This window comes from Phocoena phocoena, chromosome 8 (genome assembly GCF_963924675.1).
Source record: "Phocoena phocoena chromosome 8, mPhoPho1.1, whole genome shotgun sequence".
Lineage (NCBI taxonomy): Eukaryota > Metazoa > Chordata > Mammalia > Artiodactyla > Phocoenidae > Phocoena > Phocoena phocoena.
The window spans coordinates 73,022,982-73,095,070 of NC_089226.1; the positions used below are offsets into that span (position 1 = coordinate 73,022,982).

Here is a 72,089-nt window from a genome sequence, read left to right on the forward strand (position 1 = left end):
ACTGCTGTGGCCTCTCCCGTTGCGGAGCACAGGCTCCGGACGCGCAGGCCCAGCGGCCATGGCTCACAGGCCTATCCTCTCCGCGGCATGTGGGATCTTCCCGGACCAGGGCATGAACCCGTGTCCCCCGCATCAGCAGGCGGACTCTCAACCACTGCTCCACCAGGGAAGCCCAAGTGTTTTAAATTTGCATTTCCTCAGTGAATAATGATGTTGAGAATCTTTTCATGTGCCATCAATATATCTTCTTTAGTAAACTGTTCAAATCTTTTGCCTATTAAAAATTGGATTGTTTTCTTATTGTTGAGTTTTGAGAGTTCTTTATATATTCTGGATAGAAGTTCTTTATCAGTTATGTGATTTTTCAAATATTTTTGCCCAGTCTGTGATGTTCTTTTCATTTTTTAAACATTTTTCAAGCCTTTTATGACGCCACGATTTTCATTTTGATGGAGTCCAGGTTAATAATTATGTCTTCCATGGATTATGCAAGCTTTGGGGGTTGTATTTAAGAACTTTTCCTAACCCAAAGTAACAAAGATTTTCTCCTATGGTTCCTTTAAAATAAATGTTTGATAGGCTTACATTTTATATTTAGGCATATTATCCATATTGAGTTTATTTTTGTATAAGGCATAAGGTGTATGTTGAGGTTCACTGTTTTGTGTATACGGTTGTCTAACTGTTCTGTCACTACTTGCTGAAATGACTATTCTTTCTCCATTAAAGTTCTTTTGCACGTTTGTCAAAAAATTGTATCAGATCAATTGACCATATTTGCATGGGTCTATTTCTGGTCTCTCTATTGATTCTGGGCACTACTAAAATCTCTGGGGAATGTTAATTTTTGTTTGTGCTATTAAGTCAGTCCAGTGAATTTTCTTTATTTCAGAAACTGTATTATTTAGGTCTGAAATTTCCACTTTGTTCTTCTTTATAGTTTCTATTTTTCTGGTGAGAACATCTATATTTCCATTCATTTCAAAAGTGTCCACCTTTACTTCATGGATCATGGTTATAATAGTCACTTTTTTTTTAACATCTTTATTGGAGTATAATCGCTTTACAATGCTGTGTTAGTTTCTGCTTCATAACAAAGTGAATCAGCTATACGTATACATGTATCCCCATATCTCCTCCCTCTTGCATCTCCCTCCCACCCTCCCTATCCCACCCCTCTAGGTGGTCACAGAGCACCGAGCTGATCTCCCTGTGCTATGTGGCTGCTTCCCACTAGCTATCTATTTTACATTTGGTAGGTATATATGTCCATGCCACTCTCTAATTCCAACATGTGGATCGTCTTGGGTTTGGCATCTGTTGGTGCTCTTTTCCTTTGAGAATTGGGCCAATTTTCTCTATTCTGTGTTTTTTGCTTTTTTGTAAGTCAAGTAATTTTGAATTGTATTCTGGAATTTTGAATATTACGCTCTGAGGCTCTGGGCCTTATTAAAATCTTCTGGAGAGCATTAAGTTTTATTTGCTTGCTTATTTTAGCAGGCATGTGCCTGGTTATGTTCATATTCCAAGTTGTATCTTACCTTCTGAGAGTGCTGGGTGCAATGTCAGTTCAAAGCTTTTGCCGTGCTCTGTCTGTCTGCCCAACACATACACCATTCAGTTGCTTATCTGTTACTTGGGCAGTGATTTATATCATAGTTTAGTTCTCAAAACTTTTTCTCTTCTTTTTGGGTCTGTGTTGTACATGCATAACTCAGGAGTGAGTGAGATTGGTGCTTGTTCATAGTCAGAATGAAGGGATTTCCAAAAAAAAGGAAAATAAAAGGAATTAAGGGATTTGCTTCTCCAGCTTTCTCATCCTTAAACTTGCCCTGACTCTTTGTGGCTCCCAGGGGCCCTTTTTTGCAGTCTCCTGGCTAGTAAGCCATTGTTTCTCCCAGAATTCTAACCCATGCACTTTCTGAGAACCTGGGGTGCCTTCTAGGCAGCATGAAGAGAAAGAAGAGAGAAAAATAATAGGAATCCCTCCCATTCTCTTCAGGCCATTGGGACTCTTTTTCCCGATTTGTGCAAACCGAGAGATGGTTGTTTGGGTTTTAGGGACGCACACCACTGCTGCTGCCATCGTGACAGTGAAGCTTTAGGACTGGGACTGGCATTGAGGCCTGGGAGGAAAAAAGAAAGAAAAATTAAAGGGATTCTCCCCATACTCTTCAGCTTTAAGGGCCCCTTTTCCCGATCCTCTGGCTGGAAAAGGGGGTTTCTTTCAGATTTTTTTGCTGTCTCTACCTGTAGCACAGTTCCAGGACTCAGCCCACCCTCGGATCAAAGCCAAGAGATAAAGGTAAGAAAAACCGAGTAATCTCACTGCCATACCAGTTGTGCTTCAGGTTTTGACTTCCCTTCTCAGTCTATTTGCTACCGTTTACTTTTCAGAGTCCTCAGCTAGTAGCTTTTGTATTCTCTCTGGAGGTTTTAGTTATAATCGATGGGAGAGATAGGCTATCATGGGTTCACTCTGTCTTGATTAGCACCAGAAGTTTTGTAATGACAATTTAAATACTGGATGACCACTCTTACAGATCATTATTCCCAAACCTAGCAACAAATTTGAATGAACTGGGAAACTTAAAAAAACATAAATTCCAGGACGCTACCCTAGACTCATTTCTGAGGATGGGAACCCAAGAATCTGTAGAAGATGTTTCTGAGTTTCTGATATAGCCAACCTGGCACCGGTTTTGGGGGGGCCCGGAGATAGGGTCCAAGCTGGAAGTATGAGAAGCCCTGGATGAGATGATCTCCAAGGTCCTTTCCAACCCTGAGATCCTCAGGCTCTATATTATTCAGAATATCCCATTCAGAAAGCTGCTTGTTAAGTGAGGTGCCTAGCCACTTCCCTCAAATGTTTAACTGAAGCTCTTGATCACATAGGTCATCTGTGTGATGCCACATAGCTGACCAAAAAATATATAGAACTGATAGGCAAAGTCAAGATATTAAAGCCAACAGAAGAACGAATGGACTACTAACCTATAAGATTAGTTTCGTGGAAATGACAACTTTTTGCACTAAAAGCAGCAATAAATTCTAAATCTGCTTTATGTGGTGTTAACCGGAAGGGAGACCATGTACGCTCAGGTCTGAGGATTAGTGGTTTCACTAAGCATCTCCTTTTCTCCCTAGGATTATCCCTTTCCCGTATATTTGACAAACTTCTTTTGGTTGAGTGCAGTTTCTGCTTATGTGCTAGGAATTGCTAGTGACTTTAAATTTGCTTTTCATAAAAATTTATTTCGAAGGGACTTCAGAAATCATTTCCTTGAGCTCACTTCTGTAATGATAGAAAAGGAAACCAGGCCTGAGAGGTTATGCGCTTTATTTAGGGGGTCAGAGCTGGGGCCAGAAGCCAGATGTTGGCTCCTAAGAAACACATTTTCTATCTGACTGAGCTGAGGCAGGTGAGATCTTGGATGCGGAGTCTCCTGGAGCCCCCGGGAGTCTCCAGTAACTGAGTAACTCAGTAACTGAGCTGGGTCAGATGCCTCAGTGAGTGGGCCGTGTGGCTGAGTTCCATGCAGTGCATTTGTAAAGGGCATTTTGACCTAAACATGCTTTAGCTCCTGGATTTGCAGTTACTAAAATATTGGCAACCAAAATGACCCACAGCTTATAAAGTGACCCAGTTTACTGGCACATCCTATTCTCTGCGCACTGGGAACTAGACAGCCCCTGGCCACCTCTGGAGCTCCCCAAGCCCCATTTACTTTCAAACGTGCTGCATGGTATTGTATAGTCAGTGTTAAATCAGGGAAGCAGAACTGCAGTGAGTTATGAAGTCAGGGATTTTTTTTTTTTTACAGGAATTAGACCTTGCACCATTGTAGGAGGAGCTGGGATAGTGAAGGTTTGAAAGGGTGAGGTGGAGAACCAGAGCTGGCACCAACAAGTCAATTCAAGGAGCCAAGCATTCCTCGTTTGGAAAACTCAAAAGCACAACCATAACACGAAGGGGTTTTTGTGAAATGGTGTTCTGGCTTAGGCAACTTGATACAGTGTTAATCACTGTAGGTAGAGAGCCTTAAATAGAAACAGCTGTCATACCTTGAGAGTAATGTTCCTGAAGCTCTGTTCTCATTTGTCATGAACAATCTGGAATCAACCTGTTTCACCACAGTCTGAAAACGTGTGATAGCTTTAGTGTGATGGAGCAGTGGGGCGTGGTGCCCTGGAATCAGAAAAGCTTTGTCACCAGGCTAATCTGCACGGGCGTGCTGCCTTTGCACACATACTGTGGGATTGGGACATGCTCCTTACACTTTCTGAAAAGCTACATATTTGCTTCCTCATGTGTAAATGGCACCAATTGTAACCACCTCATAATACTGTTTTGGAGTAGGTGTAGTAGTAGATGCTCAATAAAAACGACTCCTTTTATCTCTCCAGTCCCACCCTTCCCCCTAATACATCTAGGACATATAGTATTTCTCAAAATGTCTCCATGTAGAAATGCCCTTATTGGCTAAGGTGGATTTTGATCATGAATATAGAGCTATAATTTAAATTCAGCATTCCTGGCACTCCGTCATGCCCCAGATTCCCAGTATCAACAATTTTGGATTTGTGTGGACAGTGAGAAAGACCACTGTTTGGCAAGGGAAACACCTGAGGTGAAGCTCATGGCCTTTATCCCCCAAGAGAGAAACAGAGCACTCTTTAGTTAGAAATCTGTTGAGTGGTTTATAAAAGTGAGTGTGGTGACATCAGCTCCCCTGGAATCCTTCAGTTTTCCTGGGTTAGAAGAGAGATTCATCATGAGGTTAGAGGGAAGAAGCAAGTTGAAGCTGATATCAAAGTTGGAGACAGAAAACCATTAAAAACAGAACTTGGAAAGCATAATATTCTGGAGCCAGTAATTTTAGGAGGATACAGACCTACATACTTAATAGCCCTTGAGGGCATTACTGTATCACAGATGGTCTAAATTGTTTGTTTGTTGAGTTTGAATTTAATAAAATAGTGCTCATGAATTTCTGAAATGTGAAGAAAAGTTTAAATTATATGCAGAGTACTCTGTTTAGGAACTGGAAGGGTATATTATCACTTTAGAAAGATTTTAATTAGTAGTAACTAAAAAAATTTTTTTATTCAGGATAAACTTTTAGAAGATTCATACACAGAGGATATTTTATTATCAAAAGTGGCATTGTTTTGCATAACAGTTCTAAGCATATAGTAAAAATTGAATAAATGCTTTTTTTTTTTTTTTTGGTGACAAAACCTGGGATTGAACCAGAATAAATACTTTCTCTTTTTAAACATCTTTATTGGAGTATAATTGCTTTACAATGCTGTGTTAGTTTCTGCTTTATAACAAAGTGAATCAGTTATACATATACATATGTCCCCATATCTCTTCTCTCTTGCATCTCCCTCCCTCCAACCCTCCCTATCCCACCCCTCTAGGTGGTCACAGAGCACCGAGCTGATCTCCCTGTGCTATGTGGCTGCTTCCCACTAGCTATCTATTTTACATTTGGTAGTGTATATATGTCCGTGCCACTCTATCACTTTGTCCCAGCTTACCCTTCCCCCTCCCCATGTCCTCAAGTCCATTCTCTAGTAAGTCTGCATCTTTATTCCCATCTTGCCCCTAGGTTCTTCATGACCTTTTTTTTTTTTTTTTAGATTCCATATATATGTGTTAGCATATGGTATTTGTTTTTCTCTTTCTGACTTACTTCACTCTGTATGACAGTCCCTAGGTCCATCCACCTCACTACAAATAGCTCAGTTTCATTCCTTTTTATGGCTGAGTAATATTCCATTGTATATATGTGCCACATCTTCTTTATCCATTCATCTGATAATGGACACTTAGGTTGTTACCATCTCCTGGCTATTTTAAATAGAGCTGCAATGAACATTTTGGTACATGACTCTTTTTGAATTATGGTTTTCTCTGGGTATATGCCCAGTAGTGGGATTGCTGGGTCATATGGTAATTTTATTTGTAGTTTTTAAAGGAACCTCCATACTGTTCTCCATAGTGGCTGTATCAATTTACATTCCCACCAACAGTGCATGAGGGTTCCCTTTTCTCCACACCTTCTCCAGCATTTATTGTGTGTACATTTTTTGATCATGGCCATTCTGACTGGTGTGAGATGATGGTATCTCATTGTAGTTTTGATTTGCATTTCTCTAATGATTAATGATGTTGAGAATTCTTTCATGTGTCTGTTGGCAATCTGTATATCTTCTTTGGAGAAATGTCTATTTAGGTCTTCTGCCCATTTTTGGATTGGGTTGTTTGTTTTTTTGATATTGAGCTGCATGAGCTGCTTGTAAATTTTGGAGATTAATACTTTGTCAGTTGCTTCATTTGCAAATATTTTCTCCCATTCTAAGGGTTGTCTTTTCATCTTGTTTATGGTTTCCTTTGCTGTGCAAAAGCTTTTAAGTTTCATTAGGTCCCATGTGTTTATTTTTGTTTTTATTTCCATTACTCTAGGAGGTGGGTCAAAAAGGATTTTGCTGTGATTTATGTCATAGAGTGTTCTGCCTATGTTTTCCTCTAAGAGTTTGATGGTGTCTGGCCTTACATTTAGGTCTTTAATCCATTTTGAGTTTATTTTTGTGTACGGAGTTAGGGAGTGTTCTAATTTCATTCTTTTACATGTACCTGTCCAGTTTTCCCAGCACCACTTATTGAAGATGCTGTCTTTTCTCCATTGTATATTCTTGCCTCCTTTATCAAAAATAAGGTGACCATATGTACGTGGGTTTATCTCTGGGCTTTGTATCCTGTTCCATTGATCTATCTTTCTGTTTTTGTGCCAGTACCATACTGTCTTGATTACTGTAGCTTTGTAGTATAGTCTGAAGTCAGGGAGCCTGATTCCTCCAGCTCCTTTTTTTTCCTCAAGATTGCTTTGGCTATTCGGGGTCTTTTGTGTTTCCATACAAATTGTGAAATTTTTGTTCTAGTTCTGTGAAAAATGCCATTGGTAGTTTGATAGGGATTGCATTGAATCTGTTGATTGCTTTGGGTAGTATAGTCATTTTCACAATGTTGATTCTTCCAGTCCAAGAACATGGTATATCTCTCCATCTATTTGTATCATCTTTAATTTCTTTCATCAGTGTCTTATAATTTTCTGCATACAAGTCTTTTGTCTCCTTAGGTAGGTTTATTCCTAGATATTTTACAGAATAAATACTTTTTAAAAAGAATTCAATATATAAAGGGCAAATCAGACTCGGAGCTTAACTCATGGAATATGGAAGATTCTCTTGCAAACTTTCAGAAATGTAGTTAGTTACTTGATTGTTGAAGGACATTGATAATATATTCCCTACCTATTTTTCTACAAATTGTTGACAATCACAAGTCCAAATAGTTACTGATCCAACTGAGCAAGTGCCCTGACCTGAATGCCCTCAATAGGACGTTGAGATATAAAATCACTTCTGTAAAGTTGATACTTTTTTTTTCAACCTAAAATAATGACACTTTTGTTTCCAGCTTACCTCTTGTTTCAGCCTCTCAAGATTTGAAAACTACCAGTCGGTAGTAAATATAGTAAAGAGTCTGCAGTCAACCCACACTCTTCTATATAATTAATAGGATTGCTCAGACAGCTTATCTGCTTAAATTCTGAAAATCTCTTTATCCTTTATCTGCAGAAACACTAATCGCTTGAAAAGGAAAAGGCTGAAGAAACTTGTTTTAAAGCTGGGTTTAAACAATTTTTTTTTTTTCCTGCGGCAAATTCTATTGCTCTAGTTCCCTGGGTTCCTTGCATCTCTTCTCCATGCTATTACCCTTTTAGGTATTTTAAATGGCATGTTGCATTCACTTGAACAGATGTGAGTCGCTTGCATTTTCTGGTGAGATAAGCATTTCTTTTTTTTTTTTTTTTAATGAGGTACATGGGCCTCTCACTGTTGTGGCCTCTCCCGTTGCGGAGCACAGGCTCCAGACGCGCAGGCTCAGCGGCCATGGCTCACGGGCCCAGACGCTCCGCGGCATGTGGGATCTTCCCGGACCGGGGCACGAACCCGTGTCCCCTGCATCGGCAGGCGGACTCCCAACCACTGCGCCACCAGGGAAGCCCGAGATAAGCATTTCTTAAGGCCTCTTCTATTCAGTCATTGGCTGGATTTCATCAGGTCCCGGGAACAGGGATTTAACTGGTCTGGGAACTGGGAAGCCTTGGCTCTGAGTTTCACTCTGTGATTTGTTAAGAGTCCTTTGGTTACCAGCCACAGGTATGATTGGCAACTTGAAGCAAAGGAAGTTTCTTGGAAGGATAGCAGAGGTGCACAGAATCAGGTGACTGAAAATCAGGCTTGAACTTGGGCAGGTGCCATAGCTTTTCCAGAGGCTGGGAAGCAGGAACGCCAGCAACAGTCTTGCAGTGGGGACAGAATGGTAAGAACGCCACTGCGAGGATGAAATGAACATCAAATTCCAGGGAGGTTGGCTTAGACTAGATGTCAACCCCACTCTTGATAGATATGTGTTGGGACCCCCAGTTATAGTCCACTGGGCTCCACCCAGTAATTCCTTAAGAGGAAATTTAGGAGGCAGTTTGAGGAAAGAAATTTCGTGCTGGGCAGATAACTTTGTCCACTACTGTGCTACCACCTGGCATCTTTAAAGTTGTTTCCAGCTTTAAAAATGGACACCCTCCCATGAAAGCCTTTGGGGTTACCATGTGTCAGTGATGCTTGTTTCTATGAATGCCTATAAAACCAGTGAACATTAATAAGACAAACTGGAAGAAGATGTTTATGAACACTAGTGGGTTATGTAGCTGTATTAGTTACCTACTGCTGCATGGCCATATCACTACAAACTTAGCATCTTCAAACAACTCAAATTTATTATGTCACAGTTTCTGTGGGTCAGGAGTCTGGGAGTGGCTTAGTTGGGTTTTCTGCTTAGAATCTCATAAGGCTGCAGTCAAGGTGTCATGGCTGCGGTCTCATCTGAGGTCCAAGTGGGGAAAGATCTGCTTGCAAGCTCACTCAGACCGTTGGCACCATATTCAGTGTTTCAGTTTCTTGCTGGCTGTTGGTGGCAGGCCACCCTCAGCTGCAACAGCTGCTCACAGGTCCTTTGTTGGGCTCCCCAAACATGGCCACTCTGACTCCTCCGAGCGGGAAAGGCAGGCTCTTAATCATGTACACACACACTCACACACACCCCATCACCTTCACTGTGTCCTGTTGGTTAGAAGGGAAGTCACAGGTCCCACCCACACTCAAGGGAAGGGAATCCACAAGGGCGTGAACACCAGGAGGTGGGGGTTATGGGGCACCTTTACGAATCTGCCAGTGGCAGAGCTGGGTGGGACAACCCCAGAGCTGTCTCAAAACCTGACACATCTCCTTTCTTTCTGTGCATCTGATTCTCCCAAACCTCCATCCTAGGGAGGTACTTCTCCATGTGTAGACCTGAGAAGGGGGGCAGAACAAAACCTGCCCTGCAGTCTCTCTAGCTCGGCTATCGGGGAGCAGATGTCAGGAGATTCACCTCCTTGGAGCTACAGTGACTGCCTGTCTGGGTTGGTGTTTCTCTCAGTTCTCTGTGCAATTATGTAGTAGCCTCCGCTGAACTGTATCTTTAGTCTATATCTACTACTGGCAACTTACCTTCTCTGTATTGAATGGACTTGCTTCCTTTATTTGTGTGTACATACTGTCTTCCTCAATGATACTGTAAGCAAAGGCAGGAGCCATTTCTTAAATCAGGAACCATCCACATGCCCTCCAAGTAGGTTTATAAAAGACAAGGCAGAGGAACTTTGGGGGAAATAGTTCATATTGGCTCTCTAGTGGTGTGGAGGAAGAGGGATCTCTAGGTCAGCGTGCAAATCTGCCTCTTAGCAGTATTTGGTTGTGCAAACAAAACATGTATAATTGAAAGCTTTGAGCTTGTAAATGCTCAGACTACCCTGAAACAATGTGCTTGGTTCCTGCTAGAGCTGCTGGGCATGCATCTGGAGGCAGATGGGTAATGAACAGATAAAGAGATAAAGACATGGGTTAAGTCCTTGCATACACTGGCAGTGTGACCCTGGACTTGCTGCTTGAATTTCTGGGAGCCTCAGTGACCTCATCGCCCTAGCTTGTAGAGATAATGCCTTTAAAATGTGTAACACAGTGCCTGGCACATAGGAAACAAGCAGGAAGTAGATATTACAATGATCCTTTAAGACCCTGACAAGGGAAGGCGTGTATTAATTCTTAAGGTACAATTTGTTGCATAACCAGGGGATCAGGGAGATGCACACTTAACACATTATAGCTCCTTCCTTCTCTTGGAGCTCATGGAGGGTTTGATGTGGTAGTTCCTTGAGTGTGGACGAAATTAGAATCCTTACTGCTACTTGCCCACCCCTGGAGCTGGGCCATTTGGAAAGTGTGGAAAGAGGACTGTAGCTGCAGCCCCTCTTCTGTCGACAGCGGGACGGAAGAGGGTGGATGCTGGCCATGCCATGCCATGCCAGGGCAGGAGCATCCCAACTCACACCTCTCATTTCCAACCTCCCAGGGCGTGCTGGAAAGCCCAGGGGACTAAGCTGGCCGTCCTTGGCCAAGCAACAGCTTCTCTGAAGCCATTTTCACTCTGTAAAAGTGGAGCCATGTGGAAGATCAAAAGAGGGGAAGAACGTAGGCAATAAACTTGGCATATCTAAGGAAACCCAGGATGTATTCTCCGTACTAAGAATTTGCCTCAGAGGTTCGAGAAATTTTCCTTTTCTTCCAAAAGGCCAAATGAAAAGTTAAATACACTTTAGAAAAGTTTTAATTTGAACAACTTATGATTAAAAATACATTTTATAAATAATTTTTCCATAGACTTGATTAAGGATTGTTGCGAACTTTACAAAAAGACATACTGCAACAACAGCTGAAAGAAATTACAAAAAATATAGCTACAGCCCTATTTAAAAATACAACATTGTACATCACAGCGTTTTCTTTGTGCAAAGTTGTAGAGCGCTGCGTTAGGCCTGTCACAGGTTCACTCAAAGGGAAGTAAACTTTAACACAGTTCCTAGGCATAATAGTATAGGCACAGCTGGAACAACGAACTCTTTCCCCCAGAAGTTAATATACCTCAGTTCTTTTATTTTGTAGGACTGATGGCTGAACTTAGCTTAATACAAATATATATTTTATGTGTGTATGGATATATATAAGTATGAAAACAAGTGTCTGTTTTGAAATTAAGTAAATTCCCAACGTATTTACAGCATTTTCAGAGAACGTGTTCTCCATATCAGTCTGAGGATATCATCTCTGTTAAACAACTCTAGAAGATTAAACGAGGCCGAATCTGTCAATTAATGGACATCCTCCGTTGAGACTTCCAGTTTTCGCTGTGGGACAAAGAGAGTTCCTATGGAGGTGTTATTAGCACCGTCGAAATCCACGCAGGAGGAGCCTTTTGGCTTCGTTGGTCCACCTGGGGTACGGAAGAAGCTTTCAGCCACTAACTGGGACCCTTTGGGTGTCACAGGAACAGGCTGATTGGAAAGAGAAGAATGGAGAAAAGTCAAACCCATGCAGACAGGTACACCTGGCAACCTTAGAAAACTGGACTGGAGGGACACGTCACATGATGGGAGCCTCGCATGCCCTGAAATCTGCCGGCTGAGCCTGCATGAGTTTCATGTTCTCAATTATTTTTGCTAAGGTGAGACAAAAATCTCATGATAACCCCATAAAATGGACTCCTTGGGCACTCTTCCTGGGTTTGGAAGGAAGGCAGGCCTTTAATCTCATCACTCTCCCAAAGGAGAAAAGCAAATGTGAGTCTCCCGTGATGTTGATATTGGGGACTTAATAACCTAAGGAAAAAAATAAATGGAAATACTCTTACCTGTTGTGCCCCTGTCACTGCAACTGATTGTCCATTTGTTTGGTTCTGGCCCAGGACTGATACGTCGTACTTCGTGGCCCTTCCTTGCTGAGTGCCTGCATTTTCTGGTGTGATACTAACAGCCTCTATTCTTGGAGACACAGGAACGGTTCCGGGCCCGGGGCTGGCGGACACCTGCATACCAGGGGAGATGAGGCCCAAGTGCTGCAGAGTGAAGTTTACAACGGCTGAGCTCGGGTTCTGGACGGGAATGGGGTGGCTCGAAGTGAGAGCCGAGCTGTTCCCGACAGGGACGGCTGCCACGGAAGTTGGTGAGACCATTAGCTTCAAAGGTGTTACATGAAAAGAGGGAAAATTAACAGCAGTGAGTTCAGATGATGTCACTGGAATAACACCTGGAAAGAAAAGGGGGGAGAATATCTTAAAAGCACAGGCATTTGTCCGAGAAGCATACAAGGCTTGAGTGAACTTGAGAATGACCCACATTTGAACAGTGTTTTACGTACACTCACCTGCAATCGGGGAGCTGTAGATCCTGTGGTTTGGGGAAAGTGTACCTGAGCTTTCTTTACTAGACAAAATGGACTCTGCCCCCAGGGTTGAGCACTGGGTGAGAGGGATTAGGTATCCTGATGGGAACAAGGTCTAGAAAACAAGGAGGAAGCGTTTATTTTACACACAAATATGGAAGAAAAATGGCCAAGCGCCTCTTCTGGGACTAGTATCCCTTGGTGGTTCTCTCATCAGACTAAAGCCTCCAGTGGTATGGGCCACGGGCAGGCCAGCTATAATGGCTCTTTGAAGACAATAGCCCTCCTTCCCATTCCAGTGCTTGTCCTGAATAATACAAACCATGTGTTTCTTAAATGCCATCTGTGGTCTTAGGAAGTGTCCTAAAGCTAGCACTGAACCTGCTTAAGGGCAGGATTTACCCAGCACATCCCCCCTGACCCCCACCACTGACACCCTAAGTCCTGCTACCAGACTTCTTGGTATGATGTGGTACTGTCAGAACAAGTTTAATGCAGCTGGACACCGTAAAGGCACTGCTGTGTTATTATCTGATTGTCCTTGAATTGTGTGGGATGGTATTTCCCAAGAATATTCTGAGGGGCTCTAGTCCTATGGGATGCAAGCAGGCACTCAGCGAATCATAGTCAAATATGTTTGGGAAATTCTGAATTAAACAAAGGAAAACGGTCTTTATGACAGAATTTCTAAGGGACTTTTATGATGGCATGCATTGTTCTCCAAGGGGGCATCATGTAACATTTCCTAGGTTATTCAGCAACTAAATTTTCAGTAGTATTGGTATTTAAGGAAAACTTTAAGAAATGTTGATTTACAGAAAGGGAACGTCAAACCATAGGCCAAAAATACAGCCTCCTGGCTGTTTTTTTTTTTTGCGGTACATGGGCCTCTCACTGTTGTGGCCTCTCCCGTTGCGGAGCACAGGCTCCGGACGTGCAGGGTCAGCGGCCACGGCTCACGGGCCCAGCCGCTCCGCGGCATGTGGGATCTTCCCAGACCAGGACACAAACCCGTGTCCCCTGCATCGGCAGGCGGACTCTCAACCACTGCGCCACCAGGGAAGCCTTTTTTTTTTTTTTTTTTTTTAACAATGGCAGAGTGAATAGGTGCAACAGAGACCATATGGCGCACAAAGCCAAAAACATTTACTATCTGGTCCTTTACAGAAAAAGTTTGCTGACTCCTGATTTAGAGCAAAGGAATTATACAACTATACATTTTTTCCCCTAGTACTTTAGGTTCAAATGATACCAAAGAAACACCCTTATAATATACAAATGAAAGGGCAGGGCACTAGGGTTCAAAAAATTACAGATATAAAATAGAACTGATTAATTCATATTAGATGCCCAATTGTCATGCAGCAAAAGCTTGAGGGAATAAAGTTACATTCCAAACCGAAACGGCCAGAGTGTTGGGTTGTGTATGTCTGCACCATGCCTGCTGATCATTGTACTTTTGCAAACAGAGATAGCCTACATGGGTGGCTGAGCCGCCTGAAAAGTCTGCTCAGTCTTACCAGGAGCAGGAATGGTAAAAGCGAAAAAGCAGGTCTTGTAAACCAGGGGCCCTCCTTTTATCTTCCTCTGGATCTTTCTTCTCGCCATTGTCAAAACAACAGTCTATACTTTGATCTAGCTGTTAATAGGTCTGGTCAGAATCCACAATGCTAAAGGGTACCACAGACTTTCAATTTTGTTTCTTAGATGCTTAGTTCTATTCAATATCTTTACTAGTAGGTTCCTTAAAGACTGCAGCAAAAAAGAATTTTCAAGGGGTAGATTTAGGTGTTTTACAAATAGCTGCTCTTTGCTATCATTAATCGTACTCTCTCATGGTATGAGTTTTTCTGGTTGCCGGTTTAACTCTTTTCAAATTTCCAGCAAGACCTAAAGTACTCTAATAATAATTATCCTTCCATTTGCTACAAACTATATTCATTGCAAACTTTTTCACCTATAATGCCAATTGCTTTTTTTTTAAAAAAAATTAGAACTATTAAAGTAGCAGGATGAAAGAATTTGACATATTTCAACTTGCACATCTTCTCATTGAGCCTACATTACCACTCTTACCCCTCTTCCTATGACACTATCCTGTTTTATTTTCACCATACTTCTTATCATTCACTACCTGAAATGTTTGTTTGTATACTGTCTTCTCTCCACCCCTAGAAGTGTAGATTCTCAGTAAATGTTTGTTGAATGAATTAACACACGAATCTCTCACTTTCTTTGTTCTGCTCAGTCCGTGCTAAAAAGAAATGGTCAAAATGAAGTCAGAGATGAAAAAAGAAGCAGGGGACGTGAAAAATCTATCCAGTGAAAACCCTAATCCTGAATAACTGTGTGAGCAACAGGAGACCATTATTAAATCATACCCATTGGCTCAAAGAGATTATGGACCTCCCAGAAAATCGAATCAAGCCGAAGCCTTGTGATTTTCCCCCTAGCATGGACATTAGATGCAAAATGATACTATGCTAAGATAATGGATGTTTTGAATGGTTACCATGAGGCCATCCTCAGGGAAGATTTGACAAACTCTAAAGCCTCCTTAATAACAACAGTTACAGATAATACCCTTCAGCTTCTACGGTGCCTTAAAAGGACCACAAACCCCTTTATGTAAAACATCATGTAATAAATGCACTTAACCTCACAAAAACTGTAATATGGCCCTGGGGCAAGTGCTCAAAAGCAACCACCCCCAAAGGCAGGTGCTGGGTTTGGTTTGATCCAGAGCACAGGTTTGATCCAAAGCACACATTCTCTTTACACCCAATAGACGATCAGGAAAAACTGGCAGAACAAATTCTTTATAGATGTGGAAAAACAAGATGAAGGGAAGTAAGATAACTTGAATTAACAGCAGGGACAAAATGAGAGATTAACTTCTGCTTCCACGTTTAGTGGTGTTTGTTTATTTGGTGATGCTGTCTTTCATATATAATTGTCCTAAGGGAGGAAAATGAGCTAATGTATGTAAAAGTGCCTAATACTTCTGCTGTATGGTATGTGGGTAGGCATCCAATAGATGTTCATTCCTTCTTGAATAAAACTCCATCTAGGAAAAAAATTGTCTAGAACATCAAAATCTCTAGAAACCAATGCATCAAATATACCTAAAATTAGCCAAGCTAAGTTTGATTTTTCTATTTGCACAAAATGGAAATTTTGGTTTAAATTTTAGGTAGAAAGTAAAAACAGGGGGAACAATTTCTCTTCTAGGCAACAGATGCCAGTTACATGACATCAAACAAACATCAAGTAATGACTCAGAAAGCAGGAGTTAAAGGGACCCTATGTGGCCATCCATTCATTTGGGGTCACGGCTGCTTGTAAATTATTTAAGACTCTCATGGCAGGTGTTTGCATTCCAGGGTGTGACGGGAGAAATGGACTTAAGGACAACCACCCGCAGTGCTTTAAAAAGAGAGCAAATAATCCCTTCCTCCAAAGGTTAAAAATGTCCCTGCCATCATCCCAGTAAGGGGATTAGCTGTCTGAGGCCTTGTTTGGATTATGGGATGCTAAGGAACAGTTCCCTGCTTTCTGAGAGACTGCTCTTTGCTCTGGTAAATTTCACAAGCCACCAGATTCTCTCCTAGTCAACTGGGGAGCTCCTAAAGCTTTGCACAGTTCAAGGCTGTACTTACTGTGGAGACATTTTCAAGTCCTTTTAGGTCTTCTTTAAATTTCTTTTTGGAACCATTGTCCTCGAGCGTGCTTGCCCTCTTTGAGCCTCTTTCTCCAGCAGGCTCCCTGTCTCGGTTCTTTGTACCTTGTCGATCTAGCCCTGGCAGCAAGCTTCCAGGCCTGGTGGAGGCACTGGACTTTGATGCATCATTGGCTGCATTCTCTGTGGTGGTATCCGTGGAACCTTTTGATCTCGTAGCGTTAGAAGAGGGGGTGGGGCAGACCGTGGGGCTCAGGCCTTGGGGCGGCGTCATCGTTTGGGCCTGGGCAGGCTGCAGGTAGATGGCATATGATGGGCCCGAAGGGGCCTGAGGTAGGATCACGGGCACTGCCGATGGCAATGGGCTGGGGATGAGGGGGACCACCCCCAGGGGCTGGATGAGGGATGGTGCTGTCATCTCTAGCTCAGCATTTGCTGGAGTGTCCAGAAGGGCCACTGGTTTGCAGTGCCCAGATCTTGCCAGTTGTACTTTCACTTTCTTTCTGGGTTCACTAAAAGACAAGATTTAAAACATGATACAATGGAAACATGTTCTCTAAAATGTTCTACCACTTCAGATTGCCCCAGATTGAAGCTATGCTTTTATGAAACTAGCAGATAGCTTCTGTAATGATTCCGTATAGAAAAGATTCTCTCACCAGTTGCCAAGGCTAGTGCCTATTCTTAACGTAAAATAAGTAATCCTATCGATGCAAGTAAAGTAATGCATCCTGTTACTAAAGAGCGTTGCCTACCTTGATTGCTCTTCTAACTGCATTTTGCAAATGGCTGCGAGCTGAGCCATTTTACTTGGGAAAGGCACAGAATTCTGAGAACTCTCAGCTGGTAAAATAAAAAGAAGGTGGGGGAGAGGACTGGTCAAAGCAAAAGAATACGTGTTCACACAGATGAAACATCACTGAGGTCAAAGGAACATGCACCGCCCCCCCAAATCACCCAGCAATTAAACAATAAACCCCACAAATCACTTTTTATCCTTTAATTCATATATAGTTAGTCTTCAAGTGGGTTTGGGACTATGGAAGTTGAAACAATTCTCTAGCAAGTCCCGCGGGATCGAGTAAGCTAAAAAGTCGGATAAAAAGGAATTCTTCCGAACAGAGCCCTGACGTGATTGTAAACATACCTTTGTTGGTTTTGATGGGGCTGGTGGGAGCAGAATTTATCTTTCTCCGATCACTTTCTATGCTCTTTACCAGTTTGATGAGAGATGGGTGTCGAGTGAAGTTTGGTTTCCCACGTGCGGAAAAGAGGTTTTTGGCACAGTTCTCTTTAGAAGACCGCCTCCCTTCCAAATCAGAGGGAGCAAAAGGAAGCACTGGGCCAAGACCTGAAACAGGAAAGGGCAGTGTGTTAATACACGGTTGGTTCGGCCTCCTTCTGGGGTATGAGGTCAGAGTGTGATTCTAAAATGATTTTAGGAATTAAACTGGCCACAGTTAATAGAGCACCTACTATGTGCCAGATACCGTTTTAAGGGCTTCACCTACAAAACCTTGTTTATCTTATTAAATAAATTCTGAGATATTTCACACATTAACATCTCTGAAAGCCGTTGTATCTTATAACCAGTGGTGTGCTATAGTGTGACTGTTACTGATTTTTTCTTTCTTATTGATATATAAAACATTGTGCATCTCAGAATCAGTGGAGACTTAATCTGATGAAATATGGTGACCCTCACTACTATGGAGTGAATGTTTGTGTCCCTCTGCACTCCCCCACCCACCAAATTCATATGCTGAAACCTAATGCCCAATATGATGGTATTGGGAGGTGGGGTCTTTGCGAGATGCTCATGAGGGCGGACCCTTCTTGCATAGGATTAGTGCTTTTATAAAAGAGACCCCACAGAGCTCCCTAGTCCCTTCCACCACGTGAGGTTACAATGAAAAGACGGCTGTCTAGAAAGCAGGTCCTCACCAAACACTGAATCTGCTGGTGCCTTGATTTTGGACTTCCTAGCCTCTAGAACTGTGAGAAGTAAATGTGTTGTTTATAAGCCACCCAGTTGATGGTACTCTGCTATGGCAGCCTGAACAGGCTAAGACACTCTACAACTTGGGTAGGTACTTCTCAGGAAATGCATCCCCATTTCAGAGACATTTCATACATTAACTGACTCACGGTCTCTTAGCTTGTAGAATGTGGGCCTGGGATATGAACCTGATCAGTCTAGGCCAGAGCCTACACTCTGAATTCCTGTACCAAAGGACCTCTATCTGTAGTTATATCCAAAATCACAATAACCTCTTCCCACTTGTGGGTGAGGAAACAGTCTTGGAGAAGTAACCTGCCCAAGGCCACAAGGCTGATAAGTATCAGAGCTGGGACTGGAACCTAAGCCTCCCTCTGCTTCCACAGCCCATGTTCTTCCCACTTTCCAGCACTTCGGTGTGGGGATCTTGGTGGAACACAAAATGTCAGAATCCCAGAGTTGAGAAGGAGACTAGAATATCGATACTGGAATGAATTCACTTCATATTCTCCATGTGCACAGACTCTGTTACGGTCACTGAGCAGCATAATAATGACAGCAGTAGTATCTTATGCTTCGTGATGCTTTCAACTTTCTCAAATCCTTTCACATACAGATTCTGCCTCCTGCACAGGATGTGCAGTTGTTATGGACCTTGGCTGCTGACGGAGCCAAGAGCTAAATTTTCCATATCGGTTCATCTTTAATTGTCATTTCAATCACTTATATATGTTCTTTACATGTGGGAGTGTGGGTAGGAATGGAAAGGGAGAATATCTCCAAATGTGCGTTAATTCAAAATAACGGAGCAATGAATGAAAGAAAACAAATACATACCACTGGGATTTGGACTGATTTCTGGGCCTGTCCATTTAAAAGCTGGTTTTCGGCCTCTTTCCTCTGTAACGTGAACTTTCTTGATAAGATCCAGGCTACTCAGAACATTAGCTATATCATACAACCTCCTAATTTTTGCTGGGGGGAAAAAAAAAGTGTATACATCCCTTAATGGAATAATGAAAGATCAAAGGATTTTGCTTCATAAGGACTTCATGTACATTCAAAGAGCTATCCTAACCATCAGTGTCAGAGAAAAATGTGACTCTTAAGTTATGCTAGGGACACTGCTTTAATTAAAACAACAAAAAACAGTTTTAAATATTGAAAAGACACAGTTACTGATGATACTGAATTTTGAAATGACAAAAGTACATGTTGGAAATGGAAAAGTGACTCAACGATATCACCTTATTGGGAATCATGTTACAGATTTTCTAATAAAAATGTACCATTGCTGGGCATCTCCTAGTGAGGATTCAGGATTATGAACAAATAGAAATACAGTATCGATGATAAATGTATTGCTTTCCTGCTTGTGATAGTTTATAAAAAGATTTATTTAATAACATAAGCAAGGAATATTCTATAGCCCATCAAAATTTATAAATTTTCATACTGTCCATATGTAATATGAAAAGCAGAGATTTGTTAATTCTATAAATCTTACATATCTTGAAAAGTTTTGCTACAAAAAGTCTGCCTTTACTTCAGCTTGACAGTACAAAGTTACAAATTGAGCCCCTTCTTCATAGCCATGCCAGAAGGTTCTGAATTCCCTGGGGATTCAGGAAATTACACATCTGTAGTTCCTGGAATAGTTTCCAGGGCTGTGACTAACAATGAAATGGAGAGCTGAAAACTGTCTGGTGGCTCAGAGAAAGCGGGCAGCCCATTGGTAGTATCAGGATGTGTTTTTTGAGATGACAGATCTCCCAAGCCCATTGCCAGCATTATTGCCTTAATCTCTATTCATTTTGTCTTTATAGAGACACTGGAGATGTCTGAATATACTTTCATATACTCTTAATATACTTCACCAGTACAGCTTCCCAGGGATGGGAAGGGATCTGTGTAGTAGCTCGCAGGCATTCTCCCAGCCTCTGCTGTGGCTCGGGGCAGCTCTTCCTCACCAGTCAGCCGGGTCCCCTGAATGACCCATGTCCAGGCCAGCCTCATGCCCTACTTGGAGGTCGCTAATGCCCTCAGGTGTCTGCTGAGCACTCCCACACTCTCTACTCTTTTTGAGGGGGTTCCTGCAAAGTCTGTTCTAGAGGCAAGGGTAGAGCTGTGTTAGGGACCTAATCTACGGTCTCTTTGCAACTTAGAGCAGATATTCTGGCTAAAACCACTTTCAAAATGGCGAACCATCTGTGCTGCAGGTCACTTCTGGGGACAGTGTTAGAAGTTACTTTCACCCTCAAGTATGAGAGTCAGTGGAAAGAGCAGAGACCTGGGTTCCAGTCCCACTTTACAATTTACTGCTCATTTAGATTTCAGACAGTACAGATTCTACATGTGTAAAATGGAGACAGTGTTACAGTAGTAACAAAGGAGGTAACATTTAAGGAACTGTATAAGCCAAAGTGTCAGATAAGAGTAATTATATACGTATATTTGAATCCCACAAGTCAGCTAAAGCAGTATCATCATGGCTTCTGGGGAGAACTGAAGATACAAAAGCCTAACTAGATATGATCTGTTTATACAACAAATGTATTTGGAAATCAGTTAATAACCGAGATTTTATTATTTAAGAGTAGGTCCAAAAGTCCATGGCAGTCGTGCCACTTACTTTTAAACTTGCTTTTATCCAAATCTTCCACATGGTCCTCCCCAATTAAAATCTTGGCAGCAACTTCCAGGCTTACTATCTGAGGCGTTGACACCAAAAATAGCATCACAAATTTCTGGCTCATCACTCTTAAAGACTTGTCTTTGCGGCTGTTTACAGAGGCTTTGGAGAAGGAAGAGGATTAGAGAATTAAAATTCATGAAGGGACAAGTGCTTTCTAAAGTACCCAGGCTAAAAATACCACAACCTGATCCCACGGTTGATGTGCAGCATTTTCACATTAAAAGCAGCAGAAGCTTTGAGCGTCGTTCCCTAAGGCACCTCTTCTTTAGACCTCCCAGAGGTACGCTGCCGCCTGAGCTTTTCAACAGCAGCTCTCACCTGCCCGAAATTCCACTCCAGGAAGTTCGACAAAACACATGTCTGGGTGTCCGTTTTGGCCAGTGTTTGATTTGATGACCGGATCCTCTATACGGTAACTCTTACTAAAGTCAAACTCTTGTTCATATTCTTTCTTTTTGATCATCATAATCTGCTCGGCGTACTTGTTCTCTTCCCCGACGCTCTTCAGAGTCCCAAGGGTTTGGTTGAGGTTGTGTCGGCCGTGCCAAGTGTATCTGTTTTTGGCAAGCCGGCTCACCATGTGCAGACTCTCTAGAACGTTGACGATATCGTAAATGCGTCGGCGCTCAACATCTGCAAAGAACGAGCAATTGTACCTCACTAGGATCAGATTTTGTAATGTGGATAGAATTGAATACCTTTTCCTTCCAGGGATTACTAGACAGTAGGCTCTGGATTATATAACTTTATTTATGCTCAACAAAGAGTGTGAAGATGAGAAAGGCATGTCCCTGCTCTCCAAGGGCACAAATAGTTAATATGAATTAGAAAGGTGACATTTATTGAGGGCTTCCACTGCGCCATACAGGTTTAGGACATTTTTACCCTAAACTTGTGAGGTAGGCATTATTATCCACACTTTAAGGATGAGGAGATAGAGGCTCAGGCTGGCTAAGCTGTTCACCTCAAGGCACAGAGCCAGTAAGTGGCAAAATCAAGTCTTCAGTGCTCTAAATCCCACACTCTACACTCCATTTCTTTTTTTTTTTTGGCGGTACGCGGGCCTCTCACTGCTGTGGCCTCTCCCATTGTGGAGCACAGGCTCCGGACGCGCAGGCTCAGCGGCCATGGCTCACGGGCCCAGCCGCTCCGTGGCATGTGGGATCTTCCCGGACCGGGGCACGAACCCGTGTCCCCTGCATCGGCAGGCGGACTCGCAACCACTGCGCCACCAGGGAAGCCCTACACTCCATTTCTTATATTAGTTCCCAACACACACACACACGCACACACACACACACACACACACACACGCACACACACGCGCGCGCGCGCACGCACACACACACGCACACACACGCGCGCGCGCGCGCGCACACACACACACACACACACGGCTGTCATATGATAGGTACAAGGTGCTGCGATTCCTTGCTGTTCCTGGAACTTGCCAGATATGCCCCTGCCTGAGGCCTTTGTGCTGGGCTGCTCCTTCTGGCTGGAATCCTTCTCCCAGATGTCCTCATAGCTCCCCACCTTGATTCTTTTGAGTCCGTGCTCGGATGTCACCCTCTTAACAAGGCCTGACCTGACCACTTCATTTAAAATTAAATTTCAAATTGCAAAGCACACCCCTAGCACTCCCATTCCCCTCTACCTTGGTCTACATTTTCTTTTTTCCACAGCACATATTACCTTCTAACATATATCATAATTACTTACTTATTATGTCCTTTGCATATTATCTATTGCCCCCACTAGAAAGCAGGTTCCACAGGAGCAGGGATTTGTCTTTCTCTTCGCCAATGTCATCCCAGCTGCTACAACATTGCCTGGCACATAATAGGTGATCAGTAGATACCTGCTGAATTAAAGGGTACATCCTCCATAGCTACAATGAAGTGTATGTGGAGATGAATCTAAATAGCATATTCTTAAAATATGAAATAAAGTTGATATGTATAAACATGTATGAGAAGGACAAAACTTTCTTCCCAGGGTGATAGTTATATATTAAAATATCCTGTATATCTCTTCACAGATCCAGATTATAGTATTTTCATGACTCCAAAGGTATACCAAGTTTGCCACAGACTCCTTTTTAGCTGTAACTAGATTTGAGTCCATGAAGAGAGGAGCGAAAGGCGGCAGGGGAACACAGTAACTTTTGGCAAACACAAAACATTCAGAAGATGCACTGGTTCTCAGAGTAGCGCTGAATGGCAGGGAGGGCTAAAGCCCTGCTCCCATGCCCAGAGGCCGATCCTCATTGTAAACTGTGAAGAAACCATTCCACAGCCTGGCTCCACAGTGAGAAACAAGACCCAAATTCAGAGTTGTAGCTGTTTATGAAACAAGTCATAGAACAATGGTGCCTCCCTTTAAAGCATCAGAGCTTTCGAAATGCAGTCAGAGCAATCTCCATTGTGATTTTCTGCTTCTGTTTTAAGACTTAACTGAGACTGGAAACTGTATGCGGTTATCCTTAAATTAATAGGGCTTTACAGATGGATAACTTCTGCGTGGCCTTGTGTCATTACAAACACTGGCTAGATGAGTGTGGGTCTGAAGAAGTAAGTCTATGAATCCTTTAATGATTAACCATTTCGGTGAGCTCTTTGCATACTTACTAAGTTCCTCGGCTACTTCATCAAGACAGATGTCGTTATTCACAGCAGGGTTGGGATAGTTGGGATATCGAGCTAAGAACTTATGACACAACAGTCCTAAACTTTTCTCTTTTCGACTGGGTTGGGATTTCTCATATTCGTCTCCAGATAAGTGTTCCTACAAAGAAAGATGTAAATAATGTCTTATTCATAAAGATTTATTGGGGGCATCTGTGCTCAATGACTAACACTTATACACATGGTTTGCTTCAATAGCTACAAAATTGGAAAGAAAAGGTGTGGAGCCAGGATAAATTGCTTGACAGATCTGAAAGGGAAGAAGTTCATAAGTAAGTCACAGGTTCAGAATTCCCAGGGCTGTATTTGATGGGGTCCAGACCCCTCCAGGGCTCTGAGGGGGGTGATGCTTTACACTGCTAGTGCTTCTGCAACAGCTTCACACTGCTCCCCCGACCCCCGCTCCCCCAATCCCCCAGTCTCCACCCAGGCCTCTGAAAACCTACATGTAAACAATCTCTGGCCTCAGGTAATCCATTTCCGTTGTCAAACAAACCCCTTTTCTGATCTCTGTAGCGGATCTCTGGGCTCACGGCACTGATTAGCATTTTTAGGTTGGCTGTTGGTGTCCACGGTTCTCCCTGGGAGATCTCCTTGGGCTTGGTGGGTGTGGTTAAAGGGCCAAAGTCAGGTTGGATCTCCGCCAACACTATATTTGCTGCGGTGGATTCTTTCAGAGGTGTTTTCACCAGTCCCCTTTTATGTGGCTCGAAAAAGAGATTTTCCTGGTTCAAAACAAGTAAATTATTAAATCCACTGTAAAAAAGGATTTATCAGATAGCTTTTGACTCTAGAAATTGTATAAATAGAATAGTGCTAAGGGAAAAATGCCTAGTGAGGTTGTCGAGTTGATTAAATTAGTGACTGTATTCCAATGATCACTTTGACACTTGTCCATTCTAATAGCTAAATTTCCCATTTTTAACTTTTCAACAAAGCATGGACTTAAACTTTTCATCTTATGTTCCAAGAATTTAAAAAGAAAACTTTAAGACATAATTTTTTTTTTTTTTTTTTTTTTTTGCGGTACGCGGGCCTCTCTCACTGTTGTGGCCTCTCTCGTTGCGGAGCACAGGCTCCGGACGCGCAGGCTCAGCGGCCATGGCTCACGGGCCCAGCCGCTCCGCGGCATGTGGGATCTTCCCGGACCAGGGCACGAACCCGTGTCCCCTGCATCGGCAGGCGGACTCTCAACCACTGCGCCACCAGGGAAGCCCAAGACTTATAATTTTTAAAAATTTGATTTTGAAATAACTTTAGATTTAGAGAAGAGTTGCAAAGATTGAGCATTCCCATATACCTTTCACTTAGCTTCCCTTAATGGGACTGATAATTTTCAGTGATCCCAAACTCCTCGGAGTGACTTTGACTTATGACACTGTAATAAGTAAACGTCTCCGCGGCAGAGACCATGTGCCATTCATCTGTGTATCTAGCACAATGACTGCATGCAGTGGCTACTCAATAAAATACCACTGATACAGAAAAGTCAGAGAGCCAAGGAAACAAGGGGGAGGGCTAGCATATGGTCAGACTTGTTGGCAAAATCCACTGGGGAGCAAAATCCAGAGCGCCTATGAGCAGCATTTCCGACCAGAGAAGTCTGCTCTTTGAATATTGAACCTTTTCACTTTACAGACGGAGAAAATGGAACCCAGAGAAGTAAAATTAGTTACCTAAGACCACAAAGCTGGTTCCTGGCAGAGGCTGGACTGCCACTGAGAAACAAGGGGGTACATTATTAATAGCTGTTCATACTTAAGACTGATGGAGACTATGTTTCTTCTACTTTTGGCCACTGGTGACTTCACACATTCCTATCACCTGTATCTATTTTATTTTTATTTTTAAAAAATTTGATTAGGATGTTTATTATGTTTTTATTAACAGCAACAAAAGATGTTTGTCTACAATTTACAATGTACAATGACCAGTCAATCCCCCTCTTGCATTGCTGTGCATTAACTGTTCTGTTTTAATGGAAACACTGAGAATACATCTATAAGAAAATGCTTAGGATGGCAATAAGCAAAAGAATAGAGACTCACTAATTCTTTTTTTTTGCGGTACGCGGGCCTCTCACTGTTGTGGCCTCTCCCGTTGCGGAGCACAGGCTCCGGACGTGCAGGCTCAGCGGCCATGGCTCACGGGCCCAGCCACTCCGCGGCATGGGGGATCTTCCTGGACCGGGGCACGAACCTGTGTCCCCTGCATCGGCAGGCGGACTCCCAACCACTGCGCCACCAGGGAAGCCCAACTCACTAATTCTTCAGTGACTTTAGGAACAAAGATTAATGGGACTATTTTATATGTCTGTGACTCTTTAGGATTTATCAGGTGCTTTTCCATTTGTGTTTTCATCCGATCCTGTAGTCCTATTCTACAGAAGAGGACACCCAGGCTGAGCGAGGTCACACAGGACTTGAATCTGAATCTCCTCCATCCAACTATGGTACCCTTACATGATGGACCCAAGGGGGGGACCCTTCCCTGATGGTGCACTTGAGAGGTGCTGATCCAAGAAGGGGATTTTTCTCAGGGCTGCTGTCCTTTGCCTCTGACCATCAGAAGCAATAGCAATTCTCTTATTTGACTACTATCTAAAACTTGTAGGAAATTTGCATATTTCATTTTTTTAACCTATCAGTATTTGGACATCAATCAAGATACCCCTCACTGACAGTGTCCCCTATAGTTGAAAGAGACTGGTGGTTTGGTAGAAAATGATCTTAACAGGAAATCCAATCTCAAATCATGTCAAATGCCCTTTCTGAATTCCTATTGTTCAAGAATCCTCAGAAATATCATAAAGCAACTAACAAATTTTATTATTCTTAAAAATACCTTTTCTCTCTACTTTATCTCTTTGAAATTTCTACCAAATCATAAAAAACTAGAAAGAGTAATCCTCGGTAATTTTCCCCTCTTCAAAAATTAAATCTCCCTTCCTTCTGGGTTTTTATAGGGGCTAACCAAAAAAGGATAACCAAAAAAGGATGCGGCATTAGTAAGATATTGGATATTGAAAAATCATGGAGCTAAATCAGGATGATGTTGCATTTAAAACTGCAAGGATGAGTATTGAAGCTAAAAAGGTACCTTTTCGTTCTCCATTCTGTAAATTTCTCATTTAGAGTTTCTTTAAAAATGAAAAATCTGGATTTCCTCCCAATATCCTGATGGTTCAAGTAGTCCAGGTAGTCCAATTAAAAATTTTAATATCCTTAAAGAAAAAAGGAAATAGAAAAAGTTAAAAATAAAAGCCATAGATCTGTTGAAAATAACTTCATGGACGCCACAGGCTACTGAAACAAGGGCTAAAGAAAACTGACAAACTACATTTACATTTTATTCCCGACCACAGACAGCCCCACGGGGCAGAGAACTCCATCAAACGCCTGTAAATTCCTTCAGCTAACCGATCTGCTGTCATGAGACTTCAAGCAACCCACAGAATTTCCAGTGACAGCCCTCTCCCACCTTTAGAGAAGGCAAACCATTCTCCAGACCCCACCGAATGGACTGTAGCAAGCACAAGCACCCACCTGTTCACAGATCAGAGCTCGGGACTCAGAGCATGAGCCCAGGTTCCGGCTAAGCAGCCACAACCCTAAGTATCTGGAGAAAAGTCTGCGTCTAGATGTCTAATTTTCTCCCTTGACACACACGTGCATAGGCTCAGCAGTAAAGTCTTGGGAAACAGCTTGATAGGTAACTTACAAGTTCAGTCCTTAAGCTCCAAACGTATTCTGGGCATTTAAAGAGCGCCTTATGATTTAAGACTTTTTTTAAAAAAGACTTCCTTACAGATGCGGCTTCCTTAAAGCGCTATGTACTCGCTATTCAGGCGGCTAGTTCACGCCACAATGTTGGACCCTACCATGGAAGGCTGCATTTGCTCAGCAAGGAAACCAGGTACAGTCCCCCTGCCGCCACCGGCTCCCGCGCCCCGCGCACTTCCCCTAGCGCCAGGCCAACTGCCCCTCCCCCCACCGGTCCCATTCAGCGCGCCGCCCGCCAGGCAGTTCCTGGACAGCATCCTCGCGGTTTCTAGGGCAACGATTCCCGACCAATCAGAGTGCTGGTCGCGGGCCTGTGATTGGTTGGCGGCGCCAGGGGCGGGTCCGGACCTTCCGCCTTCGATTTAAAAATTTGGCGCGGAAAGCCGGACCGTGCTCGGCGCCGCCCCTTATCAGCGCGGGGCTTGAGCGCGGGCAAACCCGCGCCCGGAACCACAGCATCCCCGCCCCTCCCCCTCGCTCGCCCCCTCCCCTCTGCGCGGGAGCTCAGCTCCTCCCTCCACGGCCCCGGGAGGAGCGAGAGGCGGGAAACGGCCGCCGCTGCCTTCCCGAGCCCTCTCCCGGTGCCAGGCTGGCCGAGCGCCGCGTCCCTCTGCGCCCCGCTGACCTGTCAGTTCACCTCACGGTTGGAGCCGACGGGGGCTGAGCGGGGACTCCTCGGCACCCCTTCCCCGCTCAGGCCCGGGAGCCCGCGTGTCGGGCAGTCAGTCGGTCCTTACGCTGCGCAGAGGTGGGTGCCGGAGGGAAACGCCGGGACCGGGACTGGCGGGCCGGCGGGCGGGCAGAGGGAACGTGACCGTCCAGGAGCAGTCAAGCCCCCGATTTGAAATTAACCCGCTCCCGGCGCGAGCCGATCCCGCGGGCAGGGAGGGCCGCTCCCCTCCCCCACGCCCGCTCATCCCGGCCCCGGACCTCGCGCGCCAATCCGAGCCTCCAGACTGGAGCCGGCGGCGAATCAGGGTGCAGGCACCGCCCTCCGGTCCTGCCTCCACGACAGAGTTGGGGGAAAAGTTAAGCAACTTTTTTTTTTTTTTGGCAAACACCCCCTCCCCTAGCTCAAAGTTGGGGAATGAAGTTTAGTCCGCCCGGGGCACGCGGGTTGGACGTGGGCGCTCCGCAATCCCCAGCCTGGGTCCATCCCACCCGCTGCCCAGCCCCAGATCCGCTCACCTGCCCTGGGGATCCCAGCCAGGACCATTACCCCTTCCACCCATGGCATGCATTATTGTGTTGCCCACCATCTGCTCATGGCCTCTAGAAACTGGGGTGTGGAGGGAGAAGCTTGCCAACCGGTGATCAGATTTGATGGGCGCGGGGTCTCGGCCCAGACTTGAGAACGCAGGTGTGGGAGGAGGAGGAATAAGGTTGAAAACCCGCCAAGCCTGTTCCAGGCGTCCCCCGTCTTCCCTCTCCAGGTCTCCTCCCGGCTCCTCCCTTTCCCCCTCCCTGTCGTCTTCCCTCGCTTTTCCCTCTTTTTCCGGTTTCCGAGCCTCGGGCAGCTTCAGCATGGAATATTGTAGAGTTCTGGATTAATAGGAGGTTTGGGAGACACTGTAGTGCAACGCCCTGTTTTGCAGACGGGGAAACCGAGGCCCGGGGCGGCAGCGCTGCCTTTGCCTGTGCCTGGATTGTTTGCGCCCGCGTTGTCTTGCTCCGCTGTTCTCTGCTTTAAAGCGTTTCCCTTTTCTGGGGACCTGTGCTGGAGTTGCGGGACCGCATTTATTGCCCAACAGCGCCTAGATCAGGGCGCCCATCTATCGACTGGTTTGAGCTCTTCCTCCTCTTTTGTAATTTCTCATCTTTTAAGCTCCAGCAAAGCGCGGGGCCGCAATCCCCTAGCGTGTAACTTATTTATATTTGTCAACGAATCACCCAGTGCTGACTTGCAGCGCGGGATATTCTTATATTCCCGGACGCGATATAAGGGCGGGGATACAGTGATACTGAGGCTAAGGTCGCCGTGCTGTAGCGACAGGCCGTAGGACCGGAGGTCCCGGTGGCGAGCGGTGGCTCTTTCTGCCGCTGAACGCGACCTCAGGGCGCGCAGGGTGGCTGCCCGGAACGGTTAGTGCCGTGGTGTCTCGGTCCTTCCCTCTCCGCTACCCGGGGAGCGGGTCCTACCCGGCTTCAGGCAAGTGTCGCTCAAGAACTCGCTTCCACCTGAAAGCCGACCTTGGGCGCGGTGCTGTGCAGAAGCCAGCGGCCACCTAGAGCTCTCAGATTTAAAATAAAGTGAGGTCACTGGGCAGGGCCCCACCGGGCCCCACCCCCGACAGCACTGAGCAGCTCGTTCTTACTGAGCCCCGGTACACCTTTTCTGGAGGAGGGTGTGTTTATATATACATCAACGAAAGGTGGGCAGTTGGTGCTTCTGCTTTAGCCACTGTTTCACGGATTGTTCCCCCTCTCCCACCAGCATTTGTAGGAGTGTGCCTGTCCAGCTCTGCTCAACCTACCTTAAGTTTTTACAACCCGGGAATCCTCTTTAAAGGGAAGGTCTGATGCCACTGTATTCAGAACCGGTGACTGATGCGTTCACATCTGTGGTCTGCGGGGGCATTCATGCCCCAGGGGTCTGAGTGCCAAGTACCTGTAAGGCAAATAATGCAAGGAGCAGCCACCTCTGGTGAGGCTGCACAGATGTCATCTCATTCAATACTCAGCACAGGTGTTAACTGTGAGTTACCATCCAGAAAGTGAAGTAGAACATTTTTTTTTTTTTTTTTTTTTCCCGGTACATGGGCCTCTCACTGTTGTGGCCTCTCCTGTTGCAGAGCACAGGCTCCGGACGCACAGGCTCAGCGGCCACGGCTCACGGGCCCAGCCGCTCCGCGGCATGTGGGATCTTCCCGGACCGGGGCATGAACCCGTGTCCCCTGCATCAGCAGGCGGACTCTTAACTGCTGTGCCACCAGGGAAGCCTGAAGTAGAACATTTTTAAGTAACAAACCCCAGGTCTTGGGGTAAGTGGCTGGTTTGGGATTTGAAGCCAAGTCTCTTTACTCCTGAGGGCTTTCCACTGAAAGCCATGTTCTCCACTGTGCTTGGGCCAGTCCGTACTTCCTTCACAGGATAGTTGCGCCCCATTTTATAGAGAAGAAAACTGAGGCACAAAAAGGTTTAAGTGATAGCCAAGTTAGATATAGAGTCAGGATTATAATCCAGGTCTATCTGCTCCCAGTTCATATATCCCATTCCACTGCTTCTGAAAGTCCCTATAAAAGCAATGTGGGTGACACATTAGACCACTCTTGACTACATAACCCCTCCCCCAACATAACAAAATATAGAAAAAGAGGGATCTGTAATTCTTGTTTTAATGACAATTGTCGTGTCTTATTGAAACATGCAAATTATAATCCAGTTTACTGACTGGGATGAAAAGTGGGAAATGATATAGTTTTAAAGTCTTAACAACCCTTTCATGTAAAGGAAATGAAAAAAGAAAGCAAGCTAAAACAATTCTACTCAACACTGTATGGTGTGCCTGATTTGAAATTCAGCACGAGTGGAAAGGAAAGACACAAGACTAACTGAAAACTTTTATGTTTACTGCACAACCAAGAAGGAAGGATGAAGGGGCAGATTTGAAATCTTTTTTTCTTGTATTGCTATCAGACGTGTTTTCCAGTTATATAATCCAAGGGCATATTCGTGCATTTGTTGCTGGTCTTTTGTTCACCGTGTTGTATAATCTGTGTCTCACTGAAGTAGGCCAGTCTTTCGACTCTCTGCTGCTACCCTTATGCTAGCACAACTTGGAGGGTGAGATATTGGGTAACAAGTTCAGCATTAAACAATGTAAAAAGATACCAGAGGTAATGGGGAAAGATGGGAGTCACCTGAGGTGTCTAGATTCAAAGGTAACATTCAGGATTTTGGAATCACGGCCCTTTTCATTATCACCAGAACCTCACACACGGGGTGTGAAAAAAGCAGGCTCTTCCCTGCTGACCAGGGCAGGTCAAGGAACTAAGAAAAAAGTTGCTCTAGCCAGTGGGCTCCTAGACCTTTCCCTCTTGCTCTCTCACTGCCTCCACCCGCCACGTGCTTCTATCACCCGCTCTACTTCCTGACCCAGTGGGGGCAGTGCGGGCTTGTGCTTTTTCTGCAGCACACATTGGCACGACCACTACAAAAGAGTCATCTACAGCTTTCAGTTGCACAGATCGCCATGTGCTGGGTTAGGTTGCAGCTGCTCCCAGCCAGATCTCAGCCCTCCCTGGGCTTTTTAACTAGTTGGTTACTCTTCCTGAAAATGAAGCATGCTGAGTCCACTTTGGACAAGGTTTAAAGAGGGTCGATACGGCAAGGGGTGCAGGAGGGTAGGAGAGCCTGGAGGGGGCTTGTGCTGACGGTGGAGCCGGAATTGGTCAGAGCCTGCTGGGCTGTGTGTGAGGTTTGCTCCAATTCTCCTGTGGCTTCCTGTGGGGAACGCCACTCGACTCTGAGCCCTGAGCGGGTATCTGCAGCCCTGAACTCAGCTGCCGCGGCAAGAGTTGCTGCCATTTATTGAGCAATTATTGCATCTAAGTTTTAAAAATGCTTTGGGGATAAGAGAACACAAAATACCGAGGACCCTTTTTATAGAATTGGAGTCTGAGTGCTGTCCTCATTGCATTACCGCATCATCCGATCTTAAAATTGTCATAGAGCTGAGGATCAGGTAGGCTTAGCGCTTATCTTGGATTGGAAGAGCCCATTTTCCAGGTTCTAGAGGTCTGAAAATATATACAGATTCTTGGGAGTCGGGGCAGGAATTTAGTACCTGAGAAAGTCCCAGTCAATGCAGGAATCCCATAACCTCCCTGATCAGCGATGGCTACCTTTTGCTTGAAGTCTGGTAGGGAAGGGTAACAGTGCTGGCCCCTTCAGGCAGGTTCCTCACACCCTGTCCTGATCATAACCCTGTGTACGCATCTCTTGTTATACACACCCCACCCACACCACTGTGAGCTCCTGGATGGCAGGGAAAGGAACTCCCTTATATCTCTCTCCCGCGCAGTGCTCATCTGGATGCCTGGCCCAGAGCAGGGGCTTGATAAGTATTGGTTGATTAAATAATCTCACCAAGCCCAGAATATACCTTGTCGTTTAATCTCTATCTTCAGGGCCAAGTTCAATGCCTGGCACATACTTGGCGCTCAATAATGTTAGAAAAAATGAGCTCATAATTACCATCCTTTAAATTTTTTTTTTTTTAACTTAGCTAAATACTATTTCCACCCCCCTCCCCGACCCATGACTTCTGTTTTATCTATTCATTCACTAAAACATAGTATCCTGAATGCCTACTATGGCCCCAAGCCCTGAATTAGGTGCTTGGTGTGTACAGGTGAGTGAAAGAGGAAAATACCTTGCCCTACTGGAATTTACAGTCAAGGAGTAGAACAGTGTCTGGCACAAAGTGTTAACTGCTATTATTATTACTACCATCATCTTATTTTTTTCCTGTAAATGTGAGACTTCTCTGCCACCCCTCAGTTTAGCAAATGTCTTTTTTTCTATGTCCTACCTCTATAGTACTTTTTTTTTTTACGTTTTCTGTAGGTATTTTTCTTCCTTAGGAACCCAAGTTCTGGTCTTTCCTTCTTTCAGCTCATGTGTATGGGTCACTTGTTCTGAGCCTATGGACTGTGCTGGGCACCTGCTATAGGACCTGGCGGCTGCCCTCGCATCACAGCGACAAAACCAACCTTTCACTTACTCACCACCCTTCTTTCTCTCTCTCTCTCTCTGTCTCTCGCTCTCTCTCTCTCTCTCTCTCTCTCTCGTTCTCTTTTGCTCTCTCTCTCTCTTTTTCTTTTCCAGGGACATGGACTTCATTTGGACAGGTTGTCTGCTTCTCTGAGGCTTTCAGACTGCTGCTTCAGAGTCCCTGGAGGCAACCCGGTTTCTCCTGGAATGATCATTGAAGTCAGATTAAGTGGGTTAGTTACACCTCTGCCGGCTCTCTGTTGCCAAGTCTTGGAGCCAGGAGCCAGGGAGACAGAACAGGCTCTTAATCAGCCAAGCTGGGCTGGGGGCATCTCCCCCACTGGGTTACAGGCAGTCACCAAGCGCTCTAAGAACCCACTTCTTCCCTTTACACGTTTCTTCTAACTCACTGGCTCATGTGAATTCTCCTTCAAGTCATGGTTTTCAGGATCTGACTTGATCTAATATACCCATGATATCCAGACATATTATGGTAGAGTTTAATGGCTTACTACACTGCCTCATCATATAGTACAGAGATTGGATAGGACATACATAGTTAATTTTGTTGACAAAATACTTAGGATCTTCTGAAAGAAGTGCATAACTGTCCTCTCAGTTTTAATTGCAAATGCTCAATAGAAGCTCATAGTATTTTTCAGTGTGGAAAGTGGTTGGAGTAATTGCATATGAATCTGCCCACAAAACGGATAGTTCTACATATGTGTTTAAAATAGAGCTAAGCTTTAAAGTTTAACTCTTTCAGTAAATAAATAAATAAACACATAAATATAGAGCTAAGCTTTATTACAAATTCAGTCTTTGGAATAAAAATGTATAATTGTTTTAAGGTTAGTTTGAATAATATGAAACATTACTTTTTTATTAAAAAAGGGAAAGGTATTTGCTAACCAAAATTTTTAGATACTGGTTATCTTGGTATCCTTGTGATAATAATGTCCTATCTGTGTCATAGCATCTGTGGCTGCCTCTTAGAGAAACTCAGGGTCTGGAGAATGGAGAGGCATCTTCTAGTCAGTCGTCTTCCTTGAGAGAGGATAGGATGTGGATACAAGTTAGAACTTTGGAGTGAAATAGACCTTGGTTCAAAGCCTACCTCATCATTACAGCTGTGTAACCCTAGGCACATTACTTAACCTCTCTGAGCCTCACTTTCCCCTCCTCACTAAAATGGGGATCAAAATACCCACCTTGAAGGGTTGTTGTGAGGATTAGATGAGGTAAGAGCTGTTACCGAGTACTGAAACGTGCTTAGCACAGTGTTTAGCACGTTACAGTAAGTACCCGATAACAGTTATTATTACATGTTATTGTAACCCACACAAATCCAGACAAAGCAATATTCATTTTTGTTTTTGTTTCTTTGTGGGGTTTAATCACTCTGGGGAAAAAGATTCCCGGTAACCAGGTGGTTTGGCCAGGAAATTCCTCTTGACCAACAGAGTCTGCATCTTCCCACCCTCTTCCCCTTCCTCCTGCCACCCCCTGCAGGAGGTGCAGCTGGCTCAGTGCACAACTTCAGGGGGGCATGTCCAGTGTCCTGGAAGCATAACAACTTGAGGCCTTTTTTTAGGACATAATTTACAGAAATGCTTGAGAAAGATACTTTGAAGAGGAAATAAATGCTCGAACATAACATACTCTTATCTCTTATTAGAATTAATAAGTACCTCATAATTGAAGGTTTCCTGTCTAGTTTATGGGCTCTATTAGTACATATTGCCTCTCCTGCTCTTTGTTCTCCTTTCTCTCTGCTCCCAGAACACAGACATCTTAAAGGCTGTAAACCTAGGCCTGGGCATAGAATTTGCCAACTGGCTTAGAATACAAGGACTCGGCTCTAGCCCTGGCTGTGGTGCCTTCTACCTCTGTGCCCTAGCGTAGACCACTTACCTCTTCAAGCCTCAGTTTCCTTCTCTGAAAGGGGTTGGTAATGTTTGTAGCATAAATATGTCACTGATTGTGTGAGACCAACCAAAGCAACATAAGTAAAAATAATAATGTTTGAAAACATGAATTGTGATTTGATTATAAGGAAATAGTCTTATTCATATGATCAGATCTCTTGCTAGCTTATTGATTTCCACAGTAGGAACTGCTATGTGCTGTGTGATCTTAAACAAGTCACTCAACTCCTCTGAACTGTAGTTATCTCCCCTGTGATACAGGGAGAGCAGACTTAATTACTTAAATCTCCCAACATTGTATAATTTTATGCTGGTGTTAGGCTTCCCTTGGAAATTGGAAAAAGCACAGGCTTTGAAGTCTGACAGACTGGGGTCAATCCCCCACTTCACAGCTCGCTGTCTTTTTGTCTTTCTGGACCCGGAAAGGTTGTCTCAGAGGGTTCCAGGTGTTTTGGAAAACGAACCGCAGTTTGGCTGAAGAGCAGTTTTGCTTGCAGGAAGACGTTAGCTGTGAACAGAGCTCACAGCTCTGTGATGAAACGGATCAGGCCAAGATTCAGGTCTAGAATTTCCAAACTCCAGCGGCCCATTTGGTAGAAACAGTTTGCTTATGCATGTTGAATTTTTGTTGAATGAATAACACTGCCCCAAGAGCTGGGATGGTTTACTGGCGCCCTTGCCTTTGGTTCTGCGGCTCTCCAGGTGTGACCAACCATTTCAGACAGGCCTGCCTCCCACCACTGGCCCCCCGCCCAGGGGTGTTCCTGCAGCTGTGTCTCAGCAGGCTTTGGAAGTCCACACATGCCCACTGACTGGTCAGCAGCCCCTGGGATCATCTCCATAACATTTGTCACAGGACATCAGAAATAGCGTGTCAAAGCTGGCATTGCCTGAGAGGCAAGAGAAGGAAATGGTGAGGTCCTTGATGAAAACGGGAGAAAATTACCCAAATTCATGGTCTGATTCCATCAGCAGGATCTGGGATTGCTGCTCACTGCTTTCTCTCCTTCCACCTCCAAATCAGTACAGTGAGCTAGGTTTATCTTTATTCTGACCCGAATATGTACCAACCAGTGCTTCTGTGGGACTACAGCACAGTGATAGTATACTGGTGTTTCTGCAAGATCTGGAGAGAGCTTCTGAATACTCAAAGCGTGAACAAACCATGTTCAGGGGAATCTTAGTGCAGAGTTACTTAGGGCTTTTTTGTTTTTTTTGGATAGTCTCTACTTTGAGGCCCTGGTTTTGTTTTTTTCAGCATTTACTGAGAGGTCCCCGGGGGGGCAGACACTTTCTAGGTGCTTCACGTTATCGGCACATTATCTCATTTAATCTTCACCCGTGTACCTGAGAGGTAGGTTGCTCTTATCCCTATTTTGCAAATGAGGAAAGCTGTGGGAGGTGATTGGCTGAGGGTAACACAGCTAGCAAGCAGCAGGGCAGGGATGTGGGCTCTCAAGACCATGTTCAGAACTTGTACTCTATGCTGCTTCCCACTGGTAGAGCTTCACTGGTATAATATGCTGGGGAACTAGGAATCAGAATCCTGGCTTGACTAGCAAGCCTCCTTTTCTGTCCATGCTCCCCAAGTTCAAAACCTTCTCTTATCTCCTCCTTTCTATCTGTGCTTTGCACATCCTCTTGGTCGCTGAGTCCTGTCAATTTGTCCTTCCCTTGCATTTCTTTTCATACGTATCCTCATTACTCTGCACTTGGACTATTGCAGTAGCCTCCCAGCTCCCATTGTCACCAGCCTTTCCCTTTTCTATCCTTTCTGCTCCCCCTGCCAGGTTCATCTTCCTTTAACACTGCTTTGTCCTAAAGTGTTTTATTTAAAATGTCCCAAGGACTCTTTGTGGCTCACAGGACGAGGTTGATACTCAGGGCTTGATATCAAGACCTCCCCACCCCACCCCTGCCACGATTGACCTCAGAGCTCCTTCCCAGCCTTACCCATCACTTCCTGCAACGACTTGATGTTGCCTTGAGTTTCCTGACTTCGGCATCTTTACCCATGACATATCCTCTGCCTAGAATGTTACACATTTTTCCACCCAGCCTACCATCTGTTAAAATCTCATCATGGCCTACCTCAAAGTGGCCTGTCTTCAGCGAAGCTTTCTCCAGCTGCCTTGCAGGAATGATGCACCCTCGAGCATTTCATAACACTTCAGCAGTGCACCTCACGTGTGGCTTCACTGCGGTTATCTGTGTGCCAACATTTCCTCCCTAATCCCAATGTGAGGGCGGAGCCCGTGTGTGTATGTCCCCCACCCCACCCCCACCCCCATGGTCATTATCATTAGCATAGTACCTCACCCCACGGGGCCCTTACTTGGTTGAATGAATGATCTAATGAGTAGGGGAAACCAGAGGGTAAGAAACAAGGCACTTATTGAGTGTCTATTATGTGCCAGACAGTGTTCTGTTATCGGTCATAACTCCCCTAATCCTTGCAGCTACCCCAAGAGGTAGGTGATATTATTGTCCCCATGACAGACATGAGGAAACCAGGACACAGTGAACTGAGCCAGTTTGTCAAAGAATTAGTGAAGGACGCAGGATCCAAAGCCAGGCTGTCTGCCTCTAGAACCTGGGCTCTCACTGTGGCTGCCTCTCCAGGACTGTTTACCCATCCCTGAAAGGTGCCAGCAGGCTGATAGGCACATCTTGTGAGAGCTACTTCATGGGCTTATAGATTTATGACTTGGCGGCAGGTTCAGGAGAGTCTGAGAACCAATAGGATACAGCTTTTCTTTGAGCCAGCACACGAAGCCTGGCCCACCTTGGCCATTGGCATATTGGGCATATTGACGAGCCAATGGACCTGAGTGCTGGGGTTCCCTAGGTGACAGGTGACAGGTGCTATGTAAAAATGAAGCGTGTTTTCTATGTCCTGTGACACATGGTAACCAGTACACGGTAGTCCAACTATGGGCCTGGGACTCCTATAACACTTGGTGTGCGATGATTACTTGGCTAATAATCCTAATGGGCCTAGTGCACATGCACTATGTTTATCACTCCCATCTCATAATTCACTTTTATATTTTCCTTAATTTTACCACTCAGTCTGTGCACCAGAGTGACTGCAAACCCGTATTTACCTAACTTAGCAAACATTTGCACGTGCTGCAGTTAGACTCCCATGTTGTGTGATCAACGTCCTTTGCTAATTGCATAATTCCTTTTGCATTTAATCGTTGGATGGCAACCTTCTTTTTTTTTTTTTTCTGTCTCTGTGGTTTGCTGCTGCTTGTGAGCTGCATGTGGAATCTCTGGCTGAGGCACCTGCAACCACAGAACCAAAGACATTCTCGAGCTGGGGGGAACTGCCTCCCTAGTTTACAGGTGAAGAAACAGAGGCCCAAGAAAGTAAAGGAACTCCCCAATCCAAACAGCTCATTATTGAGTTCCTGCAGCCGTGAGAGGATGAATACATCTGCAAAGAACATCTCACAAACCATTCCAGTGTAGAAATTCCATGAATAATTCAAGCCGGCCTTGACAATTAACATGGAGCCTGAGTCTGGACAAAATTAGGCTGAGCCTAAAAGAAATCAGGTTACGGGCAAGGAAGAATTTTAGGATATTCTGCAGTTATAACACTTAGCATTTGTTTTTTAGCTTCGGACTGCTTATTGCCAGCAGATATTTCATTATAAGGAAAGCTGGTGAAACTCTTCCCTCTCTTCTGCCTCTTTGGGGAAACTTTTTTATTCCTCCGTAAAGCTAGATTAGAAGAGAGAGGAGCATTCATCCAGGAATTCGGGATTAGTATAGAAAGAATCAGAATACTAGAGTTGAGTGGGAACTCAAAGGTCTTCTGGGTTATTCAGCTTGTTTTACAGGCCATTGCTAAAGTCACAAAGTTTGTTGGTCGCACGTCTGGGACTCAAGTCTGGATCTGGATCTGCATCCAAGTTTTACTCACTACAGTGCTCTGCTAATGAAGAGACCAAGAAGACAAGATGTGCCTTGACTCCCCTCCCTCCCTCTCTCCCTCCCTCCCTCCCTCCCTCCCTCCCTCCCTCCCTCCCTTCCTTCCTTTCTTGGCACATTTACACAGAGCCTGGCCATACCAAGCTGGGGGTGTGAGGATGCAGAGGCTCAGACCTTGATTTTGGCTGGGATGAAAGGGCTGAGGAAGGGGGTCCACCCACATGGAGAAGGCACCTGCTCCCCAAAGTGGAGATTTTTGAACTCAGAGGATTTAAGAGAATGCAGCAGTGCCCAACATAGTGCTGACCCATTGTAGGAACTCTACCGATATTTGTGGAATGAATGTGTGTGTGACGAGGGGATGAGGATGGGGTGAAGAGGTTAGACAGATAAAAGCAGGCTAGCTGTTGCCACCTGCAGTTTCTAAGAAACCATTAGAAGCCTGTCACAGTGGACTTCATCTCTTCATCTGCCTAGGAAGATATGGTCATTAATGCAGAAGCACCACAAATTGTCATGGCTGGAAAATATAGTCCAGTGGTTTGCTCAGAAAGAAGAGGCGAGTGGCTAGTGGCCTCCGCCACATCTCCTGAACTGAGAAAACTTCCCATGCTGCTGACAGCAATAGGAATGCCCTACTGTCTTAGCCTCTACTATGGCATTTGCTACCCTCCATCAGATATACCCTCTGAATCTCCTTGTTCCTGACACAGTGTCTAGAGAATAGCAGGTGCTCAGTAAATGTATATTGAATGAAAAAATGCATGGATTGTACACTGTTGAAATGTATGGCTCTCACCAAGTCAGCAGGGAGATAGGTAGCTGAAGCAGTATTAAAAATATTTTAGTAGCTTATATAGGTAGACCAGAGCAATAAGATTAAATTTACCTAGTGTATGTGTAACACAAAGTTTACACTTAGTTTCAAAAAATCGCCCACATAAGGAGTGGATGGTGCTCCAAGGGGCGCAGCCCATATTAAAAAAGTCAGTAGGGGGTAGGTGTTAGTGGGCCATAATTGTGATGTAGCCCCTGAAACAGGATTGGATTCCATAAGAAGCAGCCAGGCCCAGATCAATGCAGGTGACACAACTTGTAGTTTGAGCTCATGCAAGTCACTCAGGCATGATGTTCATCTAGGGTTTTATTAATAGCCACACCTTAACCTGGGTCCAGTGCTTTAGATTACAGTGTTTTCCCAGGCATTATCTTGTTACACTGTCCTAATGAGACTTTTTATATACCGGCAAGGGCAAGCAGACGTGCTCAAGGTCACCTAAGTAGTAGGTGGCTGAGCCCAGTCTTCTGACCTCTTGTCCGTACTCTTTCAATTGCATCAGGCTGCCTTTCTGCAGACCAGAGCCCCTACTGGGCGGCATCTAAAAGCAAGGCCGGCGTGATGCTTGTCAAGCGCTGTCACAGTGGACACGCTCAGATGGGCACCTTACCATCAGGCAGCCTGACAGTGGCTCAGAAACCACTTTTCTTAACTCAGGGAGAGCTTTGACGGGCCAGCTCACATCCGCAAGCACAGTGACCCTAGCCTGTTTCAAAAACTGACAGCAGACAAACATTGAACATTACCTACCCTCTGAGTGAGCCCCCAAAAGAGCAAATCTCTGCTCTTAGCCCCTCAGGTCCTGTGCAGGGATTTGTGAACTGGACTGCAAGGAGGAGGAGGAAAGGGAAAATAGCTAAAAGCTGTCAGGTGCCTGTGGAGTATCTGGTTCGAGACATTTCACGTTTCTTTGAGCTTCCTGTTTTTCACGCAGTACCTGTCTCTGCAGCCTCACTGCTCACTCTGGTCACCACTGGACTCCTCTACCCCCTGGCGTTGGGTTGTCATAAAAATCCCTCACATTCATCTGGCCTCCCCCAAGGGCTGTCTTATTCACTCTCCCAAAAAAGCCTCTGAGGAAAGAAACAAATTGCATTCTCTTACTTATATGTGGAATCTAAAACAGTTGAACACAGAGAGAGTAGAACGGTGGTTACTGGGGGTGCGGAGGTGGGGGGAATCGGGAGACACTGGTCAAAGGGTACAAGGTTGCAGTTACGTGGGATGAATAAGTCTAGAGACCACGATGGCTAGTCTAACAGTGCTGTGTTGAATATTGGAGATATGCTAAGAGAATAGAATTCAGGTGTTCTCATCACAAACAGGTAACTGTGAGGAGATGATATGTTAATTAGCTTGACTATGGTAATCGTTTGTTTCACTATGTGTATCAAATCATTTTTATTAAAAACAAAATAAACCAAAAAAATCCTGTGAGCTGGGTAGGGCAGAGATTATTTCCTCATTTCACAACGCACAGTAATGTCCATCTGTTTGTTTATCCATCCATCCATCCATCCATCCATCCATCCATCCAACCATCTATCCATCCATCCTTTCATTCATTCATTCAACAAACTGTTATGTGCTAGGAACTGTGCAATTCACTATGGAAGCAAAGGTGTCTGGGAAGCTCTTGGGATAGATATATAAACTCATAGAAAAAAAGGTATTATTTTGAGGCTTCTCAGTAGGAAGGCCATACATTTAGATAATGGGGTGGCGGGATGTTATTACAGACTGTGACCAGTAGGTGACATTCTGGGTCACAGGACGCTCAAGAGCCCTTTAGCCTTCCACACGCTAAGCTTTCATTTTATATTCATTACTGTACTTAAAATCAGATTCTAAGGCATATCATTGAAAGGCTGTATTTAATTTGATTTTAATTCCATTTATTTGCTGTTAATTGTTCCATGCTCTTCTAAAATGGTCAAATTAAATCTACTCGTTTCACGGCTTTCTGGGTAAGTGAAAGACATGTCCAGGAAATTCAGGCTCCTAAATAAATTAGCACCTCCAGTGATTGGTTTTAGGTCCCAAATTTCTTTCTTAGGGAATGCTACTGGGAAAAGATCTGGTAAGATACGCTCTAAGATGTTAGTGGTGATCTCTCCCAGTGGTGGGAATACAGATGATTTGGTTTTGTTTTTTTCATACTTGTTTGTACTTTATTCAGTTTTTACAATGGGCATCTATTAACTTTCTTTTTTGTATTTAGTTTTTCATTGAAGTATAACCTACAAAGGGAAAATATGTAAATTGTAAGCAAACAGCTTGGATTTACATATTTATATACATAAGTAATCTCCACACAGATCAAGATATACATTACCCAAGCCCCCAACATTCCTTTGGGTCCCTTCCCAGTATCCCAGTAACCCCTCTCCTGCTAGGAACGACTCTTCTATCACCATGGATTAGTTTTGCCTAATTTTTTACTTTATATATATATGGAATCATACAGGATGTCTTCTTTTGTGTCTGGATTATTGTTCAATATTATTTCTTTAAGCTGATGTGTATAAATACATAAAAACTCACCAATCTGCTCTGTTGTTTTGTGTAGCAGAAGTCAGTTCTTTTTCATTGGTGTGCAGTATTAAATTGTGTGAACATGTTGCCCATCTGTATGTTTATAATCAGAAAAAGATTTACTAAAAATGATTACATATAGACATAGAAACTTGCTGGAGGCCAAGGAGACATCTCAACTGCAAGATCACCTTCACAGTGCGTGGGTTTAGACAGCTATGCAGGGATTGGCTTGGGCGCAGAAGCACAGGGTCTCTGAGAGAGGATGAGGACGTAGCTAATTGTTGGACAACAGATAAGGCGAGTTCTGGTTCTCCCACTGGCTGTGTGCCCTTGTGGCCAGTCACTTACGTCAGTTGTTCTCACTGAGCCTCAGTTTCCTCATCTGTAAAATGTGTCATGTTACCAGATTTAGAGGAAGAAAAGAAGGAAAACCCCAGAACATCCAGTTACATTTGAATTTCAGATAAACAATGAATAATTTCTTAGAATAAGTATGCCTGTAATTGCATGGGACATACTATCCTAAAGAATTACTCACTGTTTATTTCCAATTCAAATGTATTTTTTCTGGCAAAAACAGGTGTAAAAACTTCCCTGCTTACACGATAACACTTGACGAAGTGTTTGCAGGCAGAAAAGAACGTACAGGTGAAAGAAACTAGAAAGGGCCAGAAAGGCAGGGAGGAGGAGCACCGCGTTTGGAAATTGAGCCCTGTGAGCCCCCGTAGGACAGAGACCTTGCGTCTCTTGCCCACCACCGCGACCCCCAGCGCACAGCCCGATGGCTGACTCAGGAGGAGACGCGGAAACATTATCTGATGAACGACTGAATGGATTTGCTTTCCATCTCCTGCACTTGCTTGATTTTGACCTTAGGTAAGCTAGTTAACCACTCTTTTTTTTTTTTTTTTTTTTTTTACGCGTTTCTTCAACACATCTTTCAGGGAGCCTGACTCTGTGCCAGGTACTAGGGAGAGACCGATGAACCGAGGAGGTTTCTGCCCTCCTGGAGTTTGTTTCATGAAGAGGGAAGAGGGAAAGTAGACAAGTTAACACGTAGGAAAAAGAAAGACAATTTCTGGTAGTGATGAGTGCCGTGCTGGAAATAAATAGGGTGTGTTAACAGAGCGGGTCAGAGGTGGTATCTGGCGGCGGGGGGGAGGGGGGATGGGGGTGGTGGCTGGGCAGGGGGCGCTCTAAGGAAGTGATGCTGAGCCGAGTCGCCAAGGCTGATGAGGGAAGAGCCCAGGGAAGGGGCCTTCTGGGCAGAGGGAAAAGCAGGTCTTCTTACCTGAATCTTGAGGATGAGAAAAGCTAGTTCCCACCTCACAGAACTGCAGGGGTCAAATGAAGGAAGGTTGATTTGTGAAATTTTCGGGTTCCCTACATGGGAAAGGGATTACGAACTTTTCTCATGGAGTCTCAGCCCCAGTCCCCAGGCCACCTGGAAACTCAGGACTATTTGGTTCTTTAGGTGTGCGTGCAGAGCTGCTCAGTACCGTCTGGGTGGAACTGTTTCTACCAGTCTGTGGTGAGATGAGTACAAACACTGCAAGTGTTTAAAACTTTAATATTGCTGTGCCATCCAAGTGCAGAGGGTATCTTATACTTTTTTTCACTTTATTTTTCTATTATCAGTCTGGGATGGACTGAGGAAAAAAACACCCAACTGGTCCTTCACCACAGATAGTTTGAAAAACATTGGGGTAGAAGCTGTAGAATTAGAAAAATCTGGCCTTTATTGCAGCCCAATCTCAATAACTGGTTGATCTTAATTGAAGTGTATTATCTCCCTGTGCCTTGGTGCTTCCACTTATAAAATGGGCAAAAGAGTGCTCACCTGTTAAAGCTTTGAGACACCAATGAAGAAACGTGTAAAGCACCCAAGTACAGTGAGTGGTGCAAAAATGTTAATTCCTATTACTGTACTACTAGTATCTGACATTTCATTCATTTGATCAACAAATACTTATTGAGTGCCTAGTATGTGCTAGGCCTTCTTTTAGGAATATGGGGTTAAAAAAAGATAAAACCCTCTTTTTTCAGCTTTTGTGGGGAGAGATAACAATAAATAAACAAGTGAAATGAATAAGTCAGATGATAACAGCTATGAAGACAAATAAAACAGGGGAGAGAGAGTGGAGAGATGGGTGGGGGCAGGCAGAGAAAGCCCCACTGAGCAGAGAGGGAAGAGGTGAGGGAAAGACCCAGTTGACTCTCGGGAGGAAGAGTTCTGGCGGGGGCAGACAGCAAGTGCAAAGACCCTGAGGTGGGATCATACCCTGCCTGGTGCGTTCAAGTGAAGAGCAAGGAGACCAGTGGGACAGAAACAAGTGAAAGTGAGAGGGGGCAGGAGATAAGTCAGAATGGGAGAAGGGGCCTTGACCTCCAGGCCATTACAAGGACCATGGGTTTGGCACAGACTTGAGAAGGGCTTGGTCCTTAGTGGGAACTTTTCCCTGAGGACAGAGCCTGTGAGGAGGCAGAGGAGTCTGTGAGGAGGCAGAGGAGCCTGTGCCTGGCTTTGTGATGCTCCCCATCCCCAAATCCAAGTTGGGGGGCCTTTAATTCTCCTTACTGCAGTTCTCAGCCTGAAATGCACAGTACTTACCAGTCAGGCCCCAACTCTGTTTCAGAGGGATCTTTTTCAGCTGCAATAGGATCAGGTCAGAAGGCACTTGTGAAATCAAGTCTGTATTTGTGTCACCTGTGTCCCTTTCAAGGTAGCTGAGCTTTTTAGGTGCTTAATAGATACCGTGGATCCTCATTTTTCGCGGATTTGCAAATTCACCTACTTGCTAAGATTGACTTGCAACTTCAAAATCAATGCTCGCTGGGCTTTTACAGTCATTTGCTGACATGCGCAGAGTGGAAAAATTTGAGTCTCCATCATGCATGTTTCCAGCTGAGATGTTCTGCCTCCTTCACGTGGTCTACTCAGGGCCATGCTCTTTGCATTTTCTGTGCTCTCTGTTGGTGATTTTGCTGTTTAAAATGTCCCCCGTGTGTTGTGCTAGAGTGCTGTCTAGTGTTTGTAAGCACGAGAAGGCTGTGATGTGCAGAGAATACGTGTGTTTGGTGAGCCTCATTCAGGCCTGGCTTATAGTGCTGTTGGCTGTGAGTTCAATATTAATGAATCAACAATATATAGTATATTGAAGGGGTGTCTTTAAATAGAGACACATGTAAAACAAGGTACATATCGATTGGTTGACAAAAGTGTTGTGACCAGAGGCTCCCCGTAACCTAACCCTGTATTCCCCCTAGGAACTATGGTTCAGTATTCACTGTAATTCTGTGTTCATGGTGACTTTATACAACGTAACTACAGGGAATAGCAAGAATTGACTGGACACGGCCAAACTGTTTTCCAGAGAAGTACAATCAATGTGCACTGTTACCAGCAGAATGTAAAAATGCCTCTTTTACTCCATACCTGCCAGCATTAGATGTTATCATTTAAAAAAATCTTTTCTAATTTGACAGGTGAAAAGACTATCTAATTCTAATTTGTGTTTTTCAACTCCCGGCAAGGGTGAAAGTTTCTCCTAGTTGGTTAACGTCCCTTGGTGACTGTTCATGACTCATTTCCTTGAGTCCTTTGTGAGCGGAGGGAAGGATGGAAGTGCTTCCCAAGATCAGGAAGCCAGACCAGGGCTGCAGGTGGTGAATTTTCTTTTTCCTCATATTTCCTTTGGCAGAGAAAAAAAAATTATTTTTTAATTTTTAAAAATTTACTTTTTAATTTTTATTGGAGTATAGTTGATTTACAATGTTGTGTTAATTTTGGGTGTACAGCAAACTGAATCAGTTATACATATATCCATTCCTTTTTGGATTCTTTTCCCATATAGGCCATTACAGGGTATCGGGTAGAGTTCCCTGTGCTATATAGTAGGTCCTTATTAGTCATCTATTTTATATATAGTAGTGTGTGTATGTCAATCCCAATCTCCCAATCTATCCCTCCCCCTCCCTTACCCCCGGTAACCATAAGTTTGTTTTCTACATCTGTGACTCTATTTCTGTTTTGTAAAGAAGTTCATTTGTTCCCTTTTATTAGATTCCACATATAAGCGATATCATATATTTGTCTTTGTCTGACTTACTTCACTCAGTATGACAATCTCTAGGTCCATCCATGTTGCTGCAAATGGCATTATTTCATGGTGAATTTTTTTATCACAGGATTTTCTTCAGTTCAAGGGAAACCACAGTCGATTGCGTCCCTGGCGTGAGCAAGCCTTGTGCCCAACTTCCCTGGGGCAGCACAGCCAGCTTTGTGTGACACAGCACTTCTGCTCAGGTGGCTAGAACAGAGCTTTCCATTCAGATGCCTCAGTAAAGAAATACCACCAACCTATTGGCTGGGTGACCTTGGGCCGGTTTCTTAACTTGTGCCTCAGCTGCCTCGTCGGTAATAATGGAGATGATAATAATAACACTTTACCTCATAGATTTCACAGGTGGGCAAATGAGTTAGTGCAGGAAAATCACTTAGGACAAAACCCAGCACCCTGTAACAGCTCCGCACATGTTGGCTTTGTTCTTAAATATTCAGAACAGTGGAGAGCACGTAATCCTTGTCCCAGAGAAACTTGCTGAAGAGACAAGATGTGTGCCCGGGGAAGAATCCAAGCTGTTTACATGTTTGTGGGCACAGCACTAAGGGAGGTGTCGGGAATTCCGATTCTGTTTCCCTTTTGCTGATTTCTTGGGCTTAAATCACTTCTACCTCTCAGAACCTCAGTGACCTCACCTGTTAAAAAAAAATAGGCAAACGCCTAACCTTTCCAATGCGGTTTCACATCTCTGATTGAATCTTCGCGACAGTCACGTGACATCAGCCTCACTGTTCCCATATCATTGATGAGGAAATTGCAGCTTAGAGGCTGAGGGGACTAGTAGTTAGTGAGAGGAAGAACTTGTGACTCCCAGCCCAGCGCTCATCCTACCACATCACTGTGTTTCTTGTGGAAGATGGAGGTTGGGTTTTGTTCGGAGTGCTGTCCGGCCCCTGCCGGACAGCTAGAAGTCGGTGACCATTTAAAAGGAAGAGCTGTGGGTAAGGGGACCTAATTTACTTAATAGGTGCATCTTCACCATCTATGAAACCTACAGATTCGTCTTGCTGACGCTGTCGCTTAATGCTTTACCTCTTCTAAATGTCACCTCTCTCTTTGTTTCCACCCAGTAAGTGACTTTCAGCCACTATCTCTGCACAGGATTGTTTTCCAGTTGGAGGCTCTTCAGCCTGACTTTGTGAGCAGAAGCAGTGAGCTTCCCTCTTCCCTCCTGTCTGCTCCTCTTTCTGGCGTCTTTCCTGAAGCTGTGATAAATGCGTCTTCCTCAGGAGTTGTTCTGTACTTTGAACACTTAGGCAAGTCCCATCTTTTTATTTGCAGCCACATGGGCGACTGACGGCTGAGCATGCTGCCTGCGCTAGCCTCTCTCCGCTTGGAGAATTAAGTTCCTTCCTCGGCTCCCACTCTGATCCTTTGCAAGCCAAGCTCACCACGGCTAACACATTCTCATGATGTAGTCCGTACCCTTTGGCAAGGTCAGACATTACTTTGCTGTTTGATACTTGCAGACCAAATGCCCTGATTACCTCTCTGGCTCAGGAATAATTGATAAATGTGGTATTAAGGTGTAGACATCTTACTTTTAAGTCATGGCTGTTTGGCTGTCTCAAGACTCCCCACCTTAAGTCCCTAGAATCTGAAATGAATGTTATTTGCTCATATCGCTACCTTCCAAGTGGCAGCTCTGTGAGAATGGCCTTCTTGGCTCTGTAGCTGTCACCTTAGTCCGTCCGTGGGCCTTGGCTTTGTCAGGGGGGAAGGATTATGTGTGGTGTCAACAGTCCTTTTTCTGCTTTGTTTTTCTCACTGTCTGGTTAATGCACTTGGTCTATGGCTGGTGCCAGCCTTCTCTGCCTGCCAATTTCCAGGCAAATTTAGTGCAAAAATCGAGTATATGTGGGGGTAGGGTGGGGTGGGGAATCTGAACCCTTCTTAAAAATATGGCCCTTTGAAAGCCTCAGCTACGTCCCCTACATTCCTTGTCAGGTAATTTCCTCCTTTGTAAACCCTCTGCCCGCTGGTTTGAGCAGCTACCCATTCCTGAGCCAGCCTACAGGATTTCTCTTCCACCATCAATGGAAACCGTCTTCTTTGTCCTTTTTAACTTGATTCCGCACTTTGAACATGCTGTGCTCTTTGACTAGAATATGTCCTTCTATCATTCATTTGACAAATACCTGCCATTCATCGTTCTAGGTTCTGGGGATATAGCAGTGAACGGACCAAGTCCCACCTCACTGTGTGGATATTCTATGTTGCATGTGTGCTCACTCCCACACACATGCTTGTGTAGAAATAAACACTTGCACTGGTAAATATGTAAGAATCAGAATGCAGTAAGTGTCTTTAGCTGGTGAACCTCTGCTCATCTTTCAAAGTACAGACGAGAGGCCACCTCCTCCATGAAGACTTTCTGGACTGCACCGCTGCTTCGATTCTTTGTGCTGCTTCGATTCTTTGTCCTGCTCCGTGCATAGGCCTAGACCATCACTCTTTTTTTAAAAAAAATATTTACTATTTATTTATTTATTTAATTTAATTTTGGCTGCATTGGGTCTGAGTTGCAGCATGTGAGGGCTTTGTTGAGGCATGTGGGAGCTTTCGTTGTGTCACACGGACTCTTTGTTGTGGTGCGCTGGCTTCTCTCTAGTTGTGACGCACAGGTTCCAGGGCGCGTGGGCTGTGTAGTTGTGACGTGTGGGTTCCAGAGCGTGTGGGCTCTGTAGTTTGCGGCATATGGGCTCTCTCGTTGAGGCACGCAAGCTCAGTAGTTGTGGCACGTGGGTTTAGTTGCCCCGCGGCATGTGGGATCCTGGTTCCCTGGCCAGGGATCGAACCCGTGTCCTCTGCATTGCAAGGTGGATTCTTTACCACTGGGCCACCAGGGAAGTCTCTGACCATCACTCTTGACGTGCTACATTGTAACGTATTTCTCTACAGGCTTGTTCCTCACCTGACCATGAGCTTCTTGAGATCAGATACTAAGTCTTACTTTCATTTTCCTAGCATTAGGGAGAATGCTGGCACAGTGGGAGCTTAATAAATGTTTGTGAATGAATGAATGGGTGAGTGAATGAATGAAGCAGAGGGTGGGTGCTCCCTCTGTGTGTCTGGGTAAGTAGTTCTGCAGCTTATTCCCTTAGTAGTCACAGCCAAATCTGAATGTCATCTACCAAATGGATACTGACTTGCAAACATACTGGAAAAGCACAGTGTGACGAATGTCACTTGCTAAGCCAAACCCCATTACAAAAGGCCAGGGAACCCCAAACGTAACACACCCTAAACCTAAACCAGGGCAAACAATCCTCCTGCTTGGAAGCTTAACTTAACCCAAGTGTCTGCCATCTATTGGAATTTGAACTGATTTAAGGTTGTCTCCGTGCCCCCATCTTCCCCGACAAGTCAAATCTCACTTGATAAACTAGTTATAAAGGGAATCAGACCTCTTTCATTCCAGAACAAAACAAGGAGTGGAACCTATTTTCAACTCTGCTTAAGTCAAGACTTCATTTCATTGGCATCCTGCCCTCCTGAGAAGTCTGGTTATCTTAGAGGTCAAACGATGCCCCATTTGACAAATTATTACAGGCACTGAGGTGGGCAGGACCATGCCTTCATATTCAGAGGGTGAACCTGAAACTGACCATCTTTGCCCCTGACACCAGATGTCAGCTGGTGCTGGTGGTTAGCGCCTTGTCCTCTCAGCCTCCCACATCCACAGGGAGTGTTGTTTCTCCCGGGACACGTGCTGAGCCACCATCTCCTTCAGTCCCAACAATGGCCCCTTGAGCTGAGCAGGCCTGGGATACGATCCCTGTTTCGAAGATGAAGAAACAGAGGCCAAAAGAGAATAAATGCCTTGCCCAAGTTCACACACTCACTTAATATTGGGGGCTTCAGGTCAGCTTCTCTCACCTCTGTGATTCAGCCACATCCTGTGATCGAGGACCAGTGGGGCACCACAAGCTTCCAGCCCCCTGCTCACTGGTATTCACAGAATTTGTTTCCCCAAACCTTTATATCTTCCCTGCATGAGTTTGTACTCCAAGTTAAAGAAAACTGTTCAGTGGGGGACAGTTTCGTCCCATGCCATCCATTCCCCACTTTTCTTCCCTTCCACTGTCAATACAAGACATCCTTGTTTTATAATAAAGAGCCTGGCACAGGGCAGGGGGATGAGTGGTGGGACAAACACCGGTCTGCAAAGTGGTGCAGCTACAGAAGTGTGGTTTACACCCATTATCCTGAGAATTCCTCTCTGGCAGGGGCCCAGGTAGCAATGGCAGGACCCACCCTCGCCTACCCCTGCACCTGCACTTGGGGCTGGCGTTCCCTGAAGGGTCCCCGTGGAGCGTGGACAATGGCGAATTGTCCATTACTCTGGCAGGAGGTTGGACACACCTCCAGTGGGTTGTCTTTTGAGAAAGCAGCGTGCAAAGGGATCCTCGGGCTGGGGCATCACCAACCCCTGAGTGGGTGCTTCACGTGCGGGGGGGAGGCAGGTGAGTCATCAAAGCCTCGAATCCCCTGGAAGTCCTCAGAGTGTGCGTGGCTGAGTGGCATCCTGTGGGCGGGAGAGGGGGGCCAGAGAGGAAAGGCCATCTGCCTCTAAGCTTCTCCCCAGGAAGACTGCAGGTGCCTGGAAGTGACAGAAGATCACTGTGTAATGGCTCTGGAAAGGCCGTTAGCGCATCCCCCCTAGGTGTCCCTAGGTGTCCTCTGGTGGTCTGTGAGATGATCTTAGGAGTCACATGGAGAAATGTTGAGTTTTTAAAAATTGAAGTAGAGTTAATTTACAATGTTGTGTTAGTTTCTGGTGTACAGCAAAGTGATTCAGTTATACACACACACATATATATATATATATACATGTATATATTCTTTTTCATATTCTTTTCCATTATAGTTTATTACAAGATATTGAATATAGTTCCCTGTTCTACACAGTAGGCCCTTGTTGTTTATTTTATACACAGTAGCTTGTATACTGTGTCTGCCAAACTCCTAATTTATCCCTCCCATCATCCCCCCCATTCCCCCCTTGGTAACCATAAGTTGGTTTTCTATGTCTGTGAGTTTGTTTCTGTTTTGTAAATAAGTTCATTTGTATCATATTTTAGATTCCATATATAAGTGATATCATATGATATTTGTCTTTCTCTGTTTGACTTATTTGACTTAGAATGATAATTTCTAGGTCCATCCATGTTGCTACACATGGTGTTATTTCATTCTTTTTTATGGTTGAGTAACATTCCATTGTATGTGTGTATATAGAGATTTATATACCACATTCTTCTTTATCCATTCATCTGTCAGTGGACGTTTAGGTCACTTCCATGTCTTGGCTATTATAAACAGTGCTGCAATGAACACTGGGGCGCATGTGTCTTTTTGAGTTAGAGTGTTCTCCGGATATATGCCCAGCAGTGGGATTGCAGGATCATATGGTAGCTCTATTTTTAGTTTTTAAAGGAACCTCCATACTGTTCTGTAAAATGGCTGTATCAATTTACATTCCCACCAACAATGCAAGAGGGTTCCCTTTTCTCCACACCCTCTCCAGCATTTATTATTTGTAGACTTTTTAATGATGGGCATTCTGACTGCTGTGAGGTAATACCTCATTGGGGGAAATACTGAGTTTTAAATGTAATAGCCATACTTTTTTTTTTTTTTTTTTTTTGTGGTATGAGGCCCTCTCACTGTTGTGGCCTCTCCCGTTGCGGAGCACAGGCTCCGGACACGCAGGCTCAGTGGCCATGGCTCATGGGCCCAGCCGCTCTGCAGCATGTGGGATCTTCCCAGACCAGGGCACGAACCCGTGTCCCCTGCATTGGCAGGCGGACTCTCAACCACTGTGCCACCAGGGAAGCCCTAGCCATGCATTTTAATGTGTCTCTTCTATTTATGGCAAGTCATATAGCTTTTCAATTGATGGCCACGATACAAAGTTTTTAAAAAAGAAGTTGACATAAAGGTGAATTGGTTTAAAAAACTATTTAGAGAAGCAGCATACTATAATAGTTAAGAGCGTGAACTCTGAAGCCAGATTTCCTGGGTGGGATTCCCGGTTCCACCCTCACTGGCTGTGGAGTGATGGGCGGAGACTTCACTCTGCGACAGCTTCCTTATCTGTAAAATAGGAGTCATTTCCTAAGGGTGTTTGGATGGTTACATGAGTTAATACTTATAGAGCGCTTAGAACATTTACCAGCTCATACTAAACACTGTATAAGTAACTGTTAAATAAAATTAAGTGAATTGAAGGTGGAAGGGGTATATGGGGCAAAAGTCATGAGGATGGTTCCAGGACAACTGAAGGTTTAAGAAAACTTGGCTTCTGCTGCCTTTTCTGTGACTGACTGGGAACCCGGAGACCCAGAGGGCAGAAGGGATGTGTCCAAAGTTACAAACTGACCTGGCATGGTGGAACCAGGACGGAATCCCTGGTCGCCTGGCTTGCTGTCTACTGCTGGGCTGCAGGGATGGGCGCTTCTATGGAGAAAGGTGATTTGTTCCACGGGCCACTCTGCAAAATGGCAAATGTGGTCTTCAAGAGAGGTGACACAGACATTTCCTCAGAGAAGCCCTAGCCAACCCTGACCCCTTGGATGGATACGGTCCCCCAGAGCTCCCTGAGCGCTGATAAACTGACCACAGCTGTAAAGCAAATACTATTTGAGTAAGCGCCCCATAGGCCAGGGCCAGGCCTGTCTAGTTCACTGATGGAGCCCCAGGGCCTAGCTCAGAGACTGGCCCACATCAGAGGAGTCTCTAAACCAATATTTGATGACTGACTTACTGAGAAAAACAAATGATCCTCCATTATCCCCATGATAAGCAGCTGACAAGGGTGCATCTCTCCGTAGTTTACCTGAAGCACTGTCACGCCAGCTCCTCACTACCACATGCGGATAGCAGAGCAGTGGTTACAGTTGCCATTTAAAGACAGAGACAGCCCAGAGAGATTAAGTAACTTGTGCAAGGTCACACAGCTATTACATGGCAGAGCTGGACTAGAACCAGCTCCTGTGGTCCTGCGTCTGGTACTGTCTCTGCTAAACCAGGTTTTCTTCTGGCTGTTTATCTGAATAACCAGCCTCGGATGTGGCGCAGTGCCTGGCATATGATGGCCACCCCCCACCTCCAGCACTGTTTGCTGATGGGTCGGTGACCAAGTGAGAAGTGGGAATGAGAGACAACAAGAGACTTCATGGGGGTGGGTGAGAAGGGTGTCAGGTGAGGCTGGAGGGTACAGGAGGAGGAAGAGGCTGGAAGGGATTCTCTGAAGACAGGCTGCCTCTTTTATGACTATGTGGCTGGTCAGGCCAGGCCTCAGCTCCAGCCTCCCCTTGCTTTTGATTGATCAGAAAATTTCTTATTGGTTCCCTAAACACCCAGAATAAATCCACAGCCCTCACAATTGTCCACCAGAGCCACATGAACTGGCGGCCCATTATCCTTGCCCTTTCCACTCTGCAGCCCATCTAGGGCTTACTACATTGGCCATTCCTAAAACATTCCAGCATGCTTGGGCCTCAGGGCCTTTGCACGTGCTGTTCCCTCTCCTCTGCCTGGAATGCCTTTCTGTCTCAAATGTCACCTCCCCAGAGAGGCCCTCTCTTACCTTACCCCGTTGTCCTGCTTCATTTTCATGACACCGTTCACTCCCTGGCATTATATCGTATATGTGTTTGTCTGCTAGAAGTCAAGCATCATGGGGGCAGGGGTTTTGCTTATTTGTTCATTGCTGTATGCCCAGTGCCTCGCACAGTGACTGGTGTCTATCAGGAACAAATTGAATTTATTTGCTGAGTGAATGAATGCGTTTGGAAGCTTTTACTGCTCTGCAGCTTCTGGGTATGCAACCTCTAGCTTTTAGGAGGAACAACGATCCCAGCCTCGCTTGCTGGCACCTGCCAGGCCTCGGGACTTGTACTTTGTTAGATTCACTGGCTTCCTAGGGGAGAGGAGGCATATATGGCAGGAGGCAGCCAGAGCCCCGACATCCTTTGCCCAAACCACGTGCCCTGGTCCCGGAAGAAGATTCCAGTAGGTGAGGGCGTTGGTGGGGGGGAAACCCTGAGGCTGGATGGTGGACCCCGAGGCCAGAGCAGGTGAAGGTGGGCAGGGCTGGGAAAGGTCAGAAGTGAGAAGGCTGGGTGGGGTCAGGGAGGAGGTCTGGGGTTTGGGGGTGGCAGGGAGGGGAAGGGCCAAGGTACCCCTGGTGGCCGGCATGTCTGGAATGATAGTGGGGTGCCAGTTGACAAGGCTCCTTGGGGGCACTGATGACGCAGGGCTTCCCAGCTGGCCCTGGTGGGGCCTAAAGGTCCATTTCCTGGCAGAAGCAACGACAGCAACAACATTGGAATATGTCAAGAGCCTTTATATCTATTATCTCACAACTACGTGTGGTATTAATATGTTCCTTCCTTTAGTCAACAAACACTTCGTTGATCCCTTACCAAGAACCGGGCACTGTGGTCATCGCCTTAGTCACGCACAGCAAACCTCCACATTTATAGGGTTAACACTCCTTCAGCGAAATTGATGAGTTATTTGTTAAAGCACACCATCAACTTTATCATCAGTGCTAAGAATAGCACAGAGTAGAGCTTCAGTGATATTTTTGAATTGCTGGATTAATACCTAGGTTAATCAGTTTCACCACTTAATAAACAAGGAAATAGCCCAGAAAAATCAGATTTGGAAGTCTTGAGGCTGAAAGGCTCTGGTCTAAAAGCAGAGGTTCTAGGACCTTGGTGTTTCACAGACTGATCAAGTTCTAAATGAAAAGTGCCAAAAAAAAAAAAAAAAAAAGTTGTCCAGTTTTTTGTTTTCTGAGTAAGGAAAGGGAGAACAGGATGACCAATACTCATGTCACAAAAGGATGTTTTTAACACTCCAGTTATGTGAAGGATGATCCCAGAATTTTTTTAAATTGCGGTGAATTTTGGCTTGGTGGGAAAGCTACTACATTGTTTTTATAGTTCTCATTTCACTGAGGACTAGTGAAAACTTCACTGGTCAACATGGAAGAGATAGGTTGGGATGCAGATGGGCATTTGGGAGCCTCTGGCCTGGAAGAACCCTCAAATTCTTGCCTCTGTCTTTATGTGTCTCTCCAGCTCCTCTCTCGAATTCTCCCTTTCTCTCCTCTTACCTACAGACACACAGAGGCACATTTCAGAGCTCCAAAGAGAAGCATGCTGTGTATCAGAATTGGATCTCGGTTGGGGGAGAAAGAAAGGCAGTCTCTCCTATTCCAAGTCCGGAGTTCCTAACTCTGAAAGGAAAAGGAGGGAGGGGGCAGGGTGGGGGAGGATCTTTCCCGCCTCCCCACGACCCTCTTTATTATACTCTCAGCATTCGTTTATGATTCCTATTAATCACATGGAGTAACCCTGCCAATTATCAAATGATAGAGACATGCATTCCTTCAGCCAAACAAAATAATTTACTACAATGAATTAACATATAGAAAAGCCTCAGTGCTATGGAGGCTGAAATTTAGCATAATGAGTTTATCAGGCTTAAAAGAAGCCCTGACAGGCTTCTTCTGGGTGAAATAAATACACTGGCTACAGTGAGACTCATCCATGCTGGCATCGTGCCGTTTGTTATTTCTTTAATAAACGCAGCTCGAGTTGATCATCTGTTTTCAGTATAATTTATTGCCACTCTCCTTCACAATTAACAGCCAGGGCGGGGGCGGGGAGAACACGTTCTTACCAGTCTCCTCCTCCAGGTCCCCAAAGTTGCTCACCTGGGGCGTTCTTTGTGGTTTAAGAGGCTTGCCAGTCAGCCTGGCGCACAGATCTTATCTGGGTTGACAATATACTCGTCACTGGGAAAGGCGTCTCCAGGACATCAGCCCTAGCAGGGAGGGGAGCCAGCGGAGGGGAAACAATTACGCAAATTTAAACTCTCGCGAGCCCCCTCCACGGCCTGGCAAGAGGGTAAAGGTCTGCCTTCTGTCCCTTTCTCTAGGGGCAGTGGGCTCTCTTGCAACGTGTCTTCCAGAGGGACTCCTCAGTTCTTGAAGCATCTTCTAAATGGCCTCATGGACACACAGTTGGGAAACAGGATTTATGGGCAATTAGGACTGAAAAAATCTTGTTTATGGTACCCACTAAGCCACTCAGTCTGTTAAATTTATTTTTAATAGTGACAGTGTCAGGTGTTCACCAAGGGACATTCAGATCATTCATTCACCCATTCATTTAACAAGCATGCATTCTACAGTGCAGCGCTGGGAACACAGAGCTTAGAGCTTACCTCATTCATTCATTTAAAAGTATATGTCGAGCACCTATTATGTGTCAGTCCCTGGGGCAGGGAGGTGAACAAGGCAGATAAGGTACTTGCTGTCGTGGAGCTTAGCTTTGGGATAGGGGCGTGAAGGAACGTGACAGCTGTGACTCCTGGTGGTCCCAGCCCTGTGTGATTCCCAACTCTTCTTGAGTGTGGCTGGCCTAGTGACTTGCTTCTGAGAAAGGGAACAGAGCCCAGGTGGTGGGATGTCACTTCTGATTAGGTCAGAAAAGACTGTGACTTCCATTTTGCTAGCTCTCTCTGTCTCTTTCTCTGTCTCTATCTCTCTCTCCCTCTCGCTCACTCCGGTGAAGCAAGCTGCCATGCCATGAGATACTCTGTGGAGAAACCTACACTGCAGGGAATAAGGGTGACCTCCATCTAGCAGCTCCTGAGAAACGGAGGCCTCAGCTCCTCGCCGTGAGGAACCGAGTCCTGCCAGCAACTACACGATGAAGCCAGGAAGCGGACCCTCCCTGTTGAGTCTGAGGGGTCTGCAGCCCCGGCCAGCACCTTGATCGCTGCCAGTGAAACTCACAGCTGGAGGACCCCAATGCCCCTAGATTCCTGACTCACAGAAATTGAGGTAGTAAGTGTTGTTCTTAAGCCTCTGAGTTTGGGGACAATTTGTTATACAGTAAATGATGATAGTATGAAGAAGAAGTTATAAACTAATAAGTGAAGGAGGAAAGGTATCAGCTGGTGATAAGGCAGTGCTGAGTATTAGTGAAGGGTGAGGGTGACGTGCTGAGTATTAGTGAAGGGTGGCATGGTGAAGAGTGGCAGGGCAGCTGGTGAGAATTGGTGTCTCAGGGAGGAATGGACCCTAAAGGTCCTTTGGTCCGGTGCCCCAGGTGAAGCTTCTGTGTGCTCTGCATGTCCCTTCCAAGAGGCATCCAGCCTTGGGTCAAATAAGCCTCAGTGAAGGGAAATATACACCTTTCTAGTTACTCTGTACTATCTTTGGATGTGAAAAATATTTGCTGCTGTGCTGAAATCTGCATCCTTCTGGTTTACCTCCCTGGTCCTGGTTCTACCTTTTGAGGCCACATTTCTGCTCTTGTGTTGTGAGCCCCTCTCTCCTAGATGATCATCCAGCCCTTCCCTCGTCGCCCTCATTCCTCGAGCTGGCTCTCACTCCTTCCCTTCCCAGGCTCCTGGCTTCATCTGTTTTGATGCTGCTTTTGGCTATTATGATTTGACGGCCTCTCCAACTCCCCTTCCTCTACTCCCTGGTCTTGCTCCTGTGGTCTTGGTGTCCCTGTAGCTTTAGTAGGAAATCCTGCACCCCTGGGGTGGGTTGACTGCCTTCAGATGCGTCATGCCAGACCGCGCACTCACAGGGCAGGTCCTTCCTTTAGCCGAAAGTGGCTCGTCTCCTGGCCAGACAAGCCTGGCTCCTTGGTGCTCCACCCCCTCCCCGGTGACTTCCTCCCCCTCTCCTGCCTCCCCTAGCCTCAGTGATCACTTCTGCAGATGACTCACTGGAGGATGACTTCTGTCCAGCCAGCTACCTGCTGGACAGTTTCCTGTGACCATCCTTGCAGTCTCTTGAGCATGCCTTCCCTGTCCTCCTACAGTAACTATCCTCTGATCTCTCATGCTGGGCTCTTGCCCCTTCCGGGCAGCATCCCCTCAACTCTGTTACCTGATGGGCCAGGGCCTCCTGCACCTCTGGTATCCCAAGCTCTGAACTTAGGGCAGCCTGGCCTCTTTCTCTTTCCTCCACCTTCGATACCAAATCTATCATGTAGTCTGCCCATTTTTCCTTCCCAGGGTCTTTTTCATCTGCCCCTCCCTTCAGCCACCCCTGGGACCTAGGTCCTCACTCCTGGACTATAATAACCACTGACCTCCAAAGAATGCATTACAGGGGACAGTGCTGGGCCCTGGGAGTACAGTGACTGGCAAAGCAGAACTGGAGTCCATCCTCATGGAGCTTAGAGTCTAGTGTGTTCATCCATTCAAATATTTTTTTGAGCACCTACCATGTTGACTTAAAAAAAAATTATTTATTTTTGGCTGCGTTGGTTCTTCATTGCTTCGTGCAGGCTTTCTCTAGTTGCGGTGAGCGGGGGTTACTCTTCGTTGTGGTGCACAGGTTTCTCATCGCGGTGGCTTCTCTTGTTGCAGAGCATGGGCTCTAGGCGCGTGGGCTTCAGTAGTTGTGGTGCACGGGCTTAGTTGCTCTTCAGCATGTGGGATCTTCCCGGTCCAGGGCTTGAACCCACGTCCCCTGCATTGGCAGGTGGATTCTTAACCACTGTGCCACCAGGGAAGTCCCTGCATTGGGTCTTTTTTTTTTTTTTTTTAAAAGAAGCGGAAAAATTATCTTTATTCATACATAATTCTAAGGAATCCATAAAAAGTAACAAAGTCAGAGTAAGACAGTTAATTAAAAATTTATAAATGCTTTGAACAGAAACTTCACTAAATATGACATATTAATTGCTTTAAGAAAACACATGAAAAGATGCTCCGTATTACTAGTCACCAGGAAGACGCACATAAAATCTACAATGACATACCCACTAGGCATCCATCAGAATGATTAAAATAAGAAAGACTGTGACTATATCAAGTGTTGGTGAATATGTGTAGTAATTGAGAACCTTAAACATTTCTGATAGGAGTTTATGTGATACAACCAGTTGGGGAAATATTTTTGCAATTTCTTAACCTGCATTGGGTCTTCGTTGCTGCGCGCAGGCTTTCTCTAGTTGTGGCGCGCGGGCTTCTCGTTGCTATGGCTTCTCTTGTTGCGGAGCACAGGCTCTAGCTCTGTGGGCTTCAGTAGTTGTGGCTGGCGGGCTCTAGAGCACAGGCTCCATAGTTGTGGCGCAGGGGCTTAGTTGCTCCGTGGCATGTGGGATCTTCCCGGACCAGGGCTCGAGCCCGTGTCCCCTGCATTGGCAGGCGGATTCTTAACCACTGCGCCAGCAGGGAAGTCCCTACCATGTTGACTTTGTCAAGCTGACCTAGATTGTTGATAGTTGGAGGTAACTTCCTTTTAGCTTAGTTGTATGAGGGGGGCAGTTTCCAATAAACAGCTTGACAATTGCTTTGATGGTGGCAGTAATTGAGAAGGACTGTCTGGAGAGTCAGGCACATTGTCATTCTACACCCCAAGAAACATGGTTCTGAGAGTTTCTGGGCTGGAGCCTTACCCCTGGGTCTGCCTGACTACCAGAAGCCCCATAGTGACATCCCAGGAAAGGCCAGGGCTGGGAAACCTGCCCTCAGGGGCTGCCTCTACATCCTGTGGATACAGTGAGTTCCCTTATCCCAGCCCATTTTCTTTCCATCACCTGTAGCTGGTCCACTTTAAGGACCTGTGTCATCCCAGGTAGCCTGGCCATTGGGGAGAAGGGTGTCCTGGCTGCTGAGTGGGGAGCGGGCAGCAGTGGAGAGATCTGTGTCCAGACAGCTGCCTGCGAGGTCTCAGGGAAGGACTCCAGGCCAGAAGGAGGAGGGAGGCAGTGGGGAATGAGCTGGTGCAGCTGCAGGCTGTGGGGCGGGTGTGTGCATTCCCGAAGGCCAAGGAAAGTAACATGGTGTCAGGGTGAAGAATGTGCAGATTTTAGGGGTCCCAGAGCGTTTGCCACTAGCTTGTTGGTACAGTGGGCTTGTGTCCTTGGGCTAGTGCCTTGATTTCTCCAGGTGGCACGTATTTCATCTTAAATGGGACCATTGGTACCAACCTTAGAGGATTGTTGGAGGTTTACATGTGGTAATGTGAGGAAGTGCGTGGCATGAAAGGTCCATAAGTGGTAGCTACATTTTATTAGTATGGCTGGGCTGGTGTTGAGGTGGGGGTTAAGCAGAAAGAACCAGAAAAGGGGAAGGAACCAGGGTCCTGAGAGAGTGTTTAAGTTTAAGCTGGGGAAGCCAAGATCCTTTTACAAATGCAAAGAGCAGGTACAGAATGAAAGTGGGCCAAAGCTCAGGGCAGGAGCAAGTGGGCGGTCAGAGATGTGGGGAAGCCCTAGGCAGTTGCCGGGAGTTTTTCTGGATTCTCAGCAGTGGACTTTACTAGCTGTCTACGGGGGAGGTTGGACAGAGTGGGCAGAAAGTGGGGCATCTACATTGCACTTCCCCTGGCTCAGGCCAGAATTGTTTCCAGAGCAAACGTGAAGCTCCAGATGACTGTCAAGTAGCCCCTGGATCAGGGACTTCAGGGCCATGGGTGCAGATACTCAGGCAGGCCCATCCAGACCTGGCCCACAGAGGGGCGTGCTCCAGAGAGATCACCCTCTGGGTCTACCTGGAACTCGTGCACTTTCTCTCCTCCTGTCCTGACTGTTTAGGGCCATTCTCATCTCATCTCTTTCAAGGATGTTTGTCTGATCCCTCTGCCTGGTCTGCTCACAGCAATTTCCCTCTGTTTCCAAAGGTACTGGGCTAGTTGCTTTACATACACACTGTGGCGTTTATTCCTCAAAGCATTCATGTGAGGTAGCTGTTATTCCCATTCTACAGAGAGAAAAAGTGAGGCTCAGACTGGTCAAGTAACTTTGCCAGCATCTCACAACTAGGAAATGGCAGGGTGGGGATTTAAAAACAGGTCTGCCTGGCTCTAAAAACCCAAGCTCTGCTCAAGAGACTGAGATATTCCAGTTACTATAACTGTGTAACAGATTTCTCTTAAATGTAGTGGCATAATACAACCATTTATTTGGCTCACGTATAAATTCAGAGAGGGCACATTAGGAATGGCTTATTTCCACTCCACAGTGTCTAGAACCTCAGCTGGAAGACCCGAAGGCTGGGGCCGCGCTCATTGGAAGTCTTGTTCGTTCCCAAGTCTGCCGACTGAGGCTGGCTTGAGGCCAGGGGCCTCAGTTCCCCTCCACATGGGCCTCTCCGTGACGTCTCTCTGCGTGGACTAGTTTGGGCTTCCTCACAGCATGGTGGCATCACCTCCCCCAACCCATGAGTGAGGGTCCAAGAGCCAGAGAGAACCAAGATGAAGTCATATCCGCTTTTATGGCCTACCCCCCAGAGATGGGCATTATCAGTTCTGCGGTATCCTGCTTGTCAAGGCTGTCACAAAGGCCCATCCGGACCCCAAGGGCGGGGAAGTAGACTCCACTTTTAATGGAGAACTGGCAAGGTCTGGTAAGGAAATGTATGAAAATATACTTAGCCACATGAAGGAACCTGAAGGAGCATATCCATGCGATGATGACCTCACCAGGGCTGACCTTGTCCCCATCTCTGTAATTCTTGTAGACCCAGCCCATGAAGACACAAAGAGTGTTTGTTGAGTTAAATGAATAAATACAGAACATCCAAGTCAAGCCGTTTTGGGGGGTTTTATTATTATTCTCATTTCCCATTTACTGCTTTCTCTTTTACTTCTGCAGCTGAAATGGTTAAGTTCATAGTTGTTTTGCTTCAAGGTTTGTTTCTTCACTCAGAGATTCAACAGGATGCCATTGCATTACGGGCACCTGCTCAAGGCTTGTAGGGATCTCTGGAGCAAAGCTCTTGAAAGCCCAAAAGGCAAACTTCCATCAGAACCTTCAGCTCTTAGGACAGTATCACTCTTCTGCTTTGCCTGGCCATGCTCAAAGCCTGGGTTTTTTTTTCCCTTGGGCTTTCCATGGACTGTGCATGGAGGTGACAGGGGAACCTGAAACCATAGCCTTGAGGCTTGTCATGGGACTAGTTTAGGCTTGAATCATATAGGGATAGTGTGGGTAAGATCTGGGTATAATCTTTGCCCATGTGTGCGTTTTGCTTACTTGCCTGTCTTCTTTTCCTTCCTCCTTTCCTCCTTCCTTCCTATCTCTGCTACAGTGCAAGTCTGGTTTTGTTTGTAGCTCAGTACTTCCGAAATTGATCCCAAATTCTGTGAAAATTCACACTTCTGTTTCTATCTTGTTGTACAGTGTGCCGCTAATGAGAGTTGCTGCAGAAGGAACTCTGGCCTGGCGGCCTAGCTCAATGGGAAGGGCCTGGCATCGAGTATCAAGAGACCTGGGTTAATAGAGAGACAGATGTAGAGAACAAACTTACGGACACCAGGGCGGGGGAAAAGAGTGGTGGTGGTGCTGGTGGGACGAATTGGGAGATTGGGATTGACATATATACACCAATATGTATAAAATAGATAAATAATAAGAACCTGCTGTATAAAAATATAAAATAATTAATTAAAAAAAAAAAGAGACTCGGGTTAATATCTTCACCTCTCAGCCTCACTTCACTTTCCTCATCTGTAAAATGGGGAGATAACACTACCTTTTTCCACACCAAGGGCTGTTGTGAAGATTGAAGGAGACCTCGGGTAGAAGAGGGTTTTGCAAACTACACAGGGCTGTGCAAAAGTCTGTGGTGGGCTTCCCTGGTGGTGCAGTGGTTGAGAGTCCGCCTGCTGATGCAGGGGACACGGGTTCGTGCCCCGGTCCGGGAAGATCCCACATGCTGCGGAGCGGCTGAGCCCGTGCGTCCAGAGCCTGTGCTCCACAACGGAAGAGGCCACAACAGTAAGAGGCCCGTGTACTGCAAAAAAAAAAAAAAAAAAAAAAGTCTGTGGTTACTCCTTTGAGTCAGAGGTTCTATCTGTCCATTGAGGTGGAGGGAGGAGAAAATTCATGGCTTGAACCTTAACCTTGCTACAGTGTCTTAATTGACCACTGGACCTTTCAGAACTAGGATAATTAAGTGTCTGTCAGAGAAGAAGTTCCCTCAATCCGTGAGGTAGCATTCTTTGCTGATGCAGATACTAGCATCAGGACCAGATTCCAGCACAAGTAGAGAAGGTAGTTGCTTATGGAATATTTGGGGGCTCTGCAGGCTTCCTTCTGACCAAGTCCTTTTTGCTGGCTTGCAGCATTCCGAAGGTGGAGGTTGAAATCTCAAGTATTTCAGGGCCCAGACAGGTACCATACATGGGTGAAGCAGGCTTGGTAGGGACTAGGGAACTCAGGTACCTGTCCCTTTCCAAAGTGTGCAGCCCCTCTCAGCAACAGCCACGTGTTGTCACATAGGAAGACAGACTGGTGGGATGTATTTTTTTTTTCCCAAAAGAAGCCAGATTTCACCTTTTATTTTAAATGCAAAATCTCTTGACATTTGTTTCTGGGCAACAAATCCAAATTTTCAAAAAATAGTGCTAGGACCAAACAAAATACTTGAGCATCTGAATTCAGCCCGTGGGCCACCAGTTTGCCATCTCTGAGCTAAAAGCCTGGGAAGTCCCATGGGCTGGTGAAATATAGCCCTGTGACTCTCCGATTGCTATAGCTGAGACTGCAGTAGTGGCTGTAAGTGATTGACATCAGATCTGTCTTTCTCTGCCAGGAGGGAGTGGGGTTTTTTTGAGGAGGGGGGTGAGGAGGGGGCAGGAAAAGGCATGCTGGTTCCTGCTCAGAGCATAGGGCATGGGCTGAGGAGGACTGGAGGGGAGAGGGGGCTGCAGCCCTGCAGCAGCATTGGGTTTGTGTAGGCAGGTGGCAGCTGAGGGCTGGGGCAAGGGGGGCAGGCAGGATGGCAGCTCAGTCCTGCCTTCCAGCTCCCAGGGAGCTGACTCCTTCCCAGAGGAGGAGAGGAAGGCAACAGGCAGCACATAGGACCCCTGTCCCTCCCCAGAGAAGACGAAAACCAGCAGGTATGCTCAGCAAACAGACCCCAGCTCCATCGCTGGTGACCCCAGTTAACATCAGTGTGGAATTATTTCTTTCACGGGAGCTATTGCCTATTAACCAGGGGGAGGCACAGCAATGGCAGCTTTTGTAGAAATCATTGGGAAACCAGGCTGACAACTAGGGCCTAGAAAACTGTGCATTTTCTGTGTTGACAGAGCTTCCAGACTGGCTTTAAGTCATTCAAGGGTCATATCCAGAGAGCTATGAGGTTGAGCAGAGTTAAGACATCTATGGTTCCTTTTATGCAAAGTAAAATAAAATTCCAGAATTTTTAAGTCACAAAGAGTATGCTCATTATAAAGAAAATGTTAAATACAGATGGTCAAAAGAAGAAAACCAATACTCAAAAATTTCTGATCATACTTCCAGAAGTATTTATATATGTGCATATATATATATATATGTACACAGACACACAGGTAGAAAATATTTTGAACAAAATAGACATGGCTTATACTTTACAAACTGGTAACTGGCTTCCTGCACCTTGCCACCCCCCACCCCCATATTTCTATGGATAAACATTCTCCTTTGACATCCACTTTGAAAAGTGATTAGTCATTTTATGGGTGTACCATGATTTATTTTACCAATTTAAATTTTAGGAATTTAAATAGTTTCCTTTTTTCTATTAGAACCAACAGCATGATGAACATTCCCACAGATAAATGTCTTCATCCAGCTCTTGTTAAGTCTTTTGTATGTGTTCCTAATATAATATAATACATTTAGTTGAAACTACTTAAGAATAGCTTTTGAAAGAGCTGAAAAAACTTTCCTGAAAATTTATGACTCCTAAAATAGCAGCTGTGCTTGGTGCTAATAAACCATCATCCACACTTGGTATTTTCCATGTGACAAACACATAAAGGTTTTACAGACATCACCTCAATCAACTGTTCCACTGACCTTATGAGAGTATTATTACCCCCATTTTACAGATGGGAAAACTGGGGACCAAAGGGACAAAGTAACTTGCTCAAGGTTATGCAGTGGGAAATAGCAGAGCTGGGATTCGAGCACAGCTCAGACTGACCCCAAATCTCTTGCTTATGTTCTTATGCTATCCCACCAGCCACTGGCACATTTATAAAAACTGCTGTCTTGAGAAATACCTGATTTTTTTTGACTACCAAGCTTAGTGTTCCTGCTCCCTTTTGGCTGCTGTTTTCATTGGCTGAAGAGGCTCTGAATGACTAGGAACAGTTTTTGATTAATTAGATTTTTGTTGCCAAAGAATTAATTTGATCCCCTTACCCCTCCCTTCCTGCTCAAAAAGCACACGAGAAAATGATTTTAACAGCGGGGATAATTACAGAAAATGCGGTGTTAACTAGAACGGAATGCAAATATTTTAGGTTTTTTTTTTTTTTTTTTTTTTTTACTGTTCTCCAAGACCGCCAGAGTGGAAAGAAAAGAGTGAAATAAACTTCAGCAGACACTAGGGGAGAGCAGATACCAAGCTGGGAACCTCAGTCACTTTCTGTGCCTGTCCCGCTGACAATCTCAAACAGAAGCCTCGATTATAGCAGGAGGGCTGAGGCCCACTGGAATCCCTGGGTAGACTCATGCAGATAAGAAAGGCCCAGCAAAGGCACAGAGAAGCCAAGTCTCCTTTTTCTGCCACTTTCCTTGCCTGGTTGTTGTAGTTTCTCTGATGAGTGCACACATATATCAGCCCCATTGTAGGAACGCACCTGTGGGTTTAAACTTGGGAGACACCTGTTCAAAGGGAAGAGAGTGGCTCCGCAAGGGGGCCGTTCTCCCATCAGCGGTCCAGGTTGGAGTAGAGGCTGGAGGACTCCATTGTTCATTCTCTACTGCACTTGTCTTATACTTTCTTGATTTACTCCTTCATTTTGTGTGAACATCTCTTAGTACCTCCTGGGAAAGGAGTCAAGAATATTGTCTTCACTTTTGCAAATCTCAACATTCCATTTTTCTGCTCTCATTACGACTGATAGTTTGAGGATAGAATTCTGGGCTGAGAACTCAAATCTTGAATGCATTTTGTCTACCACATTGCTATTTAAAGTGGGGTCCATGGACCAGTGTCAGTCTGCAAACTATTTGTCTTCATCTGGGATGAAATCAGTGCAGAAATTGAGAGCATTTCAAAACTTTTATACTAATTTGTGTCATTACATGTTTATTGGAGCTGATAATAATATGTTGATGGCTTTTAATTTGTATGTCTTTTTCAAATTTTATTTTTTCTACTAATTCTTTTCTAGTCTCTTTTTTTTTTTTTTTGACCACGCAGCACAGCATGCAGGATCTTAGTTCCCCAACCAGGGATTGAACCCATGTCCCCTGCAGTGGAAGTGCAGAATCTTAACCACCGGACCACCAGGGAAGTCCCTTTTCTACTCTGTTGTATAAAAGTAACAGTCAGTGACAGATTGAAGGCAATCCCTTCACCACATATTTTGAGAAGCACTGTTTTAGTATACTCTATTCTCGAGAAGTCCTTTGTCAGTCTGATGTTGGTATTTTTCTAAGTAGCCCATTTTTTCGGGTTTTCTCTTTATCCTTAGGGCTCAGAATTTCACTATGAGAAGACTTAATGAGGACCTTTTGTCACTCATTGTGCTGGACCCGCAATGGGTCCTTCAGTCTGGAGACTCATTCATTCATTCATACTAGTTTCATCCCTCTCTTTTTTCCTCTCTTCTCTTTTTCCAGAATCCTTAGTGGTTAAATATTGGGCCTCCTGCTTCATGTGTTGAATCTTATATTTTGTCCCTATACTTTCAGTCCCTTTTTGTTTTACTTCTTATAAGATTCTTCAACTTTATCTTCCAACTCATTTGTTTATATAGACTATCATTTATTATTTATGTATACTATCATATTTTTAATTTCAAAATCTTATTTAATTACCTCTTTTGTAATTTCATCTTGTTTTTTTGTATGCAATATCAGTATTTTTGAGGAAACTGACCAGATGTACTTTTTTCCTAGTCTTTGCTTCCTGCGTTATATCTGTTTCCCTGTTTCCTTTTTTCTACTGTTTGAGTTTAGCCTCTCTTCACATTGATGACTCTTGTCAAAGATCCTGGTTGGGTTATCCATTCCTATCTAATAATAAGATTAAAAAGCCGATGGGTAGCTCTGTGTATTAGTGTGGATATGGGGGTTTCCTCTGTTGGCAGGTTTCACTCTTGGGAGATGGGGTGGGAGGCTGGCACTTGGGGGAAACCCAAATACCAGGAATGTGCCAGTCTTTTCTTTGGGGCTGTTCAGATTCTCCAGAGAAGAATTTCCTGATCTCCTCCCTGGGGAAGGGTGGTGATGGGTGAGGGTAGCATGCATATATAGCTGCTGGTGTTCTGCATATCTGGGGGAGAAGAAGGACTAGGGATTCCAATGTTCAGATACAGATGGCCTGCAGCTCTGCACTGCCCCTGCCTCTTCTGCATGGCAGTTTGGGTCAAGTCTTGAGCTTCCCCAAGTTTCTATGAGGCAAACCGGCAATCTTTTTGCTTTGGCCTCCTCTGCAAACATTTTAATTTGTGCCTTTCTCTGCCCTGCCACCTCATTCATCACTCTTCTAAAAGCTTTTCCTCTTCCTAAGATTTGCTGAACTCTCTCATTCACTGATGGCTCCATTCCCATTCTCTCTGCTTGGGAGGGAATGGAGATACATGTCTGATCCACTGACAACTTTTAACTAGAAGTCTACATCCTGTATTTTTAGAGTTGTGCCAGATTAAATATTCATATTCAGGTTCTTCTCAGCCCATTTTAGACTCCATTGTGTGGTACGTAGGCTGATAGTCATGCCTTTCATATCTTCATCCTACTCAGTGAGGCTGAACACGATAGGATCAAGGAGAGAGCCCAATGGCATATTCCTAAAGACCTCCACAGACTTAGACACTGTGTCTGTCTTATTCACCACCATAGCCCTGGCATGAGAACTTAGTTGTTGTGGAATAAACATTTGTTGAATGTAACCATCCTATCAAAGAAAGAAATGAGGGTGATCCTGTGAGATTTGTTCCAGCAACCCATGCTGGTTGTCATGCTCACCATTTCCCTCTTGCTCATGAAATGTTATTGTTTAAATTATCCCTTATAGGATTTTTCTAGGGACTGATATTCAAATCATGAGTTGTGGCTTTTGGAATATGCTTCTTTACCTTTTCTGAAAAGAAGAGCATTGCCTTTTCTGGCTCCTCTCTTGGTCTCACAGATCCCCGGTGAGGTTACAGCGAGAGCCAAGACTGCTGGACAGTGGCAGTGTGAGTTCAAGGCAAGGCCCCGTGGCTCGGAAGGCCCCGCCTGCCTCAATCCTCGGCCACCTCTTCAGCCTCATCTCAAACCATACTCTCCCTGTTCATTATGCTCCAATTAGGCCTTTCTGTTCCTCAGACCCACAAAGCCTGTTCCTGCCACCGGGCTCTTTGTGTTTGCCATCTCTCCACCTGGTGGCCCACTCTTCACACAGGTCTATGCATTTACAGCTGCTTCTCTTCATTCTGATGTGGGCTCAAAAGCGCCTTCTTCAGGGGCCTTCCCTGACTTCCTCATCCCCTCCCCCCCAAGGAAAGCATTACCTTTATTTGTCATCTTTATGTCACTCACCATTACCAGAAAGTTTCTTGTTTATTTATTTGTTTACTTGCTTAGGATATCCTCTGTCAAATGTAAATTCTAGGGACTTTATTTGCTTTTCTACTTCTGATTCACAAGGCTTCAGCCAGAGCCTGGCTCACTGAAGGAATGCAATACATGTTTATTGAATAAATGAATTTGAAAACAACATTGCCGACTTTGTAGTTCTCCTGAGTGGAATCCTTGACTTGCAGAAACACCTGAGGATCTTCAGTCTACACTTTAGAGCAAGGGTCTGCAAACTATGGCCCATGGGTCAAACCTGGCTTACCACCTGTTTTTATGAATAAAGTTTTATTGGAACATGGTCATGCACATTCCTTTCCTTATTATCTTGGCTGCTTTCACCCTACAACAGGAGAATTGAGTAGTTGAGACCAAGACCATATGGCCTGCAAAGCTGAACCAGTTTTACTATCTGCCCTTTACAAAAAAGATCACTAAGTGCTACTCCAAAGGGAAGGCTCCCTGGATTACGTCAGACCTTTCTTTCATATGAATTGATGCCACAATGGCAAGAGCCTTTGTTCTCAGCTCAGAGGCCTCTTTCATGCCTGTGTCTTTAGATATGGGACTAAATCTTTCTGTTCATGAAATGTTGGCCTTGGCAATCCGCTTAATTCAGGTGGAAAACTACTTTGACTTGAATTATCTGGAGAACAGAGATCACTGTGTTTTCTCTAATTGTTAATTATCAGGGTGACACATGGTATGAGCCACTCTGCCTGTCTGTCTTTTTATCTAGAGGAAAGGTTTAGCAATGCGCCTTGGTGGCATGAAAGATAGACTTCGACTGTAAGATTTTATTATTTTTATTATTTCCCTTTGCTTAGATCTCTATAAGAATCATGATGTTTCCAAGGCAACACATGGCTTGGGGAAACTGGAGAGAATACTCTCGATGCAAAGGGATAACATCACAGCTACCACAACAATGCTACCCAGTGCGCAAATGTCGGGTGTTCAGAGGAAACAAGTCATCTTGATTAGAATCTGGGCAGCATGAGTTTCAAAGTGGAATAATCACGCTATGTTCCATAAATTTGCAAACCCTCGTTATAGTGCAGTGGAGAAGGGAACACGCTTAAAACAGTGCATGGGACTTGGCTCCTGGGATGATTGTCAGGGAACGTTTTATCACCTTGCCAGGATGGAGCAGATGCTTTTGAATCCCTTTTCTATTGTACCTGCCTATTTAAAACACAAGTTTCTTTTTCTTAACTACCCAAAATATTAGAAAGCTTTTCAAATTGTCAGATCATTTTCCCTAAAGCGACACACATTTCTTAAAAAAAAAAATCTTAAAATAGTTTTTACAAATGAACATATTTATTGTAAAGAAACCCAGAACGTACAGTTATTTAAAAATAAGAAAGCAAAATATCAAACTACCACTCTGAGATAACCAGTGTTAATATTTTATTATAAACCCTTCCAGACTTTCCCTTATGGGCTAAAACATATATATATATATATATATATATATATATACATACACACACACACACACACACACACACACACACACACACATACACATAGGGCAAAATACTATACACACTAGTCTGTAACCTGCTTTCTTTTTAAAGAATGGTATGTCATAAAGATTTTTACACTCTGCTGGAGTCAGGATAGTGTGGTGTCAACATCATATGCCCTGCAGCCTGACTGCCTTGTTTCAAATACTGACTCAGTCAATTACTAACTTGGACAAGCTAGTAATATGACCTTGGACAAGTTATATAACCTCTCTGGTGCCTCAATTTCCTCATCTGTAAAATGGACAGAATAATGATGGAATTTACTACATGGGGTTTTCGTGAGGAGTAAATATGTTAGTACAAAGAAAGCCCATAATACAGTGCTCCGCACATGGGAACCTGTCACTGAATGTTAGATATTGTTATGTGTCCATGTCAGTACGTGTATTTCTACAACATAACTTTATTGTCTGCGTACTGGAATGCAGGTACGCTTTTCTGCTTTTCCTTTGGTTTTATGGTTGTGCTTCGCTGCTGTGCGTGTTTGTTTGTTTTGCCTGTGCCGCACAGCATGTAGGATCTTGGTTCTCCGACCAGGGATTGAACCCTCGCCCCCTGCATTGGGAGCGTGGAGTCTTAACCACTGGACCGCCAGGGAAATCCTAATACTGTATTTTTATACTCCACCGAGTTGGAGTTGCACAGTGCATCTGAGTAGAGAACACTGAGACTCTGTTAGCCCTTTTGTCGCAGGAGCTCCTAACAATGTTAGTGGAAGGAGAGGAGAAGGTGGAAGACTTTGTAGTCATGGTACCCAGTAGATAAGAGGTGATGCGGAGACTATACATGAGCTTTACAGTGTCTGGTCTTAGAGCTACTACTTTCTGAGCATCATAAGCCACTTAACTTCTCTGAACCTTAATTTGCGTATCTGCAAAATTAAAATTATTTTTGTATCTACCTCCTTGTGTTTTTGTGAATTAGATTAGTGATGTGGAGAGTTTAGCACTTGCCTTGTACCTGGCAACCTCTTAGTGAATATTAGATACTATTATTAGAAATGGGAAGCCACCATCAAACATAATGTATCATATTCAGAGATACTTATTATACCCATACACCCACACATGCCTGTAAAATCACACAGTTTATCTATGGAATAGTCATTTGGTAAATTATAAATTTACATTTCTTCTTCCTTCTGCTTCTATTATTATGCTGCTGGGTCTCAAATTCACACCTACTTTGTATACTTGTTTTGTGTTGCTGGCGCTGCGACTCTGCAAACCCGTCTCCTTTGCCAGCTGGGTGGAGTTCAGGTTCTGCCAGTAGGGGGTGCTAGATGGAGACTGGAAGGCGGGAGGAGGGAAAGGAGATGTGCTTCTTGCTGTTCACCTCCAGTTCCTGCCAGCATCACCCGACTTACCGCGACAGTGGTAGATTTCAATATGGCAGCTGACCCTGGTTTTCATTTTTTTCTCACAGTCTCAAAACCAGTCTCATTGTCCCTCCTTGGAGATCCTAGCCCTGGCCCGTTGGCATGCCTTCCTCAGAGGCCTGGGTTCCATCTCTGGGGGGGCCTCCTTTGTGCTTCTAGGTCCTAGCAGCCCCAGACTCTCCTTTGTTCATTCCTCCCGCCGTGGTGGCAATAGCTGCTTCCTGCTTGCAGGAACCTCAGTTTTCCCTCTTTGCTTTTTAGTTCTCTAATTCCTGGTGCACAGAACATATAATATTGTAT

At 44.9% G+C, this 72,089-nt stretch overlaps 1 protein-coding gene across 1 annotated transcript; it reads right to left on the reverse strand.

Annotated features, from left to right (window-relative positions):
* Positions 1–11,321: 11,321 nt before the first annotated feature.
* E2F8 (E2F transcription factor 8) lies at positions 11,322–26,564 on the reverse strand. Its single transcript, XM_065882315.1, has 12 exons — positions 26,550–26,564; positions 23,897–24,175; positions 23,394–23,550; positions 21,082–21,396; positions 20,701–20,862; positions 18,906–19,043; positions 17,217–17,420; positions 16,825–16,912; positions 16,050–16,581; positions 12,373–12,505; positions 11,861–12,255; positions 11,322–11,504 (listed from the first exon to the last, which is right to left on the reverse strand). Exons 1-12 carry the CDS (start codon positions 26,562–26,564, stop codon positions 11,322–11,324), a joined length of 2,601 nt encoding a protein of 866 aa, XP_065738387.1.
* Between the last annotated feature and the right edge of the window lie 45,525 nt (positions 26,565–72,089).

Excerpts from the sequence above, each read along its gene's own strand:
- E2F8 (XM_065882315.1), bottom strand. Across the intron at positions 23,551-23,896 it reads AGGCCAGAGATTGTTTACAT|GAACACTTATCTGGAGACGA; the intron begins GTAGGTTTTCAG and ends CTTTCTTTGTAG. Across the intron at positions 12,256-12,372 it reads CTACAGCTCCCCGATTGCAG|GTGTTATTCCAGTGACATCA; the intron begins GTGAGTGTACGT and ends TTTTCTTTCCAG.